The following is a 72,089-nucleotide window of genomic DNA, read 5'->3' on the forward strand; positions in this document are numbered from 1 at the left end:
TTAACAGATGTCCTACCATCCTGTCCTTCTTCTTGTTAGTGTTTTCCATACATTCCTTTCCTCGGCGATTCTGCAGAGAACCGCCTCATTCATACCTTATCAGACCATCTAATTTTCAACATCCTTCTATAACATCAAATTTGAAATTCTTCGATTCTCTTCAGTTCCAGTTTTCCCACAGTCAGTGTTTCACTACCATACAATGGTGTGCTCCAAACGTACATTCTCAGAAACTTCTTTCTCAAATTAAGGCTTATGTTTGATACTGGCAGATTTCTCGTGGCCAGGAATGTCCTTTTCGCCACTGCTAGCCAGCTTTTTATGACCTCCTTGTTCCGTCCGTCAAGGGCTATTTTGCTACCTAGGCAGCAGAATTCCTTGAATCCATCTAATTCGTGATCACCAATCCTGATGTTACATTTCTCGCTGTTCTCATTTTTGCTACTTCTCATTACTTTCGTCTTTCTCGATCTGTATTCTGTTCTCACTGGATTGTTCATCCCATTCAGGAGATCCTGTATTCTTCTTAATTTTCACTGAATCTTTCACACTGAATTAAAATTCCACTCTTGAACCTTTCTTCTATTTCTGTCATTGCTTCTTCAACGTATTGATTGAACAGCAGAGACGAAAGACTACATCCCTATCTTACACCCGTTATAATCCGAGCACTTCGTTCTTGGTCTTGCTCTCTTATTGTTCCCTCTTGGCTCTTGTATATATTGTATGTTACCCGTCTTTCCCGATGGCTTACCTCCATTTTTCCCAGAATTTCGAACACCTTGCACCTTCTATATTGTCGGCCGCATTTTCCAGGTCGATAAATCCTATGAACCTGTCTCGATTTCTCTTTAGTCTTGCTCCCATTATCAAACGCAACATTAGGACTACCTCTCTGGTGCCTTCACCTTTTCTAAAACCGAACTGATCGTCATCTGACACATCCTTAATTTTCTTTTCCATAATTCGGTATATTATTCTTGGAAGCAACTTCGGATACATAAACTGTTAAGCTCATTGTGGATAATTATCATACTTGTCGTTTCTTACAGTTTCCAGAACTGTGTGGGTGATGTTTTTTCGAAAGTCAGATAGTATATCACCAGACTCATGAGTACTACACACCAACGAGAGTAGTCATTTTGTTACCACTTGCCCCAATGATTTTAGAAATTCCGATGGAATGTTGTCTATCCCTTCTTCGCTCTTAAGTCTTCCATATCCCTTTTTAATTCTGATTCTAATACTGGATTCTCTATCTCTTCTACACACATCAAAAAACGTTTTGCATCACCCCGGTTCCCAGAACTCCTGAAGATAGACGTTGACTGTGGATATTGTATCGCCGGCCGCGGTGGTCTCGCGGTTCTAGGCGCGCAGTCCGGAACCGTGGGACTGCTACGGTCGCAGGTTCGAATCCTGCCTCGGGCATGGATGTGTGTGATGTCCTTAGGTTAGTTAGGTTTAAGTAGTTATAAGTTCTAGGGGACTGATAACCACAGCAGTTGAGTCCCATAGTGCTCAGAGCCATTTGAACCATTTGATATTGTATCACAGACATAGTCCCTTTGACTGTTCAGAGATTTCAATAAACCCGCCCAAAGATGTAAACAACCATGCATGAGCAGCGCCTATTAGACAGAGTGGGTCCGACAGACATCAGTTCCAGTCATTCCACCAGGAAGGAGGTACAAGGCTCGTGTTATCTGCAGTTCTACCATGCCTAGACGGTCGATACCGCCGTTCGATCGAGTCCACATTGTTACTTTGTGCCAGGAAGGGCTCCCAACAAGGAAAGTGTCCAGGCGTCTTGGAGTGAACCAAAGCGATGTTTTTCGGACGTGAAGGAGATACAGAGAGACAGAAACTGTCGATGACATGCCTCGGTCAGGCCGCCCAAGGGCTACTACTGCCGTGGATGACCGCTACCTACGGATTATGGTTCGGAGGAACCCTGACCATGTTGAATAATGCTTTTCGTGCAATCACAGAACGTCGTGTTACGACTCAAACTATGCTCAATAGGCTGCATGATGTTCAGCTTCACTCCCGACGTCCATGGCGAGGTCCATCTTTGCAAACACGACACCATGCAGAGCGGTACACATGGGCCCAATAACATGCCGAATGGAGCGCTCAGGATTGGCATCACGTTCTCTTCACTGATGAGTGTCGCATATGCCTTCAACCAGACAATCGTCGGAGACGTCTTTGGGGGCAACCCGGTCAGGCTGAACGCCTTAGACACACTGTCCAGCGAGTGCAGCAGGGTGGAGATTCCCTGCTGTTTTCAGGTGGCATTACGTGGGGCCGACGTACGCCGCTGGTGGTCATGGAAGGCGCCGTAACGCCTGTACGATACGCAGATGCCGTCCTCCGACCGATAGAGCAAACCATATCGGCAGCATATTGGCGAGGCATTCGCCTTCCTGGACGACAATTCGCGCCCCCATCGTGCACATTTTGTGAATGACTTCCTTCAGGCTAACGACGTCGCTCGACTAGAGTGATCAGCATGTTCTCCAGACATGAACCCTGTCGAACATGCCTGGGATAGATTGAAAAGGGCTGTTTATGGATGACGTGAAGCATTTTATATGCAAAAATGAGTCCCTCTCATGTAGCTATAAATTTGTCCAGGGTGTGGATAAGATCGGGTTTCAGGGTATTGTAGAATAGGTCAGGTTCTGCCTGGCCAGTACAACTGAGGCTGTATCACATTCACACTGGTGATACCAGCAACAATACTGAGACAACCAGCATTGAACAGTCGAAACCTTGAGTCTTCTAATATAAGGCACCTTGGTGCCTGTGACTCTGCTTTATGTAGCCTTCATCTACGTTAAGAAGAGAACCGGCAACCCACATGAACCTCCAGTACATAAGCTGCAGATGGACTGGATTATCTGTAGCCAACAAGAGACAGTTAAGAGAAATTTGGTATAGCCGATGTTTTGAGAAGCGTAAGGAATTTATTGGTCGAATCTATTACTTATTAAATAGTTATTAGGGGACGAATCGAGAGCAAATAAAAAATGGTTCAAATGGCTCTGAGCACTATGGGACTTAACATCTTAGGTCATCAGTCCCCTAGAACTTAGAACTACTTAAACCTAACTAACCTAAGGACATCACACAACACCCAGTCATCACGAGGCAGAGAAAATCCCTGACCCCGCCGGGAATCGAACCCGGGAACCCGGGCGCGGGAAGCGAGAACGCTACCGCACGACCACGAGCTGTGGACGAGAGCAAATAATCTGGTGATAACACGTTACTAGTTTGTAAGAGGTCATGCACTAGAGTCAATGGTCATGTGTAAAAAGGAAGTAAGCCATTGTGTTTATCATGGGAACTTCATTCAGGTTAAGTATGCAGTCAATGAACCCTGTGGTTTAAGATGTAACAAAAAAAATGGTTCAAATGGCTCTGAGCACTATGGGACTCAACTTCTGAGGTCATTAGTCCCCTAGAACTTAGAACTACTTAAACCTAACTAACCTAAGGACATCACAAACATCCATGCCCGAGGCAGGATTCGAACCTGCGACCGTAGCGGTCTTGCGGTTTCAGACTGCAGCGCCTTTAACCGCACGGCCACTTCGGCCGGCACTGTAACAGAAAAGCTGAATATACTGTCCACATTTATCACTTTATGTGAGGTTTGTCGGATCTTCGCGGAATTACTATGACCTACCGGATCTACCTCAGAGGGCAGGTGTGTAGTGCCGCCACTATTTTCATCATGACTGAATAAAACAACAATACTGTCACGGCTAAAGCAAGAGGCCATGCAACATGGTCAGACCAGAGATGATCTGACACAGTTACGTTAGGAACTACCTGCTGATGCAACAAACTGCCACCACGAAGTCGTGTGATTATCACATCATCGGGCCAGCCGAGGGACCAGCGTCGTAATAACGATACAGCAGAAGGATAGAGCCACTGCAGTGCCTTGGCATAAAAAAGTTCACACCAGACCCCTACAAATACCCTTATTTTTAGATAAATGCGTACAGTCTGGCACCTGCAAGCTTCGAAGAGAGGTCCACACTGGTCTAGAAGCCGACATGAAACTACCAACTGCCACCACAAGACTTGGCCTTCACTACATTCAGACCTGCTATCAGCTTTGAGTCTAATATTGTGGGCTTAGCGCCTTCCAGCTATTGAGATGCCTCTGGCACTCCTTTCTGTCGCTGCCAGCTTCCTATCCTGGAGAGCTATTGTTTGAGACCAGGGTCACTCAGCCAACATTGCATATGCGGACTACTGCTGCTTTCACCTCCGACTGTAAGGCTTACACTACTTTTGAGGGCTGTCTTCCTCTATAGGACCCACAGTGGAATTTCTGGAGCGACTTGCCCTGAGTTGCGCTACTACGTTCAGTCGGCGCACACACAGGCACAAGCATCTCGCATCAGTCACCGGCGTCGCTGCAGGCTGCCGGAGGTGGCAGGCCGCCAGCTTATCTGTCCCTCCACACCCACCGTCTTCATCAAGCGCCCTGGAGGGCGTTACCATCGCTGAGTATTGTTATGATCGTTTGTTCGCTAGGTCTAATTAGCGAAGTTTTCTTTCGACACGTCTCCTCCAACCAGATAACCATTAGCTGTCCCCTGCTGCCTCACACAGAGATGGTGAACTACCGGCTCCTGGCACTACCAGCTCAGTTCCACCACACACCGTATTGGCCACCCACCCCCAGCCATTACACTATTATCATTCGCTTGAAAACCTCGCCTTCCCTATAATAGATTCCTCATTTCACTTGAAATTTTGTTTCCTTCTGCTTTCTTCGTAACTGCATCAGCTTTTACATAAGTGCCTCTATAAATAAATTCCCCTGGTCGTCTATGTCTTCATTTTTCCAAGATGCTGAACTTGTTGCTTAATTTAATGTTTTATACCTCCCCTATTAGGCTGTGTAGTTTGCCTCTGTTGATTATGACGCATATCTCAGTTGATTATGACGCATATCTTTAATATTTTTCTGTTTTACCTCTGGATTTATAAAGTTCATTTTATTATCAAATCACACATATGCCATCTGCAGCAACTGTTATACTATATGAGACTGCCATTATCCACACTTTCCATGGCATCGCTAATACAGAAAGAATGACATTATATGGCAGTGTGAGAAGCTCACTATTGACGTACTGCTTCTCGTTATCATATTCTACTCCTTTGTCAGAATCTCTTTCAGAGCACTCACTCCGATGGAGACGTCAAGTTCAGATGCAGTCTTCGAGTGCTCATTGGCTGTGGTTCATCTCTTTCTTCCTTTCATTCGATTCTCAACCAGATAACGGAAATACAACTTTATACTACATCTACACGTTTCATAGGCAACTATGCAATATAGATCCATAGTTGATACTTCAACAATAACTACTCCTGTTGCACAACCTATATCGATGAACACAACATTATAAAAAACTGCCTAATACAATATTGGCCCATCTTTGGAAGAAGCAGTGATTCTGGGAGGCGTGGGTTCAGAAAGTCTTTGGTAGGTTATCGGAGGCCTGTGGCACCAGATAGCTACGCACAGGTCACATATTGTAATTCCCGTAAATTACTGGCGGATGGTTTGTGAGCGTAGAACTGCGCTCGATAGCGTCCCAGAGGTGTTCTACCTGGTTCAGATCAGACGAATTTGAAAGCGAAGACGTCAACGTGAGTTGACTATCATTCTCCTCAAACCACTGTTGCACGATTCTGGTCTTGTAACTCCGACAGTTCTTGAAATGGAAGATGATACTGCCGCCACAGAAGGCATTAATAAAAAAAAATGTTCAAATGTGTGTGAAATCTTATGGGACTTAACTGCTAAGGTCATCAGTCCCTAAGCTTACACACTACTTGACCTACATTATCCTAAGGACAAACATACACACACATGCTCGAGGGAGGACTCGAGCCTCCGCCGGGAGCAGCCGCACAGTCCATGACTGAAGCGCCTAGACCGCTCGGCTATATCCCGCGTGGCAAGCATTAATCATGAAGAAATAGAAATGGTCCCCAATAATGTCTACGTAGGCTACAGGTGTCATTGTGCCTTGGATTACTGTCACACATCCCATGGAAACCCATATGAATGTTTCCCAGAGCGTGATATTGCCCAGCTGGCCTGTGTCTGCAGCACAGTGCATGTTCTGAGCAGCCATTCACCTGGATAACGACTCGGTTTAACAAGAAACGCGATTCATATGACCAAGTGACATGTATCCATTGATCCACCTTGGGAACACGTAGAGGTCGTTTGCTGACAAGCCTCGTGTTCAACAGTGTGCTCCAAAACACTTATACCTGTACCACCACTATTCTCCATCGCCAGATCTGTCACAGTTTGCCACCTATCTTGCTTTATAGAGTGCACAAGCCTCTGACTCCACGTCATGTGATGAGGCGTAGGCGTCCAACCCCTTGTCGCCTTCAACCACTTTCCTTGGATTTTCACAATGGTAGCACGCAAACAACCAATCATTTTCGCCGTTTCATAGATTCTTGTTATCTATTCGTGACATAACAATATGCCCTTTGTCAAAGTCGCTTATGTCAGTCGACTTCCCCATTTGTGACTAGTGTCTTGGCTAGAATGATTCCACATTCGACTCTGTTCCGGCTACGTAATCTTCTTACCGCGTCACTTAGTCGTCGTCCTACGTGAGTGATCTTCTGTTAAGAATGTGATGCGGCACGGAAATCGCGCGATAATATCAAGCAGTCGCGTCAGCGGCTGAGTTGTCCAACGTGAGCGCGCACGTGCGTGGCATCGTGCGATGAGCGATTCGACGAAGCGGACGTGGTATCCCAGGTAACGTAATCTGGGGTGGTATGTTGGTTCGATATTTTCGCGCGAAGTAGATGCTGTCTCCGGTTTCTGTTTCAAGCTATAATGTCATAAATTTTGATCACTGGTATTCAAGAACGTTGTGTGTATCTACTTCTTCATCTATACCTAAATCCTGCAAACCCCCCTGAAGTCCATTGCAGTGATAGGCCCCTTTATAGCAGTTATTAGGTCTTTTTCCATTCCACTCATGTATTTTTTGCAGCGGAGATTTTGCTGTTGGCTCGAAATATCGTGCAACTATGCGCAGGCTAGTCAAAGGGGGAATGAAAGTTAATCTAAATTTTATTCAGTATTTTCGCAGTCAATTTTCGAATTTACCGTCATATGATTACATTTTAAAGCTAATTATGGCCCAACGTCTTTGATCAATGGGAACACTCATTAAGTACTCTGTGGACGTCGTACAGGACATGCGAATTCTGAAGATGGTGACAATCAATTATACCTGGAACTTGACACTATGGGATAAAAGAAACTGAAATAGAGTATCAGACTCCACAGTACATGCAACTGTAAAGCATTCTACATGTTTAAATAAACAAAAGACCTCGAAGGAAACTGAAATAATTAAAATATGTAATTACTTAGCGACTACATCTTGTTACATAATAAAAAATGGGTTTTGATTAAAGCTAAGTATCCCATGTGGAATACTGTAAATCTTAGAGTGTGCAGTGTCTCATCATTCTTCTTTGACAAAATATTAAATGCTGTTAGAAACAGTTAATTGTTCCACCACAAATAGCTGTAGTTACTCCCATTCTCTATAGACAAAAAGTTTCGAGCATTAACCATATGCCAAATTGAGTACTACTTTGTATTCTGCCATTTGCAAAAAACATCGTTTCGATATGTTATACCATTTATGAAATATGATGAATATTAGAACCACGTGATTCACGTTGCAAACAGGTAGACCTGGGCACACTGCAGATGACCCGCCCATACATCGTGAGAACGGAAATAGGTATCGCTATACTCCAAGCTTTAATACCGTTTCAGTATACTTTTCATACGCAGCTATGTATGAACTTCAATGTGCCATACACGAAGTTCATTCAATGCGTTTTTATCTCTGCACACTCTTAAAATTTCGTGCAGTGATTAACTTAATTTGATGCAGCGCAGGCCGGCCTGGGTGGCCGAGCGGTTCTAGGCGCTACAGTCTGGAACCGCGTGACCGCTACGGTCGCAGGTTCGAATCCTGTCTCAGGCATTGATGTATGTGCTGTCCTTAGGTTAGTTAGGTTTAAGTAGCTCTAGGGGACTGATGACCTCAGAAGTTAAGTCCCATAGTGCTCAGAGCCATTTGAACCATTTGATGCAGCGCAGTAACTATGATAAATAACGAAAAGAAATTCGCTCCTGTATCGATCGAAGTATCAGGCTGTAAGATGTAAACGAATCAAATTTTTTCACCGAATAGTTTTCTTAAAAGCGGATGTTAAGTATTTCTTAGCTACTGGCATGTCCGTTCAAGCGATCCGCCGAGAATTTGTTTAATGTAGGTGAGCTGTACAAGTGGGGCAGAGTGACTGCACTGAACCGCTTCGTGATGGATCAGTGGCACGCCTCAGTCCTATCAGATTTGTCACGTACGACGTGTTATTCACAGCTCCACCAGGCGGCAGTCAATTTCGCAGTGGGCAGTGGTCGTAATGTTTTGCCTCATGAGTGGAGTCTAAAACTTTGGTGTTGCCCTAATCACCATAAGCGAACGTAAGAAACATTACTGAACTACCTTCTTTGTTCACCCAGGACAGTAATGCGAGATTATTATCACCTTTTCCTTAAAATGGGTGAATAACATCGATTTTCATATCTTTTCGTAACAAACTATGTAGTCTAAAGTTATCAGATCTGCCGTCCGTTGGTGGCCGAGCGGTTCTAGGCGCACCAGTCTGGAACCGCAAGACCGCTACGGTCGCAGGTTCGAATCCTGCCTCGGGCATGGATGTGTGTGATGTCCTTAGGTTGGTTAGGTTTAAGTAGTTCCGATGACCTGAGATGTTAAGTCCCATAGTGCTCAGAGCAATTTGAACCATTTTTTTATCAGATCTCAAGTATCTCACTATGTGTGACAACAGGCCATTTAACTGATACTATTGAAATACAAGCATAGTCCATCAGTATCATAAGTTTAGAACAATGGAGAGAACTAAGTAAACTGAGTGAATGACCTAGAAGATTCAGGCAGTCGTCAGAGAGATTCCACAAGAGCTAGGTGAGCCTTTATCCACTGTTAGTGATGTCATTACAAGGCACGAAGACCAATCATCGCCCAGGCAGGTGTAAGAAGTTAATGGGATATCTTCAATAGTATATCTTTAAATACTTTGGTACTGTACCAACTGTAGGTCAAACAACCTTGTCAACAAATACGGAAGTCCTACGTTGCAGCACAGTTATAGAGGCCATTGAAAGAGTAGTTCTTTGGGAGGAGCCATAAATCGGTTTTTATTATCGATGTGCGTCGATGTCACAATCAAACACGATTCAACTGCTTCTGTGAACCTGCTGAAGACGTGGGCAATATATTTTTCATCTGTTTAAATATGAAGATCATCGAAAAGAACTAATCAGTGAATTGAAGGATTTTCTGGTGGTATGTCTAGATTATGGTTCGGAAACAATGTATATCCAAGGCAATCATAGCATGCATCCATCATAGCATGTCAACTTAGCCTGAAGCTGTTTTTGTACTGCCAATAGCTGATCAATTTAGTAAAATGTAATCAGAAATCACTAATGTGTGAAGTTAAAATGTAGAAAGAATTCTGTGTTATTTCTATGTGTTTCGTGCAGTAAGGAAATGAAAACTGAAACACCATAAGCCCTTGAGTGAACACTACCAAACTGAAACTACGGCAATTCCCATGCCTATTGAGTGTGTTCACTTAAATTTTACCCTTATACGAGCTTATTTTCAGTACAGGAAAGAATGGGATGAAGAGTGGCAGTGTCTACAGTTAATGATACTTTTCAGATGGAGATCGCAATACAGCATGTCCGTAGGACGTGCACGTGTCACTTATCGCCATCTTCCCGACCTTCAGACAGTTCGAATCACTGGCTCGAGGAGTGCAGGTAATCCTACAAACAGATCGCACAGGCAGATCTCCCACACAATTAACTGTAGTGCAATGACTGCAGAACGATCGGTGACGATATGGACTCAGGAACATATTGTGGTAAAGAGTAGACACGGATGCTTCCAGAAGGACAATTGCACGAGAAGATCGTAGGACTGTTCTACTGACTCCGACCTGACGGGAAAAGCTGAAATCTGGACATAGGTTACAGGTAATATGTCGCCAAGGACCATCGGGAATGGATTACCGGAAACTGAGTTGAGATCTCGAGTTAAGCGCTTCAGCATACCGTAGACAATAGAAACTGCATGTCGTAGAGCCAGAATCAACTGAGACACTGAGTGACGTTCTGTGGTATTCAGCCATGAGTCTCGCTTCGGATTGTGATGACCAGCACAACGCCCGTCTGTTTGCGGACGACCTGGTGAAAGGCCACAGGCTTCTCAGGACCCATACCTCTCCAACGCTTGGAATCATGGTGTGAGGACATCCAAGGCAGAGATGTAGCCGTTTGGAGCGCCAAGATTAGAGGAGGCACCATAGATGCCGAACTGCTATATCTGTAAACAGGGCGTGTCATAATAAGTAGCGCCCCGTACTTACCCTCTGCTACTACTGCTACTGCTTCTGCTTCTGCTACTATCATTGGCTAAAGAAAAACGTACGCACGGTCGCACAGAAAACCGGCATTACCGACATGGTCATCATGTACCTAGGAACAAATATTCTGCTGAAATTTGAAAATGTTGAAATCGAGAAAATCTTATTAGCATTGTGATTAATAATGTCACATTATTACTATACAACACACCACTAAACCCTAAGTGAAATCAGATCAAGTAGAAGTGTTATCAAAAACCAGTTACACATGAAATGCATGTTAAAAACGAAGCTGTGGTAAACTAATACTAGTTTCCATTATCAAGACAGGTAAAATTGTTAAGACATCAAAGAAACTCAGTGGTAGTACACCTTCTTCCTTTTCATGTTATAAGAAGGTGCACTAGCGAAGAAACATGGCTTCACCGTCCATACGATGTACAGCTATTTTAAAAATGTCAGCATCAAACGCTATTAATGAATAATTAAAAATATCTTCCAAATGGCTTTAATATAGAATACAGCACTTAAAAGTTAAAGCTTAATATACCTACGGGGCTGAGAATATGAGTGGTACAAATGACATTTTGCATGAAAATGATCTAAATGTACGTTTGGTAGGCTGAAGTGTGGAATGTGGAGTGAATTCCTGCAGAGTATAAGCTCGAAGACAATGCTTGGACTACATTTAGAGTGCAACTACTAGAAGTTAAATGGCGAACCAAAGGAGAACTGGTGCCATCTTTGATGAAGTTTAAGGTACGTATTTTTCTGAAGGTACAGCGAAAGCGTAATTTGTAGGCTTGCAGTAATATTTAACGTGTGTTTAAATAAGCCATATGTGAAAACATTGCCTGTCTGAAATAGTAGCTTGTGATGTCTTTGTGAATTTGTACTCATGCGACATGAAGCGACTCAAGGAAAAAAAGAACTTTCGTTGAATTAAAGCCATGCATTCCATAGCAGAGGAATAAGATGCTATAGGCACTGAAAGCAAAAAAATGCACTTCAGTGAAGTTAGGTGAGTGCGAATTAGCAAATAACAACTTCTGACAATCCAATTCAAGTATTTACTAAACGGTGAACTTCAGTCTGTAGAAGTGGATGTTAAAAAGGCAAAATACTGGTCGCCCGTGAGTATCTCTTCTGGAGCCTTTACATGAAGATGGCACTGAAATAATAATTGAATAGTGGAAATATCTTCAGGAGATAAAGAATTACATCTCACCCATTTGTCATGAGTCCCATAACAATGTATTCCATTCCCAGATAGTAGTAATCATATACGCAAGCAGAGGGAGTGGAGAAAGACGAGGACATGGTGGAATAAGAGAACGAGGAAGACCGAAAAATGCACAACACATAGGTACACCATCATTGGTGCTGCCCCAGGAAGGACAGTCTTCAAGAAATAGCACAGAAGGAAAACATCCTGAATTTGTAAACACTGACTGTCAGGAAATAATAGAAAGTGACTATGAATAATCTGTCGTACATGTTGGAACCCTAACAAATATATTGTCGTTTGGTGTTTCTATTTTGTTTGCTATTTACATACAGTGTGTGTCAGCTTGTTATATGAATGTTGCATTAATTGCTCAAATTTTTTGGTTTGGGAAGTGACCTCTGAGTTCTCCTTTGCTAGGAGGAGGAGGAGGAGGAGGAGATTAGTGTTTAACGTCCCGTCGACAACGAGGTCATTAGAGACGGAGCGCAAGCTCGGGTGAGGGAAGGATGGGGAAGGAAATCGGCCGTGCCCTTTCAAAGGAACCATCCCGGCATTTGCCTGAAGCGATTTAGGGAAATCACGGAAAACCTAAAACAGGATGGCCGGAGACGGGATTGAACCGTCGTCCTCCCGAATTCTCCTTTGCTAGCATGAGGCGATATGCAAATGAACTATTTATTAACTCAGAATTCTATTATAAATTTCTCTAATGCGATTCTTATGCGCTTAATGACATCCGACTATCCGATTCAGGCCTCTGTTGTCTAATCGGGTTGGATGAGGTCGTTGCCTCATAGAAAGTAAATGTACATGTAAATTATTAACATCAAGTTAACCCCTCCAAAATATTCGACGATGTTGTAGGACAGGGTTGGTGTGTCAATATATGTAGTCTGAAATATCGGGAAAGATAATCAGATTTATTCCATTTGAGAATTTACATATACTGATAAATCACATTAACAAGGTGTTTCCTTGCAGAATTTTTTATAATTAATATGAATTGTACAGTGTATCTCATATGTGTTGTACCAAAAAAATCTTCAAAATAAAGCACATTTTAAGGCACAAGGAGTATAAGTATTTTAATGTATTGTAAAAAATAATATAGGAGTCCTATAGTCTCTAACAGTACCTACAGTTATACACAGTCTGAAGGTCAGGAATAAATCTGATGTTTCGATAATAACTCATACAATGTATAAATAGCTAGTTAACTGTGGCAGCCATTTACTCAGTTTCCTTAAGAAAGAACTTGTACCACTTGTACTCTCAATCCCTCAATAGCAGATGCTGCGCAAAACACAACAACAAAAACTGTACAAACTGCTTGTGACTGTCTCTAGTGCGCATACCTTTATGCGATCCTAAAATCTGCCATTAGATTGAAATAGTGACCAGAACGCATCTTGTGTTCCTTGGTACACTACCCTCAAGTGGTTAAAATGGCTCTGAGCACTATTGGACTTAACATCAGAGGTCATCAGTCTCCTAGAACTTAGAACTACTTAAACCTAACTAACCTAAGGACATCACACACATCGATGCCCGAAGCAGGATTCGAACCTGCGACCGTAGCGGTCGCGCGGTTCCAGACTGTAGCGCCTAGAACCGCTCGGCCACACCGACCGGCACTCTATCCTCATGTTACAACACTCTCCCCTACTCTTACAGTGGCTCACTCAACCTAAGGTTAATAAAAATGAAAGCGACTTAGTTTTTCAAATGGGATGTGTTCCGCGACTGTGATATAACTTTCAAAATGGCAAAGAGCAGCAGTCAGTCGTCGTTTCCGTTCTAGATTTATTAGAGCAAATCCAGATTTCGGCTAGTAAGTAGCCATTATCAATATTAAAAATACAGGAAGTACGTAGAGCATAGTGCACAACAATTGCAACTCATAACTTATCCTATGTCGATTGTACATTAATTTGCATATCAGTATTTCGGAGTTTTTATACGTGTCCTAGTACACATGTTGTTCAGGCTCTTGTCACAGTTCATTAAAGACTACTGTGTAATGAAGATAGGCATGCAGAGAACAGATCGACTGGCTGTATGGCGTCGTCTATATGAACTACTTCCTAGTAAAGTTGCATAGGAATAAAATAAAATAGAAACAAGATTATTGAAGGTGCTATACTGACTTACTGCCACCTTTCATTGTTAACATTAAAAGATATAAGAATGCCAGATTCGCCCCTTGTCAGCCTGTTATTGGCTTAACTTTAAAAGCAGAGGTGCTATACTGACTTACTGCCACCTTTAATTGTTAACATTAAAAGATATAAAAATGCCAGATTCGCTCCTTGTGAGCCAGTTATTTGGCTTAACTTTAAAAGCAGAGGTAAAATAGATTTCATAAAATTTACAAACAGCTAGGAGGCACATGATGTATGCTGTAACTGTTGGCACTGATTGGAATTTTTTTTTGTGTGTGTGTTTCAATCGTCGTGCCTCATTTTACTCATTGAATAGTTAACAGACGGTGCCAGGTATCACCAAGACAGATCGTTGATTTATCAATCCGTAACGGATGTAGAGAATATTAATCTCTGTGCCACTTCATACAGATTTTTAATTATAAGTATAATAAATATAAGCTACTGACTTGTTGTTATTAATAATGTACATGCATCTATAACGTGGAGAAAGTTACGTACTTTCAATATTATAACCAGAGTAATCGTAAAGTAATGCGTCAGTGGCTGCTACATTTTGGGAAGAAGTCAGGGCCTATTTCGTAGCCCCTAGTCTTAGATTTTTCACTGCTTCCAAAGAAGTAGTTTCAAATAATTCCCAAAAATGGTCTTTCTTCATAATGACCTAATCATTAATCAGGTTGAAGCTAATATTTTTGTTACTGCAAAAGATCTCCAGCTCTTCTGGGAGGTCGAGGAACCTGCCATTTCAACCCTTACATAGCAACCTACATTTTGTTGTTAGTAAATGATCAGCGACACTCGATCTCCTCGTGGTATCCTCTCTTTCCGAAGCAATCTGTTCCCCAAACCTAATTTCCAGCCTCCTTACCATTTGGCAAACATAATAGACCCCACAGTCTGGGCAGTCAATTTTATAAAATCCAGAAGCATGTTACAAAATACATCCCAGGTTACTTGTGGTTCCATAAAATGCTCTCACATTATACTTTCTAAAAACGCATGAAACTCTTTTCGTCGTTTTCACATAATAAGGTAAACTAACGAACTTAGTATTTTCTTTTTAAACTAACACTGCTTTCAGAAGACAGTTTATTTTTGTATTTATTAGCTATGTATGTTACCAGCTGGATGGTTTGATGTAAAATTTATAATATCGTCGGCATAAGTCTTTTTCTTTTGCGAAAAATACCAAATGTGTGCTTGCCATTTTCGTTCCAAATTGATTGATCTAAAAAATGAATGGATGTATTTGCGACTCACATGTAAATTTAATTGTTTGACGCGAGTTATTAAAAATGGGCACTATAGTATCTATGGAAACTTCGTTATCTTTATTAACAGCAACGTTTTTCTAGGTACCTAAAGTAGTTTTGTGAGATCTCTAACTACGTGTATCCCTGAAGGAATCATTTTAAAATCTTCTCCACGTGAGAAACGTTGGTGTGACTGATACGACGTGACGACGCAGGTGCGCGTGGTGCGGAACTTGACGGAGCTGCGGGCCGCTCCCCGGCGCCGCGCGTTGGTGGTGACGTCGGAGGCGTCGTGCAATGCGGCGTGGGCGGCGGCGGGGGCGGCGGGTGCGGGCTGGCTGCTGCTGTGCGGCCCGCGGGCCCTCACCGACGCCGCGGAGCCGCCGCTGGGCAGGTGGGACGCCGCCGCGGGCCGCTTCGTGGGCGTGCGCGCCTCCAAGGTGCCGCTCTTCGGCCTCCTCGGCGCGACCCTGCGCGTCGCGACAGTCGACTACCCGCCCTACGTCATGCACTACAATGACTCGGAGAGCGCCATTACCACCGGCGAAGGCACATTCAACGCTGGCGTCGAGTTCCAGATCCTCACAGCTATCCGTAAGCTCTTTATCTTCGTACTTCTGCTACGCCCGTACTTATCTTTCTTTTCGGCCAATTTGTGTGTTTTTTTATTTATTTTATTTATTTATTTATTTAATCTAATCCGATGAAGGCCCTCTTTTACATCGAACCACTGTTGCATACATACAGTACATTTTTACAAGTACATAGTAGATAATTAAAAAATAACAATTTTAGTGTGACTAATAGTCATTTCAGTGTCTATAGTGACAGCCAGCCGAGGTGGCCGAGCGGTTCTAGGCGCTCCAGTCCGGAACCACGCGGCTGCTACGGTCGCAGGTTCGAATCCTGCCTCGGGCATGGACGTGTATGATGTCCTTAGGTTAGTTAGGTTTAAGCAGTTCTAAGTCTAGGGGACTGATGACCTTACATGCTAAGTCCCATAGTGCTTAGAGCCATTTGAACCAATTTATAGTGACAATGTGAGCAAGTAATACTGACTATGAACTAATAAAGTTAGTACTGGCACAACAACAACTACTACTACTACCGCTGCTGCTGCTGCTGCTGCTGCTTCTGCTGCTGCCTATTGCTCCTGCCACTAATAATAATGATAACATTTATAATAATTTTAAATTATAATAATAATAACTGGAACTCGACTGGAGGCAATCAATCACCCCTCCCCCCCCTCCCCCCAAAAAAAATTGCTCAAAGTTTACAAAAATAAGACTGTATAGTTACTTAACGTGCGTCAGCAGTACCCACTTAACAGGATCAAGTTGTCATGTACGGCAACATGGCACAGAACATTGTAAACTCAACTTTTTTTCCCTTATTGTCATTTCATACCCCTCGCCCCACATGGGCGGGGAGTGGGCTGTCACGGATACAAGTCGCCGCTCTTCATCTACATCTACGTAGACATTTCGCAGGCCACCGTACGATGCGTGGTGGAGGGTACCCTGTACCACTTCTAGTATTCTCCTTTCCGGTTCCACTCGCAAATACAGCGAGGGAAGAACGACTATCTACGAGCTTTCGTATGCGTCCTAATTGCTCGTATCATATCATCGTTGTCCTTGAGCGCAATGTATGGTGGTGGCAGTAGAATCGTTTGGCAGCCAGCTTCAAATGCCGATTCTCTAAACTTTCTCAATAGCGTTTCTCTAAACGAAAGTCGCCTTCCCTCCAGGAGTTCCCATTTGAGTTCCCGAAGCATCTCCGTAACACTTACGTATTGTTCGAACCTGCCGGTAACAAATCTAGTAACCCGCCTCTGAATTACTTCAATGTCTTCCTTCAGTCCGACATGGTACGGATTCCAAACACTCGAGCAGTATTCAAGAATAGGTCGCACTAGCTTCTTATATAAGGTCTCCTTTACGGGTGAACCACTCTTTCCTCAAATTCTCCCAAGAAACCGACGTTGACCATCCGCCTTCGCTACTGCAGATCTCATATACTCATTCCATTTCATATCGCTTTGCGACGTTACGCCCAGATATTTAAACGACTTGACTGTGTCAAGCAGGACACTAGTGATACTGTATCCGAACATTACAGGTTCGTTATTCCTACTCATCCGCATTAACTTACATTTTTCCACATTTGGAGCTAGCTGCCATTCATCCCACCAACTAGAAATTCTGTCCAAGTCGTCTTACATCTCCCTACAGTCATCTAACTTCCACACCTTACCGTACACCACGGCATGATCAGCAAACAACCACAGATTGCTGCCCACACTGTCCGCCAAACCATTTATGTATACAAAGAACAACAGCGGTCGTATCACACTTCCCTGGAGCACTCCTGACGATACCCTTGTCCCTGGTGAACACTCACCGTCTAGGACAACGTACTGAGTTCTATTACTTAAGAAGTCTTCGAGTCACTTACATATCTGTGAATTTACTCCGTATGCTCGTACCTTCGTTAACAGCCCGCAATGGGGCACCGTGTCATATGCTTTCCGTAAATCTATAAATATGGAATCTGCCTGTTGCCCTTCATCCATAGTTCTCTGTATATCATGTGAAAAAAGGGCAGGCTGAGTTTCGCACAAGCAATGCTCTTCAAAACCATGCTGATTCGTGGACATAAGCTTCTCAATCTCAAGGAAGTTAAATATATTCGAACTGAGAATAAGTTCAAGGATTCTGCAGCAAACCTAAGTTAGGAATATTGGTCTGTAATTTTGCGGACCGTTCTTTTACCTTCCTTATATACTGGAGGCCCCTATGCTTTTCCCCAGTGACCTGGAACTTTATGCTGGGCGAGACATTCACATAAATGCAGTCTAGGTAAGGGGCCAATGCCTAGAGTACTCTTTGTAAAATCGAACTGGGATTCCATCCGAACCTGGTGATTTGTTTGCTTTCAAATCTCTCAGTTGTTTCTCTACGCCACGGACGCTTATTACTATGTCGTCCATACGGGAGTCTGTTCGATGGTCAAATGATGGTATGTTTGCACGATTCTCCTGTGTGAACGATTTCTTGAACGTGAAATTTAAAACTTCGCCTTTCATTTTGCCATTTTTAACTTCCCTCACCAGACTGGTCAACAAGGGATTGAATGGAAACCTTAGACCCTCTTAGCGGTTTTACATAGGACCAGAATTTTCTCGGGTTCTCTGCCAGATCTTTTGCTAAGGTTTGACGGTGGTAGTTGTTGTATGCTTCACGCTTAGATCTTTTCACAAACGAACGACTCTCTACTAGCCTTTGCTTGACGCCATTTGTGCTTTCTCTTTTGAACAGAGAATGCAACAATCTTTACTTCCTCAGCATATTCCTAACTTCGTTATTAAACCATGGTGGATCTTTTCCATCCCTCACCTATTTATTAGGCACATAACTCTCCAGACAATGATTTACAATCTTTTTAAACTTTGTCCATATTTCCTCTGCATCTATCTTACTGGAACTAAGTAATGTCAATTCACTGTCTAAGTGAGATTCTAACAACTTCTTATCTGCTCTATCTAGCAAAACAATTTACAATCTGTTTGAAGTTTGTCCATATTTTCTCTGCAGCTATCTTCCTGGAACTAAGTAATGTCAGTTCACTGTCTAAGTGAGATTCTAACAACTTCTTATCTCCTCTATCCAACAGAAACACTCTCCTAGCCTTATTGACTGATTTATTAACATTCGTAATCATAGCTGCTATAATGACATCATAATCGCTAATACCCGCATCTATACTGATATTGTCGATAAAGTACGGCCTGTTTGTAACTACATGGTATAATATATCCAATACGTGTGGGCTGCCAAGCTAGCACCTCAAGACAATTTTTAGAACACGTGTTCAAAAGTATTTTGCATGACTCTCTGTCTGAACCCCTCGCAATGAATCCCAGTCTATATTCGGTTGGTTAAAGTCGCCTTCAACTAGTATTACGTGATCTGAGTATTTACGCGCTTCTGACCATACACTTTTTTTAATGACTCTGTAACTGTTACAGCAAAATCGAGAGGCCAGATTAAAACATTCAACAGTTAACTTGGTTTCACCTACTCCTGTTACACATGACCAGATGACTTCATTGTCACACGCAACTTCGACATCAGTAGAGTAAATATTTTTGTCAACTGCAATGAACACTCCTCCTTCTATGGCCTCTAATCTGTCTTTCCGATACACGTTCCATGACCCACTAAATATCTCAGAGCTTAGCAACTCAGTTTTCAGCCAGCTCTCGATCCCAAGAATAATTTGAGTGCAAGAACTTTCCTGGAGGGCAGTAAATCCGGAAACTTTATTACGAGTACGTCAGCAGTTTACTGATGAAAATTTGACAATCGAACTGTGTTTATTCTGAACGCCGTCTGACATCCCATGCTGCGTATCGACTGGCAAGAGTTCATCAGAGCAAAAAAACTCCATCCAGCCTAAAAACCCTAAGGTGCACTCCAAAAGCACTCTGCTACCCGAGTAGCTGCTTCCTTTGTGTAGTGCACCTCTGTCCTATCAAAGGGAGTCCTACAAATCCCCACACGATAAACCAAATCTAGAAATCTGCAGTCAAGACCGTCACAGAGTTGATGACGTCTTTGGTTGAGATCGTCCACTCGGCTACAAACCAAAGGAAACCGATCAACTCTGGGAACAGTGCTGCAAATTGCGAGCTCTGCTTACACCCCACGCGTGAGCCCAGCAGTCTTCACTACCTCCGCCAGCCGCCTATATGAACCTATGGTCTCAGAACTCATGCGACAGGTGTCGTTGGTGCCGACGTGAGGCACAACTTGCAGACGACTGCACCCCGAACGCTCGACAGCCCTAGGCAAACCCGCTTCCACATCTCGGATGAGGTCCTCCGGTGGACATACCGAGTGCACATTGGCTTTCTTCCAGCCCTTAAGGCTGTTTGTTTAGGGGCATAACGCGCCAACGTTGGAGCTCCCGACAACTAGTAAACCACTCCCCCAATGTGCCTGCTCGGACCCTGCTGAACGTTCGGCCACCTGTCCACTGACAGTGTGAACGGGTGAGGCCAGGTGGGCAGTCTCCACATTGGCCTTCCACGTCGAGCGAAACGAGAGTAAAAATTCAAAAACATAGCAACAAATTGAACATGTCGGTCGCCAAAATAATTTTTTGACACAAGAAAGAGAGTTTCATAAGTTAAGACGTAAAAGGCTAATTTGTTGAATAATTAAAATATTGACACAGATGAAACGGTAAATGAGTGTTTCACAAAATATAGAAGACGTAAGGACAGCTGAATAAGTTAAAAGGTAAAAGCCGATGTGTTGATGAATAAGACAGAGACACAAATGAGTGAAGTGATGAGTTGGGATAGACCGCTAGGGAGAGGAACATCAGGGGATCGTCGAGGACGCATTTGGAAGAAAGAAGAGGGATGCTGCAACGGACAGAGCCTTAGGATGTCGGTGGAAGAGACTGGAGAGAAAGGGACTTCTGACACTGGGAGCTGGGGTGGGTTCCTCTACATCGGTTATACACTTAAGAGCTAAAGACACTGGTACGCCTACCCAATATATCGTGTAGGGCCCCCACGAGCACGCAGAAGTGCCGTAACACTACATAGCATGGACTCGACTAATGTCTGAAGTAGTGCTGGAAGGAATTGAGACCATGAATCCTGGACGACTGTCCATAAATCCGTAAGAGTACGAGGGAGTGGAGATCTCTTCTGAACAGCATGTTGCAAGGCTTCCCAGATATGCTCAATAATGTTCATGTCTGGGGAGTTTGGTTTCCAGCGGAAGTGTTTAAACTCAGAAGAGTGTTCCTGGAGCCACTCTGTAGAAATTCTGGACGTGTGGGGTGTCGCATTGTCCTACTAGAACTGTCCAAGTCCGTCGGAATGCACAATGGACATGAATGGATGCAGGTGATCAGATAGGATGCTTACGTATGTGTCACCTGTCAGAGTCGTATCTAGCCGTATCAGGGGTCCCCTATCACTCAAACTCCACACGCCCCTCACCATTACAGAGCCTCCACCAGCTTGAACAGTCCCCTGCTGACATGCAGGGTCCATGGATTCATGAGGTTGTCTCCATACCCATACACGTCCATCCGCTTGATACAATTTGAAATGAGACTCGTCCGTCAAGGTAACATGTTTCCAGTCATCAACAGGCCAATGTCGGTGTTGACGGGCCCAGGCGAGGCGTAAAGCCTTGTGTCGTGCAGTCATCAAGTGCACACGAGTGGGCCTTCGGCTCCGAAAGCCCATATCGATGATGTTTCGTTCCATGGTTCGCACACTGACACTTGCTGATAGCCCAGCACTGAAATCTGCAGCAATTTGCGAAAGGGTGGCAGTTCTGCCACGTTGAACGACTCTCTTCAATCATCGTTGGACCCGTTCTTGCAGGATCTTTCTCAGGCCACAGCGATGTCGGAGATTTTATGTTTTACCGGATTCCTGATATTCACATTACACTCGTAAAATGGTCGTACGGGAAAATCCCCACTTCATTGCCACCTCGGAGATGCTGTGTCCCATCGCTCGTGCGCCGACTGTAACACCATGTTCAAAACTTACTTAAATCTTGATAACCTGCCATTGTAGCAGCAGTAACCGATCTAACAACTGCGTCAGACATGTGTTGTCTTGTGTAGGCGTTGCCGACCCCAGCGCCGCATTCTGCCTGTTTACATACCTCTTTATTTGAATACGCATGTTTATACCAGTTTCTTTGGCGCTTCATTGTATATCGCAGTTGATTTCACGGTATGGTAGGTGAAGGAGATTAAATTTACGTTGGAAGAGGACATGGAGGTGTGGAGGTGTAGAGTTGGGGGTGAAATCAATAACATATAGTGGTATAAATCCGTCCAGTCTCATGAACACCACGCGAGAACACATATTACCAAAGGTTAAAAAATGATAAATACTTGACATAATGATAAAAACTATGACACATAAGACAAGTCCCACGTAACCAGCGCTGCAGTAGAACTACAAATGGCGGAAAAGAGATAAAGATCTCACTTACTGCGAGCATAAACCTGAGAGCGCTATCACATGTATATGAAACACGTACACATAGAGACGCAGAAATGACGAAAAAATGTATTAGACGAAATAGAGCTGATGAATATACTGACACGTGAATATAAGTAAGTAAAATCTAAGCACATAAGTACATATACATCTACCATAACTGCAAACAGTAAAAATTAAAGCTGCTTGCCAGTCAAAGGAAAAGACAATCTAAAACATAATGTAAAACAGTCAGAAAACTTAAGTGTCAAAATAAACGTATGAAAAGTATGCACTTGTGAAACATGCTATGACAATCAAAATGTGCCATATATGAATATTTTCGTTAAAAATAAGTAATGACAAGTTCTGTAAGTAGAGCTCATCTGACAACAGCAGGCGAGTCATAAAATACAAATTTTAAAGTGACTACCTAGTGACAGAATGGTTGCCACTAAACTGCATAGGTATAACGTTGCTGATGAGATCACGTTTCAGAAAGAGGAGGAGGCTGGAACTAAATACGGTGTGTTTGAAAAAGAACTGCCCAGTTTTAATAAGTCCTAGAATCTGTACAAAGTGACATACATTATTTTAGTTTGTAGTGTTTGATTCATCAACTCTCCAAGTTTAATGTGTGGCACGGTTTGATGGAAGATCATGTGATTGGTCCTTTCATTATTGTAGAAAAATCGACAAACGGGGACGTTTACTGTGACATGTTGACAGAGTACGTCTTAGTAAGTCTTTCCCCAAATGGACGATATTGAGAAGGAAAAGGGGCTTGTGTTTTTCCAACAAGATGGCGCCCCACCTCATTACAGTAACCATGTGCGTGCGACTCTTGACAACCGCTTTCCGGGAAGGTGGATAGGCAGGGCTGGCCCAATACCTTGGCCACCACGAGGCCCAGACTTACCCCACTGAACTTTTTCTTTTGGGGTCACATCAAAAACGTTGTGTACAGTGAAAAGATCAGAGACATCAATCATTTACGGGAAACAGTCGTCGCGGCGGTTGGTACAATTACACCTGAAATGTTGGTGAAACTGCAAAAAGGTGAGAATTTAGGGAGATGGGACCTGGATAAACTGAAAGAACCAGAGGTTGTAGAGAGTTTCAGGGAGAACATAAGGAACAATTGACAGGAATGGGGGAAAGACGTACAGTAGAAGAAGAATGGGTAGCTCTCAGGGATGAAGTAGTGAAGGCAGCAGAGGATCAAGTAGGTATAAAGACGAGGGCTAGTAGAACTCACTAGGGGTAAGATAGATACTGCCCACAGGAAAATTAAAGAGACCTTTGGAGAAAAGTGAACCACCAGTATGAATACCAAGAACGCAGATGGGAAACTAGTCGTAAGCAAAGAAGGGAAAGCAGAAAGGTGGAAGGAATTTATAGAGGGTTTATACAAGGGCGATGTACTTGAGGGCAGTATTATCAAAATGGATGAGGACGTGGATGAAGATTGAAATGGGAGATATTAGGCTATACTGCGTGAAGAATTTGACAGAGCACTGAAAGACCTAAGTCGAAATAAGGCCCCGGGAGTAGACAACATTCCATTAGAACTACTGACGGCCTTGGGAGACAAAGCTCTACCATCTGGTCAGCAAGATGTATGAGACAGGCGAAATACCCTCAGACTTCAAGAAGAATATAATAATTCCAATCCCAAAGAAAGCAGGTGTTGACAGGTGTGAAAATTACCGAACTATCAGTTTAATACGTCACAGCTGCAAAATACTAACGCGAATTCTTTACAGACGAATGGAAAAACTGGTGGAAGCCGACATCGGGGAAGATCAGTTTGGATTCCGTAGAAATGTTGGAACACGTGAGGCAATACTGACCTTACGACTTATCTTAGAAGAAAGATTAAGGAAAGGCAAACCTACATTTCTAGCATTTGTAGACTTAGAGAAAGCTTTTGACAATGTTGACTGGAATACTCTCTTTCAAATTCTAAAGGTGGCAGGGGTAAAATACAGGGAGCGAAAGTCTATTTACAATTTGTACAGAAACCAGACGGCAGTTATAAGAGTCGAGGGGCATGAAAGGGAGGCAGTGGTTGGGAAGGGAGTGAGACGGGGTTGTAGCCACTCCCCGATGTTATTCAATCTGTATATTGAGCAAGCAGTAAAGGAAACAAAAGAAAAATTCGGAGTAGGTATTAAAATCCATGGAGAAGAAATTCAGTTTTTGAGACAGTTTGTATGCTGGGCTGTTTATACAGTTGACCACAGGACGTATCGGGTATCCATTTTTGTGTATTTTTGGCTGTGCAGCACAGCACAACATATTCCATAAAAAAACAGCATGATTCTAGCCAAAGAACTAAGAACCAGAAAGCTCCCCCAAGATGCACAATTTATATCACTTGACATCACCAACCTTTATTCAAACATACCCATACAAGAAGCTCTATCAGTAATACAAAAGAACCTTATGCAACACAAGAAACTTTCATACACAAAGATTGTCGAATTTATGGAACTCCTTCAGCTAACCCTAAGTTACAACTACTTTACCTTTAATGACAACATTTATAAGCAACCAGATAGCCTAGCAATGGGATCATGTATATCCGGTACCATAGCTGACATATACATAAATCACTTAGAACAAAAATTATTTGACAGCCAAGAACCTTGCCTAAGGAAAATAGAATTTTATAGGAGATATGTAGATGACACACTACTGTTAGTGAAAGGAGATACCAAAGACATCACAGACATTCTTAATCATTTCAATAATCTAAATGAGAAAATCAAATTTACAGTGGAACATGAGCAAAATATAAGTATCAACTTTCTGGACCTAAATATTACAAGACACAACAACACATGCACATTCAAAATTTATAGGAAAAACACAATGACTGACACCACAATCCCTGCAACCTCATGTCACCCAAATATTCATAAACAGGCAGCTTACAGGTCATGCTGCATAGGGCAACAAAAATGCCATTGAACCAAGAAAATATGCAACAAGAAATAAACACAGTGAAGAAGATTGCAGTTGCCAATGGTTACAATGCTTCCATGGTTGACACAATCTTAGACAAAATGAAGAGAAACCCAGGTACAAACTGCACCACAGAAGAAAAAGAGAAAAACAAATATATATCTAGCATTCCATACATAGGCAATGTATCACAGAAGATTGCAAATATTTTCAAAAATCACAGAGTAAAAATTGGGTTTTCTACATCCAATAAACTACACCAAAAACTAATACATAATATAAAGTGTAATCATGATCCATATTCAGACTCTGGAATATACAAGGTAACATGCCAGGAATGCTCCAAGTTCTACATAGGACAAACAGGCCGAAATATCAACACCAGGTACACAGAGCACATTAGAGCATACACACACAACAAACACACTACATCAGCAATAGCAACACACATACATAATACAGGACACCCATTTGGAAAAACAAGGCAAAATGTCAAAGTACTCCACCGACTAGATAAAGGACATAAAATGGATTTGTTTGAAGAACTGGAGATATATTCACATTACAGAAAATATGAAGATAAAATATTAAATGAAGAACTTGAAAGTGAATCAATGAATTTCTTCAGATGTTTCGATAATATACTTAAATAAGAATAGTAAAACATAGAAATAAGCACAATTGTAAAATCAGTATAAGTAATTCATGAGCCAAATTGTAAAGATAAATTAACCTCTGTACAAAAGCATATCATAATCTGTGGGAGACCTATAATGTTATCTCTGTGAACTACCTATAAGAAGATCTTTGTAACTGTTTTGTTTATATAAGATATTTTCGATGTGTAAAATGTACAAGTTGTGTGTGATGTTAAGTGTGTGTGACTCTCTACACAAATGGACCATTAGAAAATCGTAAGTACAAATTGTTCTCAAACTTTAGCCACTAACCTCACAGAAAGAATTGATACCCAACTAAAAATCGCGTTTCTTATGTATTACAGTAAAAGTCAACAAAATGAAGCAGACTCACACACACTGACAACATCAAAAGAAATGGCTTAACACACATCATAAAAACGCACTTGAAAATGGGAATTATTTCTCGAAACGCGTCGTGTGAATAGTAAAATAAAGAAAATCGTGACTGGTAGCAGAAGATTTATTTATTTATAAACAAACCTATTGTATCTACAGTCGCAGGCTTTCAAAAACCATTTATAATGGATCAAATCAGATATACTTTTTAAATGGAACAATGCCTATTGACATTAACAAACTAAAAATAGGGTAAATTAAAATGTCAGTTGTGTTTCTTGGAGGATTCCAGTGCGAGTCGTTTACGAGATATCGTATTTTGGAAAGTTTCCACACCGACACGTGCTTGTGCCATTCACCCTGCGTAGGTGCGGTGTTGTCATGTTTGCTTACGATGTTCTTGAGTGTTACTTGAGAGTACTGTGACTTGCTAGTCAGTTAGTGTATGACAGTCCAAGCAGTAAGAGATGAGTGGACGATGTTATTTACCAGTGTGAAAAAAGCCGACATTCTTATGGTGTTATGGAGAACATAGGAAAAATGCTGTTCGTTCTTGTATGGTGTATACGTCAGTTTTTCCAAATACGATATCTCGTAAATGACTCTCACTATACTCCTGCACCAATCACCACTGACATTCTAATTTGCCCTACTTTTATTCCGTTAATGTCAAAGGCATTGTTCCATTTAAAAAATTTAAGTATTACTACAAGCTGTTGATTGGCTAACAATACGAGCACCTGATTATCAATCCATTCCGTGAAAACCGCACTTCAACAGGTCAACAGCACTTTCCTGTATGTATACGAGTTATTCAAAATGATCTAGATACTTTCAAGTGACTGTAAAAACATTTGTATGGAGGTAAGGTGTTACATTATTATATGTATATAAACAGCAATTAAAGAAGTTTTTTGTGTCAAGTTTACAATTGTTCAGTGTGTGATCTGTTAGTCACAAATCCAGCCTATAGTTCGATTCCAACCACACCCGCCCAGATATGTCCACCTCAGTGTCAGTCATAGCTGCCTTATATGTCTGTCTTTACAAAGACACCATGTTTCCTTAAACCTCTGTACCCATTTGTAAATAGATTGTTTGGTAAATGGAGCCGTCTTAAATGTGGTCCCAAATTTCCAACGCACTGCACTTGTGTATTCGCTCTTGCAGAATGCGTAGCAAAACGCTTTCTCCGCTGGTCTGGCAGTTTTATTGCTGAAGATCACTATAACACACAAACTTCTTGAGGTGCTCAATCTATACATATAATCATATAATAGCTTACCTCAATATAAACATTTTCTTTTAAATCCATAGAAGGTGTCTGGGGTGGCTCTCGTAAAGCACAACAGCCATTTTGTTTCATGGACGATTCCATAAATCCAAACAAGGTTTTCGGAAATGATAGTACTCAAAGGAGGACGTACTTTGGTGTGTGATAGAGTTAATTCTTTTGTTTATCGAGATGATGAAGAAAGGATGACTTTTTAAATATGACATGCACTGACGGAAAAAATCGCAACACCAAAAAATTACATTGTAGAGTAATGAAATTTCAGGGATACATTTGTCTAGGTAACATATTCAAATGATTAACATTCCTAAATCATAGGTTAATGCAAGCGCGATATACGCCATTGCAAATGTGAAGTGCTGGTACATTAATAACCGGTGTAACCGCCAAAATGTAGAATGCAAGCATGCAAACGTGCATGCGTCGTGCTGTACAGGTCCCGTGTGTCAGTTTGTAAGTTCCTTGACTGTCGCATTTGGTCGATCAATACAGAGACATTTAATGCTGCTTCTGGATGACGCTGGAGTTGTCGTCCGATAATGTCCCATATGTGCTCGATTGGAGACTGATCTGGTGATCGAGCACGTCAAGGCAACATGTCGCCACTCTGTAGAGCATGTTGGATTCGTGGGCGAGTGTTATCCTACTGGAAAACACCCCTTGGAATGATGTTCATAAATGGTAGCACAACACGTCGAGTCACCAGACTGAAACAGAATTTTGCAGGCAAAGTACTTGGGATAACCACAAGAGTCTTCCTACTATTATACGAAGTCGCGCCCTAGACCTTACCTCCAGTGTGTCCAGCACGCAGACTGGTTGGTTGTAGGCCCTCAACTGGCTTCCTTGTAGCCAACACACGACCATCACTGGAACCTATGTAGAACCAGTTTTCATCAGGAAACACAACAGCGCTCCACCCTGCCCTCCAACGAGCTCTCACGCACGTTCAGTGTGCGCCCACATTTCACACATTAGACACATTGAAAGGTCTCTGTTGGATTCCTTTCATGTTAATTTCTTAAATCTGTTGTCATTTACGGCATAAATTCCTCTTCTAAATTTACTGTGGTGTTTCTGACTATCTGGGAGGAGACTGAGCAGTGAAACGTGTTACTTTTACACATAAACAAGAACGATCTGTCACACTACTACACTTTAAAACACAGTTTATATGTAATTCATGTCACACAGTTTCATACGGAACCTACATCCGCTTTCTTTTATATATTGTATATGATAAGATACTGTCATCCCCCTACACTTCTGTGTGAAAGAATGAATGAGCAAATGTATTTCTCGTTGCATGCTGGATGGTAGCAGACAAGCCTGTCTGCTAGAGAACAGTAGGACCAACGTCGGAACAGGTTGCTACGCTATCTAAAAGCAAAAATGTTTCTATCCTTAGTATGGTTCTGTCCGTCCCTTGTCATGTTGGTATAGGGAACTGCCTCTCTGGTCACTTCCGTTTGTATTTGTAAAGCACGCTCGGTAGGAGCCCAGCAGGTCAGTCTGTCCGTGGCGAGCGTCTGAAGTGGTAAGATCTCCGGCTAAGCGCGTGTCTGCTAAGTCCGTAGGACAATGGATTTCTTAAGTTCAGCCTAACTGAAAATTTAATCACCTTTATTTCAGGTTTAGATCTAAAATATCTTATGTTATCTTAAATTGCAACGCAGTGAAATTCGTGTGTGAAGTTTAGAATATCTTCCAGTAGTTGCTTTGTCACTACTTTGTGAGTAAGTGGAACCACGTGTTGAGGATTCGTAACTCTAACTAAGATCATCATTCTTAAATGCGAATGTGGGTGAGATTATAACGTCTCGTCTTGACAATATTTTCCAATATAGCATCTTTTCTTTATGTTCAACCCACGTGGGGTGTACTTTGTGAGACCAGTACCACGTGCTTATACAATTGTTTGACCCATCAGGTTAATAGTAATACGATAGTAACCAGTTCAAGGTTTTTCTTTTGTAAATTGCATTTCGATGTTATTTATTTTAATTATCAAAATTATTGTGGAGTTACGCTCTTTGTGTAAACCAAGTTGACCACGTGTACCTTGTGGTGTAATCATCAAAGTAGCCCTCAGCTATTCTTTTCGGGAAGATTTCAGAGAGAGTTAGTATGAATTTAGTATACCAGCGTGTGGTAATTACATGACGGACAGGATTGCACTACGAACGTAACTTCTTTGGGTGAAAATTGAATCGGTTGGTTGTGGTTAATTTCCTCTTGCATATGTTTCAACGTTCTTCGTGTGTTATTTCATGAATGCAGTGTTGTATGCAGTCTCCAAATCTTGGCTCCACATTTGATGTGTTCCGTAAGATTACAGACTCACATTTTCACAGTCCTAAATAAGGCACCAGCTTAGTTATGAATCAAGTTTAATATGCTGAAATTTCAATGATCAATGTTAAAATAAATTTCGAAATATAAACTGATTTATTTCTTTTTATTTAAATTCTCTTATATATATATATATATATATATATATATATATATATATATATATATATATATATATATATATAGGGTGAATCACCTAACATTACCGCTGGATATATTTCGTAAATACTGACGAATCGATTCCACAGACCGAATGTGAGGAGAGGGTCTAGTGTAACTGGTTAATACAAACCATAAAAAAATGCACGGAAGTATGTTTTTTAACACAAACCTACATTTTTTTAAATGGAACCCCGCTAGTTTTGTTAGCACATCTGAACATATAAACAAATACGTAATCAGTGCCGTTTGTTGCATTGTAAAATGTTGATTACATCCGGAGATATTGTAACCTAAAGTTGATGCTTGAGTACCACTCCTCCGCTGTTCGATCGTGTGTATCGGAGAGCACCGAATTACGTAGGGATCCAAAGGGAACGGTGATGGACCTTAGGTACAGAAGAGTCTGGAACAGCACATTACGTCCACATGCTAACACCTTTTTATTGGTCGTTCTCACTGACGCACATGTACATTACCATGAGGGGTGTGGTACACGTACACACGTGGTTTCCGTTTTCAATTACGGAGTGGAATAGAGTGTGTCCCGACACGTCAGGCCAATAGATGTTCAATGTGGTGGCCATCATTTGCTGCACACAATTGCAATCTCTGGCGTAATGAATGTCGTATACGCCGCAGTACATCTGGTGTAATGTCGCCGCAGGCTGCCACAATACGTTGTTTCATATCCTCTGGGGTTGTTGGCACATCACGGTACACATTCTCCTTTAACGTACCCCACAGAAAGAAGTCCAGAGGTGTAAGATCAGGAGAACGGGCTGGCCAATTTATGCGTCCTCCACGTCCTATGAAACGCCCGTCGATCATCCTGTCAAGGGTCAGCCTAGTGTTAATTGCGGAATGAGCAGGTGCACCATCATGCTGATACCACATACGTCGACGCGTTTCCAGTGGGACTTTTTGAGCAACGTTGGCAGATCATTCTGTAGAAACGCGATGTATGTTGCAGCTGTTTGGGCCCCTTCAATGAAGTGAGGACCAATGAGGTGGTCGCCAATGATTCCGCACCATACATTTACAGTCCACGGTCGCTGTCGCTCTACCTGTCTGAGCTAGCGAGGATTGTCCACGGACCAGTAATGCATGTTCCGTAGATTCACTGTCCCGTGGTTTGTGAAACCCGCTTCATCGGTAAACAGGTAGAACTGCAACGCATTCTCTGTTAATGCCCATTGACAGAATTGCACTCGATGATTAAAGTCATCACCATGTAATTGCTGATGTCGCGACACATGAAACGGGTGAAAGCGGTGACGATGCAGTATGCGCATGACACTACTTTGACTCAGTCCACCGGCTCTCGCAATATCCCGTGTACTCATGTGTGGGTTCATGGCAACAGCAGCTAACACACAAACTGCACCCGCTTCTCCTGTGACGGGCCTGTTACGGACCCGTTTGCGTGCTACGACCATACCTGTTGCATACAGTTGGCGATAGATGTTTTGCAATGTGCGGCACGTTGGATGGTCTCTGTCCGTGTACCGTTCTGCATACACCGTGCAGGCTTCAGCTGCATTTCGTCGACACTTGCCATAGATGAGTATCATCTCCGCCTTTTCAGAGTTCGAATACACCATGGTCACAGTTCCTACAACACTACACTATCACAGACGTCTGGTAACACGGTGTACTACAGTCGGTCTGCGTGCGGAGAGACGCAGCACGTGGTCGTGCGGTAGCGTTCTCGTTTCCCACGCCCGGGTTCCCGGGTTCGATTCCCGGCGGGGTCAGGGATTTTCTCTGCCTCGTGATGACTGGGTGTTGTGTGATGTCGTTAGGTTAGTTAGGTTTAAGCAGTTCTAAGTTCTAGGGGACTGATGACCATAGATGTTCAGTCCCATAGTGCTCAGAGCCATTTTTTTTTTTTTTTTTTTTTGCGTGCGGAGACGAATGCAGAATAACAATAGCAGAAAGCGCTACATTCGGACACTGCGACAGCTAGACCAAACCACAACAGTGCACTACAGCCACACTCGTAAACACTGTCGTCATCGTAAACATGCCCCTGCAGATGCTGCTCGCCGACCGTGGCCCGTGTTTGTTACAACACGTAACTGAACGTCGGAGGTTTCAAGCGTCACGTTTAGGTTACAATATCTCCGGATGTAGTTAACATTTTACAATGCAACAAACGGCACTGATTATGTATTTGTTTATATGTTCAGATGCGCTAGCAAAACTAACGTGGTTCCATTTTAAAAAAACGTAGGTTTGTGTTAAAAAACATACTTCCGTGAATTTTTGTATGGTTTGTATTAAACAATTACACTAGCCCCTCTCCTCATGTTCGGTCTGTGGAATCGGTTCGTCAGTATTTGATGTGGTTTACGAAATATATCCAGCGGTAACGTTAGGTTACTCACCCCATATATATATATATATATATATATATATATATATATATATATATATATATATATATATATATATCACCGGTTGTCGTATGACTATTAAAAGATTATAATTAATATTAGTCTGGTTGGGAATTTGGTAAGCTAGACTGGATACTTGGTCAAACAGTTGCGCAGTAATGCAAGGTTAACTTCCCCAGACAGCTCACAGCTTTTAACCCACTTTTATGGTCTTGAACATCAGCACCGCTTTCAAAATAAATTAAAGCAACAACATTACGTTACCCATCCTGACGTTACGATTTATTTATACAGGACTTACGAGAAATGGGGCTGGTTTGGTGTCAGTGGAACGCTCACTGCAGTCTTTGAGGTAACCGATTTATAACAGTGGTACCAACTGCTGCACAAATTTCTGCTCCAGATGCAATACTATCCGCCAGAGCCATAAGAATAACACGATGGTCTTCCCTCTCGATAGTGCCACGTGACCGTCCGGAGATCGGTCTTCTTGTGATCGTACATTCTCGTGACCACCGCTACCAGCATTCATGTACAGTGGCTGCATTCCTGCCAAACCTTTTTGCGATAACTCAGAAGGAACATCCAGTTTCTCGTAGCCTTATTCAAACCCCATGAGGCGTAGATAATGGCATCTTTGTCGTCTTAGAGCATTCTTGACTAACATCAGCTCATCACGTCCAAACCTAAAGGTGACTAATGCTCACGACCATTACAATGAGTATTTAAAGCAAACCTGATTGCGCTATTAGCGCCACTCTTATGCGACTGGCGCAAAATTTTACTAGGCATCATCTTCCAGATGTAGAAATACGCCTGCCAACTTTCGTTTATCTCGCACCTCTCCTTGTTGCTGTTGAGATATTTTTTGGTTCAGTGTATTTTCCAACGGCATCCGAAAGCGCTTGAAAAGACCAGTACAGTGATATAATGCTTTTTAATTTTGAGGTTGAAACTCTGGGCAGAAGAATCCAAGAAATATTCTAAACCTTACACACGATTATTGCGTTGTTAACAACCTTATGCCGGGCTACATCAAGGCTTTGGATTGTTTGTCTGCGCTGTAGTTCCAAAAGGAACAATATCGACTATCGCTAGGCTTCTTCTGCTTCAACATTTCTTGCATGCAAACGTGTACACCGATGAGGAGAAGTTAGACATGTTACCTCTGTACGGCGAGCGTCAAAGAAATTCTGCGGAAGCGGTACGGCGATGTAGGTTTGTCTATCGTGACTGTCACAGTCGTTCGTGCCAGGCACTTCACGAATTGTTAGGTCCTTAGTGCGAACAGGCAACTTCAACGGCAGAGAACGAGGTCGGGAACTACAACTGACAGAGCACACGAAGAAGCCGTTCTGACGACGAAGCTTATCAATCTTCATCGTGGCACGACACATACTGCAAAGAAATGTGGGATCAGCCAGACGAGTGTCATTCGCATCTCCCATCGTCATAAATTCCACCTTATCATCTGTCACTACAGCATGCACTCGGAGGACGTGATTTCGAACGTCGTAGGGAAGTTTGTCGATTTACTCTGCAGGACCTGGGAGACGACACGACGTTTTTTCCAGAGTGTGTCCTTTACTGACGAAGCAACGTTTACGAAACACGGTAATTTAAATTTACGCAACATTCACTACTGGTCAGCTGAGAACCAATGCAGGTCAGGTGCAGCACGAACCCCCGCGGAACGTAAAGGGGAATACGCATGCACACTTTGCCACGAACATTCTACCTGTTCTTCTAGAAGAGGTACCACTGAATGTTCTTCCAACATGACAATTGCCCAGGGCAATCTTCCCATGTTGCAATGAAAATACTGACTGGAAAGTTTCCCGACATCTGGACAGGTCGGAAAGCTGCAGTAGAGTGGCCGGCGAGGTCTCCTGATTTGTCTCCTCTATATTTCTTTCTGTGGGGAGCACTAAAAGATGCAGTGTATGTGCAGCCCCAAATACGCCAAACAATATGTACCGTCGAATCGCCACAGCATCCAACGGCGTATCATTCAATGAATTTTCATCAGCTCATCTATCTCTAGAACGACTGCAGATGTGCGTTGCAGTCGATGGTAAACAATTTAAAAAAAGTGTCTGTTTTATGGGTGAATGTCGGCAGTCATTCCAAATAAAATGTTTATTTAACCACGCGCCACGGAGACTTCCTCGCTGATCTGCCCCAACCGACCGACTGCCACACATAGCACACCCGGAAAATATATCCGCCACACCAAAGGCAGTGCAGCAGTACTAGTATTGATACACGCTGCTGCTGCCACTCACGGAGAAAGACAGCAACGTTATGGCGGTAACCGAAGAAGAGATAAGACACCACTGGGCTGCAACCAATGATAAAAAACAAGGCAAGACGCGAGCCAGCCACAGCTCATATGCACACACACACACACACACACACACACACACACACACACACACACACACATATATATATATATATATATATATATATATATATATATATATATATATATATATATATCACCAAGAAACAATTAATGTAGAGTATTGGAATTTCGGGAATGCATTTCATTTGTGTAGGTGGCATATTTAAGTGATTAGCATTGCAAGATCATAGGTTAATGTAAGTGCGAAATACGGCATTGAAAATGTGAAATTTTGGTACATTAACAACCGATGTAAGGGTGCAACGGCCAAAATGTAGAATGCAAGCATGCAAACGTGCATGTGTTGTGCCATGTGTCCCGGATGTCAGTTTGCGAGATAGAGTTCCATACCTGTCGCACTTGGTCGATCAATACAGGGACATTTAATGCTGTTTGTGGATGACGCTGGAGTTGTTCGTCCGATAATGTCCCATATGTAAAGGTCTGCACGGATGTGGACATCCGCGGATATCCGCGGTATTTGTTACTTGGCGGATAAAATCGCGACCGACCGGCGCGGATATCCGCGGGTCATCTGCGGATAACGAGCAAGGCATCTGCCCAGTACGTATGTTGCAATGTTAGTTCAATACTTCAAGTCTGTTGACATTCTTGGAATCTTGCAGGGCCCGGGTAGAGCGGACATCTGTTGTCCTTAGCCCCCGGCTACGACCGACGTAGCTGTACCCAAGAGACCTGCGCCTAATCCGTTTCCGCGACTGTGTCTTTTGTGTGGCCTGTGAAGTGCTCTCTGGGTGCCAAACCTGCCCACTGTCTACCAGACAGGTGCCTGTTGCAATTTTCCGCTGACTTCAGTTAGCGCTTTGTAGTGACCGAGTGACAACGTGCATCGTAGCAAATATCAGTGAGAGTTCTTTCTTCAAATGAACACCATATCGATGGATACAATTTCGTGTAAGGTGAAAAAAGGTCATTTTACGTTAGTGAAGGACAACAAATTGAAATTGCCAATTTGGAAAAAATTCGTATACGTATTTGATGGCAACGAAAAGATAAAAGATATAGTGGCTTGTTTTGCATGTAAAAAGTATATTCCTATACTGGCCACAAAAGTGGAACTTCAAATTTGCTAAAACATTCGTGTGAGGCTCGACAAAGTAGCATAATTACTTATTTAAATACCAAGAGAGACGTGAAAGTTCCTGAAGTTCCGCCAAATTTGAAGACAGCCGCGACAGAAAAACTTATCAATCTTGTCAGCAAAGACATTTTACCATTCGAAGTTGCGTGTGGATCTGGGTTTCTCGAGACGGCACAGTTTCTCATTGATGTGGGGGCCAAGTACGGTGCAGTGAGTGCTAAGGAACTGCTACCTCATCCAACCACTCCTAATTTCTATAACCACTGACTTTGTTGTCACTCTTCGGAAGACGAGTTATTTCTTCCAGACAACGTCAATTATTGCTGGCAGTTTAACTTTTTCACAGGTGCGTAGGCGTTTTGTAGGGAAGGCCTAACACTGTAAATATTTTCACCTGGAAATGACGAGGACTGAACGCGTAAGCTATAATATAATCATCAGCTCACATGAATGGCTTCAAAATTTGACGCATCCAAGCAGTGAGTACAAAAAAACTGTCGGTAAATGATGCAATGTGCTAGTAACAGTTTAAAACCATCGTCATTTTCAGCTGCCTTGGCACAAGAGCAGCGAAATATAATTGTTTCTATACACGTATTTTCATCATTTAATACTAGTACATTGAATTTTATTTTTTTTAATAGCGTTTCCAATCCCACGAGATCCGAGCCGCTACTGTGTGTGCTCCGGAGCGCCAGTGCTTTCCTGTTTGGAATGGCCTGCTTTAGAGTAGGTATAGAGCATTTCCTGTGATTTAAGAAGTCAAAAGTAGTTAAGTTGCCTCAGAAATGGCACCTAACAATAACTATGTCATTACATACCGTAATTCTAAGTACTACTGTCTATTACTATTAATTACTCATTCAAAACTTAAATATATGCGGATGCAGATACGGAACTTGCGGATGCGGATTAATTGCTGCGGATGCGGTTGCAGATTAGGACCTTGCGGATGCGGTGCGGATTCGGATTGCACTTTTCTTACCCGCGCAGACCTCTACCCATATGTGCTCGATTGGAGACAGATCTGGTGATCAAACATGTCAAGGCAACATGTTGACATTCTGTATAACATGTTGGGTTAGAGCAACGGTAAGTGGGCGATCATTATCCTGCTGGAAAACACTCCCTGGACTGCTGTTCCTTAATGGCAGCACAACATGTCGTATCACCAAACTGACGTACAAACTTGCAGTCAGAACGCGTGGGATGACCAGAAGAGTCCTCCTGCTGTCATACGATCACTCCCCAGACCATAACTCCAGGTGTCGTTCCAATTTGTCTAGGCTGCGGACAGGTTGGCTGCAGGCATTTACCTGGCCTCCTTTGTCACCAGAAAATATAACAGACCACCACTTCCCCTTCCAGTGAGCTCTCTCTTGAAATCACTGAAGTCGCAACCGGCGGTGTTTTTGGGTCAGTGGAATGCACCCTACAGGGCGTCTGGCTCATAACTGCCTTTGAAGTAACTGATATGTAACAGTTGCTTCACTGTGGTGCCAACCGCTGCTGAATTGCTACTGCACACACATTACAAAGTGCCGAACACGACGTGGTTGTCGGGATTCCGGTTTTCTTGCGACCTTATCTTTCCGTGACGACAGCCGCCAGCAGTCATGTACAGTGGCTAAATTCCTGCCAGGTCTTCCTGGAATATCGCGGAAGGAACATTCAACTTCGACCTCGTTCAGAGTCAGTGAGCTGTTGATAATGGCTTCTTTGTCACCTTAAAGGCATTCTTGGCTAACATCAACTCACAAAGTCCAGTCTCAAAGGTAACTATCGCTCGTGACCGTTATAGTGCGTTTAAAGCAAACCTTATGTGCATCGTCATAGTGGCGTTTCAAGTGGTACTCTTGTACGACTTGCACGAAATCTGAATAGACGTCATCTTTCAGATGTAGAAACTTCCCTGCCAACTCACTTTCGTTTATCTCGCACAGCTGCTAATTGGTGTTAGGATTTTTTCCGTCAGTGTATATACGAGGTGTGTTCAAGAAGTACTGGGGAATTTCGAGTTTTTGAAATAATTTTATTTGTTTCTCTACGTTCAAAGTAGACCCCATTAGATTTTACAGGCATATGCCAGCGCTTCTTCCAATCTCCGAAACATTATCTTTTGGATAGCACCTGTCTTTGGGAGAGGCGCTTTTAATCTCATCTAAGCTTGTAAAACGACGGCCCTTTAAAGTCGCAAGGGCCATATCTGGCGAATGAATTATTTCGGCACAAACCTGGTCATTTTCTTCGAATTACTCCTGCAAACGACATTGAACTTTTAGGTAGCTCTCTTGCTGATCGTGGCAAGAACGCATGGTGCACTATGTCGTTTAAATCGAAGAAAACAGTGAGCAGAACCTTCACTTTCGACCGCACTTGCCGAGCTTTTTCGGTATAGGCGATCCAGAATGCCACCACTAGGACGAATGAGACTTTCGACGTTGTACCCGTACACTCATCACCTGTTATGTCATATTTCAGTAGTCCTGCATCGTTGCTGACTTCATTTTGAGACTCCTATGTAACTTCCATTCACCGCTGTTTTTGCTAGAAATTCAAGACCTTTGACACAGATTTTGCTGTCACACGGTTTGCACCCAGAACGCGAGAAAAGATTCCAGGAGATGAACCAGTTGATATGGCAACATCAACCGTAACTTCTCTAATTGTGATTCTGCGATCGATCCTAATCATTTTTTCCAATTTTTCCACGTTTTAATCGGTTGATGACGTGCTCGGGCGTCCAAAACGTTCCTCATCTTTAGCTTGTTCATGGCCATCTTGGAAACGTTTATATCATTCGTAAACCCTTGTTTTACTCATAGCAGACTCACCAAAAGCAGTACTGAAGATTTCTAAAAGTTTGTTGCATTTTATTCCAGTTTTACATCAAAATTTAATGCAAGTCTCTGATCCGTTTTTAAAACAAATCAATAATCGTCACTTGTAGGCAGACACATCTATCCTTCTTGACAACTGATGATAGACTAAACATCCAATATGGCTACCAGTCCACAGATACGTTTCAGACACGTTTACCAAAACAACAAAGAAAAATTGCGCGAATTGGACAAATACAACCCACGAGATTACAAAATTCCTGATACTTTTTGAACACATTATATTACCAAATGAACGTATAAAAATTTTAGTGGGTGACTTTAATGCACAAGTTGACAGAGAAATAAAATTTAAATCAGTAGTTGCAAATCATCCAGCACATGCAAGAACCAACAGAAATGGGGAAAGACTCATAGATTTTTATAAACAATTTGATCTAAAACTAATGTCGACATGTTTCAGGAAACTTGCAAGAAAGAAAAAAACGTGGGTATCACCCAATCCGAATCAAGATGAATATCAATTGTACCATGTGGCAATAACGACTCGCAACTACAAGGAAATCTTGGATGTCAGAGTGAGGAAGGGCCTAAACATACACTCAGACCATCATCTGACTGAAATAAAGACCACGTTCCAACCGAACAAACCTAAACCAAATCCAAGATTTCTAAGAGTAAACTCTAAATTTCTCATGCAAAATCAGGACCAATTCTGTGATATACTAAACACAAGAAAAACGGATGATTAGGAAGAAATTAAAGAAACAATTATAGAGTCAGTTAAATAAATGGGGCAACCACGAAGAATACTAAGACACTGATGGTGGAACGAGCTGTGTGATGAATCAATTGACAATCGACTAAAGGAATGGAAAAAAATGGAATAGTAATAAGAAATATGAATACTGGGAAGAGTTTAAAGAAGAAAGGAAAAAGACAGCAAAAATCATCAGATCAGTGAAAAGAAAATATGACAAAGACAGGGGAAATGGATTCAGACTTTAAAAGGAACAACACTAGAGACTTCTATAAGACATTCAGAGAAGTTTTAACAGGATTCCAGTCACCAAGTTTACATTTTAAAGATAAAAATGGAAAAATGGTTTTAAGTAATAAAGAGAACTGCCAAATTTTAGCTGAATACTTCGAAAATTTATTAAATTGTGAAGAGCCTAATGACAGACTACAATTTCAAAAACCACAACATGAAAATCCACCATCGGAACCACCTACAGTAGAAGAAATAGGAAAGATTATCAAAGCATTGAAGAATAACAAAGCACCAGGAGAGGATGGGATAGTAGCATAAATGTGGAAAATAGGGGGCTTATACGCATGGCAGAAATTCACAAAGTAATTAAAGACATTTGGACAAAAGGAATCATACACAGTGACTGGAAACAAGCATTGATCCATCCTCTCCATAAAAAAAGAGATAAAACAGACACCAACAACTACAGGGACCTATCCTTGTTACCAGTGACATACAAAATACTTTCTAAAGCACTTTTAAATAGAATAGAGGAACAAGCAGGAACTAATATAGGAGATTATCAAGCAGGATTTAGAAAAGGTACATCATGTGCAGAGCAGATTCTTAATTTATAAACAATTTTGAGAGTCAGAGCTATATAAAATAAAAATACATTAGTTACTTTCGTAGACTTCAAGAAGGCCTACGACTCAGTTGACAGACAAACACTTTTCCAGATACTTTATGAATCAGAGATAGATGAAAACACCAGAAGACTTGTTGAACAAACGCTCACAGATACAACATCAAGAATTAAGTTTCAAGGCGAAATTTCAGAACCATTCAAAATCAAAACAGGAGTTTGACAAGGAGATGGACTGTCCCCAATTCTCTTTAACTTGGTTTTAGATAAAATAGTAAACACATGGGAAAGCACATTAAAAAACAGAGGCACAAAGGGTATAAGCATGGGCCAAGGAAAGAACAAATTTAAAGTGAAATGTTCAGCCTTTGCGGATGATATGTCATTGATAACTGAAAACCGAACAGACGCAACAGTTATGCTTGATCTGTTACACGAGACTGCTGAAAAGACTGGGCTAAAAATATCCTATGAAAAAACCGAGTATATAGAACACAAACATAACACAGAAAAGTTTATGAAAACAAATTATGGAAAAATTAAAAGAGTTTATAGATTCAAATACCTGGGGGAGTGGATCCAAGCCAATGGACTGGATAACACAACAAATAAAGAAAGAATAAAAAAGTTAGAATTTGCATATAAATTAACACAAAACTACTACAATAAGAAATCAATATCCATAGAAGCGAAAATTAGACATTATAATTTAGTTATTAGGACACAAGCAACGTATGGATCAGAGTGCCTAACACTGAATAAGAAAGGCGAATTAAGAGAACTAGAAAAAAGAGAGAGAAAAATACTAAGAAAATTTCTAGGTCCTGAGAAAAACAAGGAAAATAGGTGGATTAAAAGGAGAAATGAAGACTTATACAAAAATACAGAAAAGATCACAGATACAATGAGGAAGAGGCGCCTAAAATTCTATGGACATTTAAAAAGAATGGAAGAAACACGGATTACAAAGAAAATTTTTAATTACATTAGTAAGCTGAAAAAAAAATGTAGGATGGATAGAAGCAGTAAAGAAAGACGCCAACAAAATAGTTGTTACAGAAGAAATAATACGTGACAGGAATCACTTCAGGCTACTGATAGAAAACGCAAACTATGAGAAAGATGAGCCAAACCCTCGACCCAAGAGAGTGTGGACAGATGATCAGAGACGAGCAGTTGGCGAGAAAATGAAGAAGTACTGGGGAGAACGGAAGAAAAAGAAACATCATAAGTCTCAAGACGCATGCGGTCCATAGATGGCCATATATATATATACATACCCACGCACGCACACACACACACACTGATGAGCTAAAATATTATGACCACCCGCTTAATACCTTGTTTGTCCGTCTTTGGAACTAAATACACCAACGATTCAGCGTATCAGCCATCCGACGGTTTGTTGGTAGGTTTGTGGAGGTATATGGCATTACATGACTACGCACAGGTCATGTAATTCGCTTAAGCAACAGGCCGCTGATTTGCGTACGCGGTGTTGGCACGACCCAGATGGGTTCCATAGGATTTACATCAATGTGAGTTCACTATAAGCTCTGAGATATGGACAATAATACTGCTGAAAGATGACATCGCCGTCGGGGAAGACATGAAGCATGAAGGGATGGAGGTGGTTCGCAGCTGCCACCGTGTCTTCGATTACTACCACAGGTCCCATACAAGCGCACGAGAATTTCTTCCACAGCACAATGCTACTCCCACGAACCTGCGTCCGTGGCGCACTGCACGTTTCAAGCCGCCGTTCACCTAAATGACGGCGTTTGTGGAGAGGACCATCGACCTACTGTAACAAAAATGTGACTCCTCAGAAAACGCGACATGTCTCCATTAATCGGCGGTCAAATCCCGAAGGTCTCGAGCCAACTGCAGTCGTAATGGACGATGTCGTTGCGTCAACATGTGAACACGTAGGCGCGGTCGGTAGCGAAGCTCCATGTTCAACAATGTACGATGAACGGTGTGCTCCGAAACACTTGAGCATTGTGCTCTTTCGGCAGAGATGCCACAGATCACCATGTATCCTACTTTACAGAGCAGACGTGCCTCCGAAGCCCACATTCTGTGAATAGTCGTGATCGTCCAAACATTTAGCGCCTAGTGGGTGTTTCACTCCTACTTCTTTCCGTAGATGTTCACGTCAGTAACACGTGAACGTTCGACCAGTTTCGCGGTTATTTAGATATTCGTTCACGGGCTCTGCGTAATAATCCGCCCTTTGTCTAAGTTGCTTATCTCAATGGATTTCCCGATTTGCAGCCAATAGCTTAGCTAGGCTGGTCCCCCGTCCATGTCTACTCCGTTCACATACTTTTGCTACCGCATCATTCGCCCGCAACGCCACCGGGCGGCATCGAACGTCGCGGTGAGCAGTAGTCATAACGTTTTGCCTTATCAGTGTGTGTGTGTGTGTGTGTGTGTGTCGGAAGAGGGGGGTGGTTTGATAGATGCATCGAGGGTAATTCTTATTAACGTTTAAAAACACGCGAAGCGACGCAGATTACGCTGAGACAAGTACTTTAATATACGACACATGAGGCAGCAAATATCGGAAAATACCCGAAACGTGGATCCCAAATGTCGAATATGAAAAGTCAGACGATCACGTACCTCCTCGCATGTGCAGCTGTTCAGCCTATCGGTTTGTCACACTTGATCGCATCAAACCACATCAAGTATTCACAGCCGTATGGCCCCTTGCCTCTGTGGGCGACTTTAGCGCTTGGGGCGCAGGATTCGTGTCTTGTGTCTGGCAGGGAGTATTTTTTTGCATTGAGTTAGACAAATTTTTCAAATGGCTTTGAGCACTATGGGACTTAACATCTGAGGTCATCACTCCCCTAGAACTTAGAACTACTTAGACCTAACTAACCTAAGGACATCACACACATCCATGCCCGAGGCAGGATTCGAACCTGCGACCGTAGCAGTCGCGCGGTTCCGGAATGAAACGCCTAGAACCGCTCGGCTACTCTGGCCGGCTGAGTTAGACAACTACGTGTTTATATTGACGTACGATTTATCACTTCATTTACCGGTCTATCACTTCATTTACCGGTCTATTACAAAGTACAAAAACCTACCGTGCTGCATCACAAGTAAGTGAGTATAAGCTTCCGAACTGCGTCGCTACCGGTAAATGACCTACGTCTTCAGCACTAATTAAATTCTGTAAACAAAAAAGGGTACAAGGAGGGAACCTCGCAGCAGATCATGTTTGAAATATGGAATACGAAACGATCGGGCGTACGCTGGGCAACGCTAGGAGCAATAATAGCGGCAGATCCTTCCACCACCAAGACCAAGATCAACGTCAGTTACAATGGCTCTTCTCAAACCAGCTCTCATAGTAATATCAATTAATTATATTAGAACAAATAAGCCCTCGGTCACAAATATTAAGTCAAAATTGACCAGGTTTCGACGCTACTATGAGCATCGTCTTCAGAATTAAACTAACTGTTCTAAAACATAATAGGTATATAAGACGTTAATGTGTACTGACTGGAAAGAGATGCAGTACTTACTAGTCACATTTTAAAAAATCTAAGCCGGAAAGGCAACGTCGTGAATAGTTGTAAATAAGTTAAGATGGCGAGCCGCTAAGGGCTGCTCGTACCTGAGTGAACAAGGGTTGCAACAAAACTGAGGTGCCCAAGATAGAAAGTGTGGGCAAGTAAACATGGTGTTGCTACGACCGCCATCGAGTAGCCGCAGAAACAACTACGCTACTCTACATTCAAAATTAGACACCTGAAATTGTAATGAAGCGGATTCAGGCATAACGTAAGCAATAATAATAATAAGATGAAGTTACATATTTATCTGCTTTAAACAGAGATATATTTTGTAACGTAAAAAATGTCAGTTATGACATACAAGAAAACAGCAAAGACGTAAGAGGAAAACAACATTTTGGCAAACTGCATGAGGAAATCTGAATCGAAGATCAAGCAATGGCTTTATACAGTCGAAAAAGTTTTTATTTCGCAGCTGCAGCTGTTCGTTGAGAATGAGGCCATCATGACGAGACAGATGTTTGAAAATCTCCAATTCCTCTAAAACAACTAACCCACGCCCCTTCTTTTCGGTATGTAGAATATCGCTATCGGCAATAGCTTTAGGCAAGTGTCCAGTAATTAAGAGATAATGGGCAAAGGATGAATTTAGGTGACTGGTGCTGTTTTTTCTCAAAAGATGTTCTTTATATCTGATGGCGAAAGCACGTCCAGTTTGCCCTATGTAATAGGAGGAGCAGGTATCACAGATGGTCTTATAGACGCCAGAACTTTCTGTAGGAGAGCGAATGGATTTCAAAGTATGAATGAAGTTTCTCTTCAGATTATTATTAGTAGACAAGGCAACATTTCAGTTGTATTTGTTGCGAAGCATGCGCTGAATCTGATAGGAAATGGGTCCTACGAAAGGAATAGAAAAGCGTTTTTTTGGGTTAATTTCAGCGCATGAGGTGTTGAGCGTAGTAGTTCTTGCAGTTTTCTTTGTGAGGATATCGTCCACTATGTTAGGCGTATATTCATTATTGACTGCTATGGTTTTAAGAAAATTAATCTCCTCATTAAACTTTTCTGTTGTAAGTGGTATAGAGGTGACTCGGTGGACGGCAGAGTGAATAAAAGGCCATTTTTTGAGACTGTGGATGAAAAGAGGAAGCAGGCACGATTTGGTCAGTATACGTTTCTTTTCGAAAAATATTGAAAGTGATGTTATTGTCTTCTATTGAAAGCGTCAAGTCTAAATAATGTAATTGGCGGTTTTCGCTTTCGAGTTCAATAGTGAAAGAAATTTTTTCGTGGAGGTTGTTGAAAAGTTTAAATATATGATCAGTGCTATCGGCGGGTCCGTTATCTTGTGAAAGAAAGGATACCTAGCGAAGCGGCTGAGAAACGGTTAAACAGCTTTTTTCCAAGGAATTGATAAAGATGTCGCCAAGGATGCCGGCTAAAGGGTTGCCCATAGCGAGCACATCAGATTGCTGGTGCAGTGTCCGTTGAATTCAAAGTAGTTGTACTTGACAACGACATTAATGAGATTCATAAAGTCGGTACTCTGCTCATCTGATAGATCTTTTTTAAATTTACGTAAGTTTTCTTCCACAATGATGAGCCTCTCGTGTACCGGGACATTGGTATAAAGATTTTTAATATCTAAGGAAAAGAGCTTGGTGTCTGAACTGCATACTAAGTTTTTAATTTACGTCAATTTAAAAAAGATCTATCAGATGAATAGATTACTGATTTTATTAGGGCTTATTTGTTCTAATATAATTCTGATACGGTTACTGAACCTAGGCAGCTATGTTCAAAGTTTTTATATCAATTAATACTGAAGGCACTTCACCGGATAAAGAAGTGTTATTGTCAGACATATGCAGTAATACAGCTTGTGATGCTGATGTAGGAGGCCCACAGAGGACCACAAGACCGCAGACCAGATATGAATGGAACAGACCTTATCGTTGAACGACTGCATACAAAGTATGGTAGTGCTGTATTCGTCGATTTGGCCTAAACATCCCGTCAACAGGCCTAACCTCCGAAAACAGTATGGAGATTCTGACTGTTGAGATCTGCTCATGCACAGTAACATCAGTGTATAAACCGTCAAATGCTTCATGGAACCCCCTAATTTTCAACCCCAGTTAATAAAGCTGGTCGCGGGTGACTTCAGCTTTAACTGCCATAGCACATCTTGGAGTTACCAGGAGACTAATAAGAATGAAGAAGATCTTGAAGACTGGGCTGAACAGATGAGGTTGGTATTAATACATGATCTAAAGCTGCCATCCTCCTTCAACTGTGGAGATGGGCAGGAAAGTATAACCCATACAACATATTTGTTAGTGACCATATTGGCCAGCAGGCAAAGAACAAGATGTTGGCGTCTCTCCCTCACACTCAGCACCGACCAGTGATATGCACTGTGGCAGCAGTGGTGAAGCCTGAATTTTGAGCGAGCCCAGTGGAGGAAGTTCAACCACGAACTCGATAAAGAAGTCATAAAACTTGAGCCAAGTCCAGAAATGTATGGTAGATTTATCAAATTAGTTAGAATCATCTCTCGTAGATATATTCCTAGAAGATGTAGAACATCTTACACCCCTGGACTCGATAACGATTCAAGATCTCTCCTCCACAAATATGAACACCTATTTAAAGCTGACCCATTCTCTGAAGAAACAATGCACACGGGAGAGGAAATATTGAAAAAAAATGGTTCAAATGGCTCTGAGCACTATGGGACTTAACATCTGAGGTCATCAGTCCCCTAGAACTTAGAACTACTTAAACCTAACTAACCTAAGGACATCACACACATCCATGCCCGAGGCAGGGTTCGAACCTGCGACCGTAGCAGTCCCGCGGTTCCGGACTGCAGCGCCTAGAACCGCACGGCCACCGCGGCCGGCAGTAAATATTGAATGCTATATCGGGAACAAGAAGAGAGAAATGATGTTGCATGGTGACACAACTAGACATGAAACAACAGCCGTAACGCATGAAAACTCTTGAAGAAACTTAACAGTGACCCACAAGTTCTCCTTCAAGCCTATTTAATGTAACAAACTGCACATCATCTACTGTTATATGGGAAAACTAAAAGAAGACCTGTGGACAGGAAGCTTCAAAGAAATACTGATGAGGAAGACTACATTGGTACTCCCTTCATCATGGAAGAACTGGAAGCAACTTTTCAAAATGTTCAAATGTGTGTGAATTCCTAAGGGACCAAACTGCTGAGGTCATCGGTCCCTAGACTTACACACTACTTAAACTAACTTAAAGTAACTTATGGTAAGAATAACACACACACCCATGCCCGAGGGGGGGACTCGAACCTCCGGTGGGAGGGGTCGCGCAATCCGTGACATGGCGCCTCAAACCGCGCGACCACTCAGCGCGGCGCGACCTTTCAATCTTTGAAGAACCATAGAGTTGCTGGCCCACATGATCCAAGAGCAGAGCGAATTAAAAAGCAGAGCGAATTAAAATGTTTGGTCCAGTAACAAACGAACTGATCTTAAGTTTAATGAAAACCTGCATTTCAAAGTTACGATCGCTAAGATCTGATGCAGAGCTGAAGTTGTAGCACGTCTGAAACGTAGAAAGGAACCAACTGATCCTGAAAACTTCAGACCAATTTTTCTTCTACGCCAACAGCACAAAGTCCTGGAAAAGCTGATTTTCAATCGCGTCTCACAACGTGCTGATAAAAACCTTATAAATGAATAGTCGGGTTTCCGTGCAGAAAGGTCATGCTGTGGTCAGATCCTCAATCTGACTCAGTATACAGAAGATGGACAGGAAAGAGGACAAGTCACAGGAGTGGTATTCGTAGATTTGTCAGCAGCATATACCACCGTCAACCATAAGAAATCGATTAGAAAGGTAGACTCGATTACAAAAGATAACCGCTTAACACACGTCATCCAGTACTTGCTACAAAACAGGAGCTTTTTTGTCAAGCATAACAGGAAGAGCCGAAGGAGGACCTTGAAGAATGATCTCCTTCAAAGTGGGGTACTGGCACCCTGCTTTACAACATCTACACTAACGACCTTGAAACAAGAACATTTGTTTATGCAGATGACACAGCAACTGTAGCTCAAAGCAAAACCATTTAGAAGGTGGAGACGGAGCTGACAGAAGCCCTCGAGGATCTCGGCAGATATTATGATAATACCTACTGAAGCCAAATCCCACAAAGCAGCAGGTCTGTGCCTTTGATCTGAGAAATCAGGAAGCCAGGAGGAAGTCGATTATTACCTGAAGAGGACACTAACTATGCTACTATGATACTCCAAAATACTGGGGAGTAAAGTTAGATGGTAGTCTCACATTCAAAGATTGTTGCCAAGAAACAAGACTGAAAGTATCTGCTCGGAACGACATCATACGTAAACTTACTGGCAGCACCTGAGGATCACAATGTAACGAGTTCCGTAAATCTGCCCTGTCACAATGCTTCTCTGTAGCAGAATATGCAGCACCTGTCTGACGTAACCCCACATATACTAAACAGGTGGACACGGAGTTCAGTGAGACTGGACGTAAATCTATCAAATTATGAGTATAGCGCCACCTGACTTCCTCAGAAGAAATGCCGTAGAAATTGAGAAAAAGAAGCAGGAAACCGACTTCAGGCATCCCCTATTCGGACTTGAAGCACAAAGACCTAGGTTGAGGTAAGAAGGAGCTTCACGCGCCATTATCAGCAATTCTGTTAGCATTTGAAATTCGTCGAACAGAGCTATGGCAAGATTCATCAACTGAAAGGGATAAAGAGCTTCAAAGAGGAACCTGCCGCGGGGTTCCATCTGCCACATGCGACATGGAAGGCTCTAAACCGACTGAGCACTGGAGTGTCAAGATGCAAGACGAACTTCAGGAAGTGGGGCTACACCACTGAGGAGGAATTATGTGAGTGTGGCTACCTACAGGACACACAACATCTCCTGTTCTGCAGAAACTGCCCGATCCTTGCACCACAGAAGATCTTTACGCAACAGGTGATAAGGCATGAAAACCACGGATTTCTGGAGCTTGCGGTCCATTTAATAGAAAACAGTATGTCTTGCAGTATTGCATTATAATTTCCAGTATCTTGTATTACTGTACTGTACTTTTACTTATTGTGTTGCATTTTAATTATTTTGTATATCTAAGTCCCGGACACGTAAAATAAATAAATACACTCCTGGAAATGGAAAAAAGAACACATTGACACCGGTGTGTCAGACCCACCATACTTGCTCCGGACACTGCGAGAGGGCTGTACAAGCAATGATCACACGCACGGCACAGCGGACACAACAGGAACCGCGGTGTTGGCCGTCGAATGACGCTAGCTGCGCAGCATTTGTGCACCGCCGCCGTCAGTGTCAGCCAGTTTGCCGTGGCATACGGAGCTCCATCACAGTCTTTAACACTGGTAGCATGCCGCGACAGCGTGGACGTGAACCGTATGTGCAGTTGACGGACTTTGAGCGAGGGCGTATAGTGGGCATGCGGGAGGCCGGGTGGACGTACCGCCGAATTGCTCAACACGTGGGGCGTGAGGTCTCCACAGTACATCGATGTTGTCGCCAGTGGTCGGCGGAAGGTGCACGTGCCCGTCGACCTGGGACCGGACCGCAGCGACGCACGGATGCACGCCAAGACCGTAGGATCCTACGCAGTGCCGTAGGGGACCGCACCGCCACTTCCCAGCAAATTAGGGACACTGTTGCTCCTGGGGTATCGGCGAGGACCATTCGCAACCGTCTCCATGAAGATGGGCTACGGTCCCGCACACCGTTAGGCCGTCTTCCGCTCACGCCCCAACATCGTGCAGCCCGCCTCCAGTGGTGTCGCGACAGGCGTGAATGGAGGGACGAATGGAGACGTGTCGTCTTCAGCGATGAGAGTCGCTTCGGTCTTGGTGCCAATGATGGTCGTATGCGTGTTTGGCGCCGTGCAGGTGAGCGCCACAATCAGGACTGCATACGACCGAGGCACACAGAGCCAACACCCGGCATCATGGTGTGGGGAGCGATCTCCTACACTGGCCGTACACCACTGGTGATCGTCGAGGGGACACTGAATAGTGCACGGTACATCCAAACCGTCATCGAACCCATCGTTCTACCATTCCTAGACCGGCAAGGGAACTTGCTGTTCCAACAGGACAATGCACGTCCGCATGTATCCCGTGCCACCCAACGTGCTCTAGAAGGTGTAGGTCAACTACCCTGGCCAGCAAGATCTCCGGATCTGTCCCCCATTGAGCATGTTTGGGACTGGATGAAGCGTCGTCTCACGCGGTCTGCACGTCCAGCACGAACGCTGGTCCAACTGAGGCGCCAGGTGGAAATGGCATGGCAAGCCGTTCCACAGGACTACATCCAGCATCTCTACGATCGTCTCCATGGGAGAATAGCAGCCTGCATTGCTGCGAAAGGTGGATATACACTGTACTAGTGCCGACATTGTGCATGCTCTGTTGCCTGTGTCTATGTGCCTGCGGTTCTGTCAGTGTGATCATGTGATGTATCTGACCCCAGGAATGTGTCAATAAAGTTTCCCCTTCCTGGGACAATGAATTCACGGTGTTCTTATTTCAATTTCCAGGAGTGTATTAACAAAAAAGGAGTGGTAAAAGGAAAGAAACGCATAATGAGATCAGTGTATGCTTGGTTACAGAGAGGACAATAATTTTGTGACTTCTACATTTTCAAAAGTTGTTCGAAATTCGCACCGTTTTCTTGAATGCAAGTATTACATCGTTGAATTATTCCTTCCCGACAAGCACAACTGCTTGATGTGCCGCGAGTTAAGTCATTTAGTGACGTCATATGTTCAATGAAATTACAATTAAATCAATACCATTATCTGCTGACAGGGATTGATATACATCAACGGGGACAGCTGAAAACGTGTGACCCGAACTCGAACCCGGGGACTCCTGCATACATGGCAGACGCTCTATCCATCTGAGCCACCGAGGGCACAGAGGATAGTGCGATTGCAGGGATTTATCGCCGGCACGCTCCCCGCGACACCCAGATTCTCAACTTATAGTCCACACACTACATTCGTAGTGCTGCTTCCATTATACCCATTATTCGCGGCAGACAATCGACCACGTCCTGTAAGAGTTCAGGCAAATCGTGTGCATCCGCACTGAAGAAGGTCATCAGCCGGTTAGCCTTAAACGATATGTCCGAAAGAACAGATGCCATCTTCATATCATATGTTCAACATTTGCCGTCCATTTTTCGGGTATTTCCCCAATGTCTTATATTAAATCACTTACCTCAATGTCATTTACGTCGCTTCAGGGTTTTTAAAATTTATTAAGAACCACCCGTGTCTCTTCTACGAACTCGTCAGCCGCATTTTCTCTGGTGTTTCGGCAGATATTTGCAGTTTCGTTTTTGCAACGCATAGTTGGTATCAGTCCAAACAAATCCTGCTCGTCATGTCCTTCACATGACGCCCAGCGTCGACGGAAAGCGTCGGTTTGTTTATCGTTTGAAACGAAATGATTTTTATGTAATAGTAGTTTAATTTTTTATTGTGGTGGATTCATTTCGGCTAGACTGTTATTTCCAGACTATCTGAGAAAGTTATATAATATTGTTTTATTATAATTATCGTCACTCGTATTTTCAGACATACATATTTGGGATTTACATCCACATATCATCAGTGGTAGCTGTCACTTTGTATTGCATTACAACGCGTTGTAGATTTAGGAATCTATGCTATAAGTCGTTTTGTGGTTTGCTGCTGTCGTTAATCGCCTTTTCTTGTAATTTTTATAATTTGGCGCTTTATCGTCAGATTTGACAGATTGACAGTCATAACAGTTAGTCAGTGATGCTCTATGGTTACAGCTACAATGGTGTTGACGTTATCGTTTCGGGCTGTATGAGCATGTATTGGATAAAACGTAGTGGCAACACTACCGTAACATGAAGGATGTGCACCACAGGGCATGCCCGATGTCTGTAGCTGACAGCAGTAGATCAGTTCAAGAAGTGCAATGAGCGGCGACGGTTGTGTTTGAGTGAGTTGCTGTGAGCACTGTCTGAATATGCGGAAGGCCAGTTCGACCGTCCTAACTATAGGATTAGGAAACACGAACAGCGTGCATGGATCAAGACTGAAATGGCATGTGATCGGAGGCACAACAGGTTTCCTTCTGGCACTGAATCTCATCGTCCTTCGTGATAATGCACGATGCCACACCGCGAACCCAGTGCAGGAGCCCCTGCGTACGACGGAGTGGGAGATACGGGAACATCCAACGTATTCACTCGATATGAGTCCATGCGATTACGACCTTTCGTCGAAATGAAGAAACCTCTCCGTCGCACGCGCTACAACACAAGAGAGACATCATCAGTACCATAGGGCAGTCGTTCCAAGACATCGACAGAGACGGGTGCGCTGGCGGTGCACGACGCCTTTCACCTCTGCGGGGGCAGGGGATCGAGATGCGGGGCGATTATATTGAGCGCATGTAATACGGTGAATGTCTGTCAGTAAGCTCTGGTATGAATTATAACCGTGATGCCAATACTTTTTATCCAACCCTTGTATGATCACTGTAATCTATACGTCTAGGGTAACACTCACCTCAGAAGACTTTCGCAACCTCACACGCAATATCGACAGCCTCAGTAACTGCTATCGACTTTGTGACAAGGAAGGATATGAACGTCATTGCTCTTCGTTTCACTAACAGCAATTTCAACTTTTCGGTCAGGTTCCTGTCTAACCACACACTTGCAAATCGCCACATATTCGGAAATAAAGGGGCCAAATATTTGTGACAATAAGAATATGAATTATATTGCTGCTCGTTTCAGTCGTAACATTTCAAGCTGTCCTCTTAGGTTCCTGCCTAAACATACATTCGGAAATCGCCACATATTCGGAAATCAACAACCGAATATTTGTGAGAATGGAGAATACGAATTTTTGCTGGTTGTTTCACTCGCAGCAATTTAAGAAGTCCTCTTAGGTTCCTGCCTAACCACAAGCTCGAAATTGACAAATTTCATCCTTCGTTCTCCAATCAGACGGACATGTAAATAACATCGAACTGCTGCAGAACATACTCGTATTACTTTCCTAGGTAAGTCCCAGACGTGTTAACAAATTGAAAAAAAAGTTTACATGTAGCGGGATGCGAACCTACATCCGTTTTTTTCCGCTGTGACGCTGGTTTGTTTCTACAAAAGCAGTAACAAAAATGACTAGCTTACAATGAAATTAAATAAATAAGATGACACCTAATTGCAGTCATCAGTAACAGCATTCATCGAATGAGGAATGATATTCAATCTTTAACAGTAGCACATGGAAACAAATTCGACCCCATTCGAGAGGCATCTTCATCGTCACTTTCAACTGGTGGCAGTTCAGCATTCACATTTTCTTCTTCTACAACCTGAAATTCCTCTTCATCAATGCCCAGACCCATCTTAATCATTCAGGAAAGCCTTGAAGTATGCATCTTAGTCTCCTCCATAGCAAATTACAGGACAGAAGAGCAATCTCGAACAGTCGAACAACAGCGTTGCAAAGTTCTTCACTGCCTTGTCATTCTTATCAGTTTCAGCTTTCTAGTCGCATTCTTAGGGAATTCAAGACCTTTCTTTGCAAACTACACTGGATGTTTGCCTTCATATTTTTTTATCTGTTGTATACTGATTTAGTTTCCGAGGGTCGGGGACGCGCCGCAGAAATGGGGCCTCCATAAGGCCAAACCCATCTCCTATCCACGAGGAATTCACGTATCCCTAACCTATACCTATTCTATTGAAGACAATTCGGAGCATGTTGCCATATTTCTTATTGTGGTCCGCATACTGATGTGTTTTTTCGAATTCAGTTTTCATATACACTCATGTTCAGAAAAAACAGAACACCTTGAACGACTAGAGATAGGACGTCCATATTCATAGAACATTTACGAGTACATTAGTACGTTCTGCAGAAACGATTAGCATTTCAGTCACCTTGGTCAGCATGTGTCTTGTTGCCTAGAAGGCACAGGTTCCGTCATGGGCCCTGATGACTTGTGCCACGCACGGTAGTATCTGCGCGTATAAGTCGCGAATGGCGTCCTGTGGCATATCCATCCGTGCTGCATTCTCCTGGTTCCAAAGTTCATTTGTAGTGGCTGGCACCCATCGTTTCACCACATCCCACGCATTTTCGATTTTCGATTGGCGGAAGTACTGGTGATCTCGCGGACATCATGTGATACCAAGAAGGCTTGTGTTCGTGCAGTAACATGTGGTCGTGCATTGTCTTGCTGAAAAATGGCGTCTGGGGTGTTGTGCAGAAAGATTATGACTACGGTCGCAGGATGTCATTCAGGTAGATCACATTGGTCTCAGTGCCCTGGACATGCACAAATGCATTTTTGCTTGTACCCAATAGTACCCCGCACCATAAGGTCTTTAATAGAACCTGTATCTCTTGTGAGAAAGCAGTCACTGCGATGCCTCTCCCTCTGGTTGCGGCGAACCTAAATGCGGCATCATTTTCAAACAAACAGAACCTGGATTCGTCCACTATCTGATGACATTCCTGTCCATAGTGACGTCGTTCCATAAACCACTGTCTTCTATTATGTTTCTGCAGAGTCGTCAAAGGTAGGCGGAGAAGTGGACGACGTTCACGTAACCCGTGTCGTAATAAACGGCAATGGACTGTCACCCTGATAGTGTACGATGTGCTACACTTTTCCACTGTTGCGCCAGAGACGATGAGGAGGCACATCTGTCTTGCAATGCCATTCAAATGAAACGTCGATCTTCTCGGGGAGTGTTCTGGGTGGTGCTACCTGACCCATCTCTTCGTGTTCTACAGACGTCCTGAATCATTCTGCACATAGCCGTTGCATTGCCGATGAATTTCCTCCCACACGAGCACCATTTTCTCAGATGGTTGCATCACATTCTCTCATGCCAGTACAAACCAGTTTGACAGCACATTCGCGCAAACGTCTGCGAGGCGTCCTGTACGTTTGCTCAGGTCACGTTTATCGATTACCTTCGCTTTATAGCGACAACGACAGACGCAGGCACATTTTACTCATAGGCAGTGTTGCGACGCAACATCGAGGATGACCTTGAACCCGCGGGCCGAGATGACCCAAATGCTAATCATTTCTGCAGAATATACTGTGCTTACTGTACATTGATTATCAGACTGGAAGTGGTAACATTTATTGGTTTTACTGCTGTGCTAAAAGATCATACCACCAGCGGAAATCGGCAGTTTGCAGAATCCTTGTACACTTTCGTCTTGACACGGGAAGTTTTTTTTGCTTCTTAATGGGTGACACTGGAAAGGCAACTAACTGACAGCAAATTAAAGCAGGACGACTGAGTATGACCATTTTGAGGTTAAAGATCTCGTATTCATGAGTGCTTACAAATAAATTTTTTGGATGGGATCCGCTTTTAGGAAAACGCAACGTTTTCCTTCTTTCACCTAAGACATGTTTTTCTGAACCTACAATATCATCAGTGTTTTTCTTATTATTTTCTTTCTATTAAATAACAGGGAAACTACTCATCACTATCTGTATATACGAAGTGCATTCAAGTTACATCACATTCAATTTTTTCAAAACTGGAAACATATAGAAAGATGTAGTTGGTTTTAAAATACGTGTGCACTCGTTGTGTATGCGCCACAGAGATGGCAGCACCGTACTGCCCACAGAACTGCGCCGGCAGAGACGACAGTGAGGACTGTTTTTGATACTTGGCATGGCCGGGTAAGTTGTCAGGCAATATTGGCACAGGATGACAGCATGTGTGGTACTTTCTTTTCATCAGTTGTGACAATTGATGAGACATGGATGCCGTGTTTCAATCCTGAAATTCAGTGCCTATCAGGTCAGTGGAAGCACACACACACAGTACGATTTTCCAGTTGTTAAACCGGGTTCCTAAAGAAGCATTCGCAGCGGCCATCGAAAGATGGCTTTGATGTTGCGAAAAATGCGTACGGCTGTAAGGAGATAACGTCGATATGTGACACCAGTTTCACTCTCTTTGTGTGATCAGTTTGTGACGAAAAAAAAAAAATCAGAAGTGTTATACACCAAACGCACCTTTTATTCAAGGTGTATAATAATTAATGGCGTAAACGCATACAGTTAGTACGCGATACTAGAAGCAAAAAAGTCTCAGTATACATAGGGTCGAAAATGCACATCTTAAGAGCTACGAGCAATTTTTCATCTTCGGTACTGTGAAGCAAATCTGTTCTACTGTAAGCTCTTTGTGCCGGCCGAAGTGGCCGTGCGGTTAAAGGCGCTGCAGTCTGGAACCGCAAGACCGCTACGGTCGCAGGTTCGAATCCTGCCTCGGGCATGGATGTTTGTGATGTCCTTAGGTTAGTTAGGTTTAACTAGTTCTAAGTTCTAGGGGACTAATGACCTCAGAAGTTGAGTCCCATAGTGCTCAGAGCCATTTTAAGCTCTTTGCTTTTCACATTTTGGGAAGTAGTAGTATGGACAAAAACAAGAAAAAAAAGTCCAGTAAACATGTGCTCCAAAATGCATACCTTAAGAGCTATGAGCGCGTGATCATCTTCGCTACTTGGGAACACAACTCTGATAGTGCACAATTGATCATAACTTTTAAGGTACGCATTTTAGAGCAAATGTTAACTGGACATTTTTCTTGTTTTGGTCCATACTACTACTTCCCAAAATGTGGAAAGCAAAGAGCTTGCAGAAGAAGAGATTTGCCTCACAGTACCGAAGATGAAAAATTGCTCTGGTTTTCTATGTTTTGCCTTACATTTGTGCCACAGCATGCGGTAACAAGATATACACAAAAAATCATGTCTGCTTTTAAATTTTCGAATACTTTCTTAAAAATTCAAATTTACATACACTGGCGGAAAAAAATCGCAGCTCTAAAAAGGAACTGTGCGACGTAAATGAAAGTTGGTAGGCATGTTTCTACAGCTGAAAGATGATGTCTATTCAAATTTCGCGCCAGTAGCACCGCTGTGAGGGTGCAATCAGGTTGAAATACACGATGTAACAGTCGTGAGGGTTAATTACCTTCGAGACTAGACGTCGTGAGTTGATGCCAGTCAAGAACGCCTTTAAGGCCGCAAAGACGCCGTTATCAACACCGCACTGAGTTTGAATGAGGTCACGTAATAGGGCTAAGAGAAGCAAAAGCATTCCAGAGGGTATTTTCCAACAGGATTACACTCGCCCACATACCGCTGTTGTAACTCAACATACTACACAAAATGCTGACACGTTTCCTTGGCTGTCTCAATCACCATTGTTTTCCAATCGAGCACATACGGGACATCGTCGGACGACAGCCCCAGTGTCCACAATAAACATTAACCGTCCCTTTATTGACCGACGAAGTGCAACAGCCATGGAATTCCACTCCACAAACTGACTCTGTCACCTGAATAACTCAGTACATGCACGTCTGCATGCTTGTATTCAACGTTCTGGAGGCTACACAACCGGTGTTAATATACCAGCAGTTCACATTTGGAACGGCTTATCTCGCGCTCGCATTAATTTCTGATCTTGCAATATTAATCATTAAGTATGTCACCTTGACAAATGTAGTCCAAAAGTTTCATTACTCAACATTAATTATTTTTTGGTGTCGTGATTTTTTTCTGTCAGCATATATACGGATAGTAAAACACACTGATGATGCTCTAACTTCAGAATGATGTTACTGGCTGTTGCATCACATAGTACTCTGAGCATCGCTCCACCACTCACCTTCTAACATGCAAACCACGTTAATATTAAGACATTTCATTGTCTGCTTTATGAACTGGCAACAACATTTTTGATATCTAATGTCCTGGAGACCATCAGTTTGTTTCGTGACTTTTTTTTCTTTTGTTTTGGAGTTACACATTTAACACAGGTGAAGAAGTTCCTTTACGTTCGTGGGATCCCACAAAGTGTTTAGGGAAAATGCAGCGCACCTGTAAAGGAAACATATACAAGACATGTGACCAATTAGGACACTGATCCTGCCAAATGGCTTGGTTCAAATGGCTCTGAGCACTATGGGACTTAACTGCTGTGGTCATCAGTCCCCTAGAACTTAGAACTACTTAAACCTAACTAACCTAAGGACATCACACATACCCAAGCCCGAGGCAGGATTCGAAGCTGCGACCGTAGCGGTCGCGCGGTTCCAGACTGTAGCTCCTACAACCGCTCGACCACTCCGGCCGGCTGACACTGATCCTCCCCTTCTTCACTTGCAGTCCTTAGGAAGTAGGCGTGACGGTGCAACGCAACCTTACTACCGGTGGTACTGGTAAAACTCGACCTGTTAGGAAGATTTCCGTCGCTTTATCATGTCCTACAGCCTCTGCAAGCTACACCCTGTAGTATCGGTTTAACAAATTCGTTTGGTCCATGAATCTACAGGCCCCTGCGAGTTACTGCTAGGATATTAATAATTTCTAGTGGGTGGGTTTAAAAAATGGTTCAAATGGCTCTGAGCACTATGGGACTTAACATCTGAGGTCATCAATCCCCTAGAACTTAGAACTACTTAAACCTAACTAAACTAAGGACATCACACACATCCATGCCCGAAGCAGGATTCGAACCTGCGACCGTAGCGGTCGCGCGGTTCCAGACTGAAGCGCCTAGAACCGCTCGGCCACATCGAACGGCGGGTGGGTTTAACCAACCGGTAAAAATTTGATGGCAACGGATAATGCGATCTTCAGAACCACTACAGAAGGTACCTATGCAGGGCTTAATAGGTACAGAGCTTTTATTTACTTTCATTTGTCGACCCAGCATGCGACTGAGGAAGTGACTAACTTGGGGCTTCACCTGTTCTTTATGATGAAGGGAGGAAATAATCAGTCGCGGATGTAGATTAACTGATATTTATTTAATACCTACTGCACTTCAGCAACTAGCTGTGTATTTATTGGAATAGTTACTGTCCATTCTTATGCAATAGCAGGGGCTCTCATATTACACATCATCACAATTGGTCTCTCTAATTAACATGATTTTCTTTCGCCACGTGATTATGGAAAGGGAGAGGGGAGCGCAGACCTAGCTTCAGTGGAATTTTATGCAGGCACACAATTATACTTAAACCCATGCCTCCTATTGAAATTACATTGCATTACTACACGTCACGCAGAACAAGTTCAGCAAAGACACTACAAGTGAACTCGGTCAGGGTGGAAGGGTATCTGCCTAAATATTTCAATTTTCATTCAAACGTACGCTGAAGAGGGGTAGCAAGTGGTGCGCTTGACTATGACTGCCAATTCTGGCATAGTCCTGCGTTCCGAAACAACATCACGTTACTGAGATGGGAGGGGAGTGGGGAGAACATTTACTATCATATGGCGTAGGATGGCCAAATTATTTTCGGTGAAAACCGGGACACATTCACCCGGGTGCCAATGGACACCTCATTCCACATGTACCCAGGTTCCTTAATTTTAAATATTAATGTTTTGTTGATACATTTTGTTAACCCGATTATTATAACTAATAAGAGGATACAAAATATTGATATAATCTAGATTATCTGTATAATTAATGACATTTAATAAACGTAGACAGTAATAAAGAAATGTATTACGGTTTTACAAAATTTTACAGCCATTCAACTTTTAATCAAATAATATTAACATGAGCTTTAATATTACCGAGCACTTGTAGATGGAATTGACTGTCCTTGGAGAAAAGGGTATTTTTCACTGCCTCCAGCCTTCTCGATCATTTCTTTGTTCTTTGAGACACAGTGATAAAACACGGCACAATCCATTTTGTACTTGTACAGGATCTGCAGGATTGCTTCAAGAGAGTCCACCTCCATTCTGTTTCTTCCATCAGTCCACTGGATGTTCATGAACGAAAATATTCTTTCCACATTGGCATTATGGGCTGGGATTGCAAATAAATACCTTGCAATTATTACCAACTCAGAGTAATGCTGAAGACAGTCACAGCTTTTAAAAAAACTCACCCACTTCTCATGACATTCCAATGGTGTTTTCTTTTTTTTCATTATTCCATTTGTGAAGACTTTCTTAAACAAAATTTGTCAGTATGCCGAACTGATCAAAGAGAATGGAATCATCGATTTCAATCTCTTTACTCTTCAAATAAGAAACTGTCTCTTCAACACTTTCCCATTTTGGCACTCTCTTCAGTAACATCCAATCAAACACCGGCGATGAGGGTAAATATGAGGCGCTCCACTTGCTTAGATATTCTACACAAGTCTCATAAAACTTGTTAACTTCTTCTCTAAAACTCCTTTCCGCTGCTTCTCATACTTCTGCTCTTTTAAGGACAGATTTAACATTAAAAGAAATGAACTGCTGTTCTCTCCTCTTAATAACAGTTTCCAGAGTATTTTTCAAAACATCATTTACCTCTGTTACACTTTTCGTGCTTCCCTCAATTTCCTTTATCCCATGCTGCAAAGTGCTAAGCTGACTGTGAATGAACCATAAGTAGGCTTCACTTAAAGGGTTACTGAAAAACTGAACCAATATTTTGTGGGCTTTGTCTTCATTTAGGAAAAAATCTTTTAACGGTTCAAACAGGCGGATTACTCTTTCAACTGCTGGAAACAGTGATAACCAGCGAGTTTTCGAGTGACACATTACATTCATATATTCAGTTCCCACATAATCACAGAACTCCTTAAGCCTCTCTGTTCTAACAGTATATATGTAAAAGTGTGAGTATACCTTCATGACGATAGTTTCAACATCACAGCTTAAACTGTCAGCAGATGTCTGCACGCTATTGTGTAAAACATGTGCAGAGCACCCTACAATGTTTTCATGCAATGTTGCCCTTAATTTGGTAAATACGTTGCATTTGACTTGTCTTTTTAAACCACCAAAGTTTGTGTTGGTGTTGTCTCCACAAAATGCCACACATTTATTTTTCTCAAGATCAAACATACTTCATACAAAATCTTGAAATTTCGTCAGATGTTTCATTAGGTAGGGAACTCACATTCAAAAGTTTGGTCTGAATTCCCTGATTAATACCGAAAAACTGAACAACAAACGGAAATATTTTAGTGGCCTTATGATTGCTGGCATCAGTGGATATCCCGTAGGAAGAAGACTTTTTGATGTATTCAAGGCTTTCCTTTACACTCTGGGGAGAAATAACTCCTTTCACTAAGGTTGACACTTTAGTTCTTGCTGAACTAGTCTTTTTTGCAATGGAAGAATCATCAAACATAATGCTGTTAAGCTTATTAGTACAATCACTAGATCTACAAGTTTGGTGATGTTTTACCGTGTGGTAGGCTAGTGTAAGCTCGGCTGCTCGAACTTTCGTCTCTTCACTTGACTGATATTTCACAAAATAATTTTGTAGAGTTTTACTGCAGCTCGGTGCACTGAATCTGTTAATGTGTTTCTTTGACCCGATGTGATCAACTATGTCGGAACGTCCACCATGACTTACACTAATAAAACAGTTACATACGGAACACTCTGCTTCGTAATCAAAACGACCTATCTTAATGAAATTCCATTCCTTGGAATAACAGTCACTGAACTTGCAGGCACGTTACGGCATTGCGTTTCACAGTACTGCAGCAATAATACCACTAACTATTGCAGTTTGTCTGACAAAACATCAACTACTACACTGTTCTGACAATGAATGTGTGAGTAAGTGGCGCGACAATCGGACGGTTTCATAGCTCTGTTACAATAATACAACTTACTACTTGTTGGCCGAAGTACCGCTCAAAGTAAATTATTGCCTGAGTGTATCAATACTGATACTGTGATTACTAGTATGGGACAATGGAGGTTTTAGACAAATAAGCTAAAATATATTAATTTCTTGTGTTGTATTTCCTTTAATATAGCGAAATCCCAAAAATTTGAGAAAGTTTCACGGAATGTATTTAAAAACTGAATTCCGGGACTTTTGAACGTCCCGAAATAAATTTTCGGGACACCGGAACACGGGGATGAAAACCGGGACAATCCCGGTTTTCCGGGACGTTTGGTCACCCTAATATGGCGGGAAAATTTTGCAAGTCTTTATCCTATCAATGGGCTTTAAAATCTGAACTTTTCTTAGATACAAGAGCTTAAACCGTATATTTTATGTGTATGTGACGCACTTCCTTGTAAGCAAATCAAAATGGCTATGGGGGGCACGAGAAACATTTACTAATTATCACGTTGATACTATTCCACACACATGGCCAAGTTGCGGTAGCCAACAGAAATGCAAAAATACCGACACACAAGTCTATTCCTTCCCTATCTTACACTCACGCACTACCGTATAGTTATTCACTCGTCTACTGTACATTTTCAGACCGAAACTGCACGTTAACAATGTAGCGGTTGCTCCAACCGACAACGTGGCGGCCGTGTGGCCGTGCGGTTCTAGGCGTTGCAGTCTGGAGCCGCGAGACCGCTACGGTCGCAGGTTCGAATCCTGCCTCGGGCATGGATGTGTGTGATGTCCTTAGGTTAGTTAGGTTTAACTAGTTCTAAGTTCTAGGGGACTAATGACCTCAGAAGTTGAGTCCCATAGTGCTCAGAGTCATTTGAACCATTTTCGACAACGTGGCGGGAAACCAACTGTACAAAGCAAACATATGAGAAATGATAAAATCTCCCAAAATATTACTGTGAGGAACACCACATTAAAATACAGTAAATGAGTTAACTTCTGTTATGCACAGAGCAATAATACGACCGTGAGCTTAAGGTCACAGTGCTTGCCTGACCAAGGCACAAACGCAAAGTTCTTACTGAAATTTGACTAGATTACGAAAATAAACCCCTTTATGGGGCTTTAGAGGTAATCTCACACCTGATTTCAACAACTGGCCTTTAGAAACGAACAGATTTGAAACATTCTAATACCTTTGTTAATATTACCATAAGTCGAGAGCTGCGCCTTCCACGTCTGCCCAGCGCCCCTAAGCAGGAACAAGTGGACTTGCGGCCACATCGCCTTACCGTTGCTTGTTCAAAAAGGTGCTGGAGGGGGTGGCTCGCCAACCTAACAGAGCCACTCCTGCCTTCGCGACCTCTCCGACCTGAATTGCACACTTTCTTTGCCAAACTCGTTCGTCTTTAGGGGTTGGTACTACCCCACCACAGAATCGCTCTACTCATGCAATGCTATAACCCCTCACTAAAGCTTTTGCTACTTCACATAATTTCTCATTCATACAGCCCAGGTCGCACAAGGGAAAGGGATGCAAGGAAACGTGGCACACACAGAATAAAAATCAATGAATAAATAAATAAACACCGTTTGGTCCATTCTCTCCAGCTTGTTACCCACTAACTTATTTCTGCAGAGTAAAAACACTCTCGCTATTAACTCTCCTGTACCGGAATTTATTGAGAAAAAATATGGAACGGGACAACAAGTTCCGTTTCAACGGTAGACATCAAACTAGTTCAGAGACACTCTGCTAGGACCATAATAGGTCGATATAGTCCATATTAATGCGTTACGGAGATGCTTGGGGAACTAAAATGGGGATCTTTGGAAGAAAGTTGACATTGTTCTGCCACAAACCGCCCAGATAAATTTAGAGAATCAACATCCGTGGGAGACTGAGCGATCATTATGATGTTACCATCACACATCTCGTGCAAGGACCATGAGAATAAGATAAGAGAAACTGTACCCCTGTAGGTACACGGACAGTTATTTTTCTCTCGGTCAAAATGTGAATGGAATAGGGCTGAAAACTGCTAATATTATTATGAATTACTCTCCACCACACAATGTTCTGGGCTTAGAAATTTTCTTTTTGCCGTCCCAGGTGACCAAACACTGAAACGACAGACTGTAGATGTAACCTCCTTCTTTCTTCACAGGCAGCACAGCTGGCACCCAACTGAAGGTGAAAGACTATGGAGAGGATTCGTGGAACATCATCCTGGGGACAGTGCGTGCGTCGAGGGCGGACGTGGCCGTGGGCGGCTTCTTCCCAAAGCATTCCCGGCTGGGAACATTCGATATGTCGGTGCAGTACTGGACGGAGCGAGTCAAATGGGTCCTGCCGGCGGCCAAACCTCTGCCACACTGGCAGAGCATAGCCCACGTCTTCCCTGCTGCCATCTGGCTGGTCCTCGCCCTCATGCAGACCACAGCATGGCTGGTAAGGGAACTCAAACAACGTGCATACACGCACACACAAAAACACACACACACACACAAACTGTGATACAGTTCTGTGAAAGTCTCAGCTCTTTTCGTAACTCAACGATCGGCTGCAAGCATCCGATCTACACTTAGTAAGTTGCTTCAGAAGGAAGTCCTTTTGTTTGTCAGAACCTAAATTGTCGCTTTATAAAAGTTTGTTCTGATGTAACATAACAGACATTTCCGGCTACTACACAAATTTGCTTACAATTGATCGTTTCTTTCCATACTGATCTCTTACACTTGCTTTCTTTACGAGATTGCTTCAAGTCATTCGAGACTTCTTATTTGGTTTCTCCTTTAGAAACTATCCCCAGCATTACCAATATTTAATGGAAGTCAGAGCCACATCCTGTTCGCAGTGGGCGGATAGTTTCAATGATCATTCCTACCTTTCGATAGTTTCTTTGATACAAATAAATTTTTCATCCAAATGAAAATATTCTAATTAAAATATATTAATTATAGCTTCGATACGAATGTAACAGTAATTCATGAGAAACTTCGGCTTGGAAAAATTCAAGTCACATTTTCAATCTACGATAAAAATGCAATCTTTTGACACATATATACTGTCTCGCAGAAAAATGTAATGCACTCAGCAGGGGAGGAGGAAACAAAATGAAACTTCACGAATTGAGAGGCTGTTTGATTTTATTTCACAAATTACAAAACCGAGTCAAATTTGCACAGAACTCTTGGCAGTATTAGCCTTTTTATCACAATGACTTTGAACAGTCTTCGACCTGGTTGCACTCACTGATCGCTTGCGTATGGTACCATAAAGTTGTTATGTCCTCTCCTGGAGCAAGATGGCATACAACTGTTGTAACATCCTTGATAATTCCAATGGAACAATGCGTTCATCAGGGATAGATCTGCAGATTTTGCTCTCCGTGGGAATACCTCAACATCACTCACACAGTTCATAGAGATATGTGCCATGTGCGGACGAGCATTGTCCTCTTGATGAATGGCACTACAATAATGTCGCATGAAAGGTAACACATGAGGTCTCAGAATGTCCGTGAAGTACCACTGTGCCCTCAGAGTTCCCTCATTCACTACCAGCTGCGACCTAAATTCATGCCCAATGGCACCCCGCACCATGAGGCTGGGAGTAACATTGCTATGCATCTCCAAAACATTGGCATAAATGGACCTCTCCCCAGGTCGTCAACACGCTCTTCGACGAAGGCCATCAGAGGTAGTGCAGAACTGCGATTCATTGCTGAACACAATGCGTCATCGTTCTTCGGTAGTCCATGTTTCCTAGGCACACACCACACGAAACGCATCCGTTTGTGTTGTGGTGTTAACTGCAGCCTATGAATGGAATCGTAATTCGCTGGTGCGGCTGCTGCTAGGCTCTGCATAATGGTTTGGAATGACACAAAATGTATGTAGCGCAGTTGTAATTCATTTGCTTGTTTTGAAAAGCCAGCAACCTTTAGTATCAGCCTAGTCAGTCTGTCACGCTCCAGCTCTCACCTGTTATGCACCAGTGTACCACCATGTTACGTATTTATCATTTTCTGGGTTCCCTTCCTAGTTTAATTATTAAATTCCAAGCGCGTTTTTCTATTTAGGAGGTGTAGGCATGCATTTTTGCAACTGCAGGTTCGTACAGTCTGCAGCATATTTGCCAGACTCAATAGGAGTCAGCCCCCATGGGTAGCACATCAGGAGTGTAGCGTGTCGCATTTGTAGGTTTTATGTAGTTTACTTCTTAATCGTTCTAGGATGGGTAGGACGTGTGTATTGTGTGAGAGGTGCTGGTCACAGTTAGAGAAACAGCTGAATGCGTTTCCAGCTACGGTCAGTCATCTCTAGGCTGCTGCATCAAGGGGGTAGGAGTGGCGGAGAATGTAGCGCATCGCATGGAACACCTAAGACGTTGCTTGTTTCGCCCGAGGACTCCCTGACGAGGTATCTCCCGTGTATCCTTTCTGGTGGGTATTCCCTGGCTGCAGTGTTAATGGCAGATGGTAACTGGCAGTGGCAATTGGTAACGTGGAATCTGGCCGCCTGGTCTCGACCGTTCACCATGTTAGTGGACAGGTGAGGTGGCTGGTGCTTCAGCAGGCACTACAGAGGGGGGTGTTTGCTAGTTATCGAGAGCGTGTAATACCTTGGTTCAGTTTACAGTGATAAAAGCTATAGAAATAATAATTTAAAATTAAGAATAGAATTTTTAGAGGGGAAAGTAATGTAGAATCAGAGTTCGGTAATTGCAGATCAAAATTATAGTATATCAGCAAGTAGTTTAACGTCGAAGTACAGCAAAGCTACGGAAGATCCGTCATGGAGAAGGCAGTGACGTTAAACTCTTGTGATGAAAAACCTATAAAAAAGCCTGATCGTGTCAGTCAGCGAGACAATAATTAGATTGGACTTTATCGTTTAAGATTCACGAAAAACTTTTAGAATATTACGGAGATTAAAAGTGATGTAGTGTACGATCTCTGACTGTTGGTAGCAACGGAGTATTAAGGGGATTTTAGGACTTTAGTGCTAGATTGAAACTTTACGGACATATAGACGACAGAAACTCAAATTATCTGCTAATACGATTGAATTCAGAGGTACCGATATTCAGATATTAACGTGTGGACTTTTGAAAGTGTCGTGTGCCGTTAATTGCGAATCTGGAAGTAGAGCACGTGCATATCGGCATTTGCGGACTATTTAGATTCCTCCAGGCTACGAACCTTTTAAATAGACTATCATCCATCACCATCTTAATCCTTGAATATAGAGTGAAAGTGAAATACAAGAGTGTTGTACTTATTTCATTTACCTAGTGCTAACCAGCGAAGGTTTTACGGAACCAAAGCTATTCAGCAGTAAGTCGGCACCATCTAGCGGAAAGCGTAGGCATTAACTAACACGCTAACTGAAGTGAACGTTTACGTGTTTTACGGACTACTTAACATGAACTTTTGTGACTCTTTGACGTCCCCACTCCCTCGGAAAGGTGACACAGGCTTTCTTAATCATAAAAGGGGAGAGTTTTAGCCGGGCAAATTACTAAATAAAAGCGATATTTACAAGACTCGCAGTAATAGCAAAACACAAGGCCCGCACCTCATCGGAGAGTCGTCGCTGTCACGTTGGGAAGTAAAGCCGGAAAACCTACCGACGATACATATCTACGAGCAGACGTCGACGTGGAGTACCTAAAATGGGAACCACAAGAGAGTTAGGGATGCTTCAACGTTAGGCTGTTATTTAGCCCCTTAGGGAAATACCGTTCATGGCTGGAAGATGGAAAGAAAGCCAATGTGTGTACTCGGTATGCCTGTCGGGAGGGGGAAGGGGGGGGGGGCATCTCAGGTGTGGAGGAAGCCCTGCCTGCAGCTAACGATCGTGCAGGGTGCAGTCGTCTGCAAGTTGTGGTTCACATCAACACCAACGATGCCTACCACTTGGGTTTTCAGACCACTCTCAGTTTAGACAAGCGGCTGGCGGAAGTGGTGAAGGCTCCTGGCATCGCGAGCGGGTTGCAAGCAGTGCTCGCAATTTGCAGCATCGTTCCCAGAGCTGATCTGGGTATTTGGAAGCAGATTTCTGTATCTGCGTTATTGGGTGGAGAGGTGTAGGACCCCCCTTGATATGTCAGGAGTGCACTACAAAAAGGAAGCAGCTACTCAGGTAGCAGATTATTTGTGGAGCGTACAGGCAGGTTTTTGAGTTTAGGCGGTACTTTATGGTACTCTGACGAGCACTCGCCAATCGATATCCAGATAGAGAAATCAGAGCACGTTCAGAGTAAAGACACTGTCAAACTTTTATCAGTAAATTGTCGAAATACTCTTAACAAAGTTCTCGTATTTGCTACCCTACAGAAAATTTCTCCCGCTCACATTTTTCTCGGGACCGAGATCTGGCTGAAACACAAAGTAGAAAGCTGCAAAATATTTAGCGAGTCACGAAACGTACGTCAGAAAGACAGATTAGACGCCACAGGAGAAGAAGTGTTCATTGCAAAAATATTGTCTCCATTGAAATCGAATTTGAGTGTGACTGTGTGTATCTGGTCACATTTAACAGCTCTAGGTGAAATCAAGCTGATTGTTTGATTTTTTTGCCAGCCACCTAACACCACCGTGACAGTTTTAGAGTCATTCAAAGAAAATCTTTGCTCAGTACCGGGGTATTACCCAGCCCATGCAATATTATTGGAGATGGAGATTACTTTAACCTACCAAGTACAGATTGAGGTGTCTGTGGACTCACTGTAGGAGATATGGACGGACAGTCTTGTGAAGTGTTTGTGTACACGTTTCTCGAAAATTATCTTGGACAGATAGTTTGACAACCCACATGCAATGTACATATTTTAGACCTGCAAGCTGCAAACAGGCCTGACCTTATTGACGATGTTAGTATAGGGAGAGGGTTTTGTGATCATGATGTCACCATATCGACGATGTTTATTACACTACTGGCCATTGAAATTGCTACACCAAGAAGAAATGCAGATGATAAACGGGTATTCATTGGACAAATATATTATACTAGAACTGACATCTGATTACGTTTTCACGCAATTTGGGTGCATAGATCCTGAGAAATCAGTACCCAGAACAACCACCTCTGGCCTTAATAACGGCCTTGATACGCCTGGGCATTGAATCAAACAGAGCTTGGATGGCGTGTACAGGTACAGCTGCCCATGCGGCTTCAACACGATACCACAGTTCATCAAGAGTAGTGACTGGCGTATTGTGACGAGCCAGTTACTCGGCCACCATTGACCAGACGTTTTCAGTTGGTGAGAGATCTGGAGAATGTGCTGGCCGGGGCAGCAGTCGAACATTTTCTGTATCCAGAAAGGCCCGTACAGGACCTGCAGCATGCGGTCGTGCATTATCCTGCTGAAATGTAGCGTTTCGCAGGGATCGAATGAAGGGTAGAGCCACGGGTCGTAACACATCTGAAATGTGACGTCCACTGTTCAAAGTGCCGTCAATGCGACCAAGAAGTGACTCAGACGTGTAACCGGTGGCACCATCACACCGGGTGATACGCCAGTATGGTGATGACGAATAAACGCTTCCAATGTGCGTTCACCGCGATGATGCCAAACACGGATGCGACCATCATGATCCTGTAAACAGAACCTGGATTCATCCGAAAAAATGATGTTTTGCCACTCGTGCACCCAGGTTCGTCGTTGAGTACACCATCGCACGCGCTCCTGTCTGTGATGCAGCGTCAAGGGTAAGCGCAGCCATGGTCTCCGAGCTGATAGTCCATGCTGCTGCAAACGTCGTCGAACTGTTCGTGCAGATGATTGTTGTCTTGCAAACGTTCCCATCTGTTGACTCAGGGATCGAGATGTGACTGCACGATCCGTTACAGCCATGCGGATAAGATGCCTGTCATCTCGACTGCTAGTGATACGAGGCCATTGGGATCCAGCACGGCGTTCCGTATTACCCTCCTGCACCCACCGATTCCATATTCAGCTAACAGTAATTGGATCTTGACCAACGGGAGCAGCAATGTCGCGATACGATCAACCGCAATCGCGATAGGCTAAAATCCGACCTTTATCAAAGTCGGAAACGTGATAGTATGCATTTCTCCTCCTTACACGAGGCATCACAACAACGTTTCACCAGGCAACGCCAGTCAACTGCTGTTTGTGTGTGAGAAATCGGTTGCAAACTTTCCTCAAGTCAACACGTTGTAGGTGTCGCAACCGGCGCGAACCTTGTGTGAATGCTCTGAAAAGCTAATAATTTGCATATCACAGCATCTTCTTCCTGTCGGTTAAATTTCGCATCTGTAGCACGTCATCTTCGTGGTGTAGCAATTTTAATGGCCAGTAGTGTATTACTAATAAATCAATCAAGATGGCTAGGGAAGTGTTTTTGCGTGAAAGCGTAGATAATTAATTTTAGCATCTCGCTTGGATAATAAATGGACATCATTTAGTTCCACTAGCACGTATATGAGGAAATACGGGCACTGTTCAAAAGGATTGTAAATCGCGAGCTGGAGAACTACGTGGTACTCGTAAATGGATAAAGGACGGAAAAGACACACTGTGGTTTAATAACAGAATTCGGAAAATGCTGCTGCACTCTTGGTTCAAAAGACAGCACGCAAATGGTGATACTCAAAAGTTAGTAGAGATTTGTGTGTCTGTAAAAAGATTTATGGGTGAAGCATACAACAATTACCACCATCATACTTTAGCATGATATCTTTCTGAGGACCCGAGAAAACTCTGGTCCTACGTAAATTCCTCGATCGGACCGAAAGCTCTATCCAGTCACTGGTTCTAGTGTGGCAGTAGAACATTGCAAAATGCAAGCTGAAGCTTTCACGTTTAAGAAACCATTCACGCAGGAAGATCGTACAAACGTGCCGTCGTCTGCCGATCACAAAGACATTCTGCGAACCTTGGGTGAAGGGCGACAGGCATATTCCATATTTCTACATTTCCGAAAAGCTTTTGACCCGATGCCCCACTGTAAACTATTAAAGAAGGTAAGCGTACGGAGCAGGTTTCCATACGTGTGAGGGGCTCGAAAGCTTCTTATGTAAAAGAACCAGTACTTCGTCCTTGGCGAAGAGCATTCACCAGAGACAAGGGTATCGTCAGGAATGACCCCGGGAGGGGGGGGGGGTGATAGGACCGCTGTTAGTCTCTGTATACATTAATGGTCGGTGAACAGCAACCTGCTGCTATTTGCTGATGATGCTGTGGTCTTCGCTGATGAAGTTGTCGTGTACGGGAAGGTGTTGTCGTTGCATGACTGTAGGAGAATTTAAGATGGCTTAGACAAAATTTCTAGTTGGTGTGATGAATGGCAGCTGGCTCTGAATACAGAAAAACGTAAATTAACGCAGATTAGAAGGAAAAACAATCCCGTAATGTTCGAATATAGTAATGGTAATGTGCTTCTTGACAGTCACGTCGAATAAATCTAGTTGTATCGTTGCAAAGTGATATGAAATGGAACTTGAAAGTAGGAAGTGTAGTGTCAGTGGCGGCTCGTGGCCAAAGAAGATGGTGGTGCACTTTGCTCACGAAGGAAAACATCAACAAAAGAGAGAAAATCAGTACACTGCTCAATGTTTTTGTAATGCCTGATATAAACAGACCGCTCGCTCGTGTCACTCCTGCATCTACACATAATAAACCAAAAGGTATACATAGAAAAAAGTATTACTTTTGCAGAATAAAAGGAATTAAAATCAACTGCAGCTCTATGTACTCAAAAAGTGGTAGGTATGCCTTACTAACCTTTTTCAGCAGAACTGATGTTAACGCCGTTCGATTACATCTCTGAATTTGGATGTGGTTGTGATCACTTGTACAGGAACTCTATTCTTCTTTCCTTCATATTTGCAAATCTTTCAATCACTCTTTGATTGTAGTCTGCAATTCCTAAAACGAGGTCTCCTTCAATAGAGAGTATCACAGGTGCTGACAGTCTTTCTTGGTCCATAGTATTCCGCAAGAAGGTTTTGATGTTACTGATTTGGTCATTGGAATTTTGATTATCGCTTTCTGGAGCTTCTCAGATTCGCTCAGTGTATCACAAAGATTATTGTCTGTTATGTAATCCAGAAAGCTCAAAGCTCCACACATGCTTTTGAACTCCTCTCTTCCATAAATAACAGAGAGTTCTGTTCGAAGTTTCTTTGCTTCCAAAAAAGAGTAGCATTCAATAGCAGCTCTGAAATAAGTTTCTGGAAACTGGAAGAGTAAGTAGCGAATTTCTCTGGTAGAAAGAGAGAGGCTGCACCTAGGTGTCCAGTGAACTTGAATCTTTCTTTTGCCTCGTAACTTACAACATCACATACTTCTTTTGCCTCCCGCAGTAGATTTCACATGACTGCGCCATCTTCAGTTCTCTCTCTTTTATGGTACTCGTGTGAACCTTTTGAATT

Source organism: Schistocerca nitens, chromosome 6 (assembly GCF_023898315.1).
Source record: "Schistocerca nitens isolate TAMUIC-IGC-003100 chromosome 6, iqSchNite1.1, whole genome shotgun sequence".
Classification (NCBI taxonomy): Eukaryota; Metazoa; Arthropoda; class Insecta; order Orthoptera; family Acrididae; genus Schistocerca; species Schistocerca nitens.